The 71,315-nt window shown below is 44.2% G+C and overlaps 2 protein-coding genes across 4 annotated transcripts; both read left to right on the plus strand.

Annotated features, from left to right (window-relative positions):
- The first annotated feature begins 5,748 nt into the window (after nucleotides 1-5,748).
- ENTPD3 (ectonucleoside triphosphate diphosphohydrolase 3) lies at nucleotides 5,749-36,175 on the plus strand. Of its 3 annotated transcripts, XM_074945594.1 has the most exons (13): nucleotides 5,749-5,838; nucleotides 6,780-6,830; nucleotides 10,945-11,072; nucleotides 13,478-13,595; nucleotides 19,065-19,215; nucleotides 20,801-20,960; nucleotides 23,823-24,053; nucleotides 25,062-25,337; nucleotides 25,442-25,552; nucleotides 29,162-29,299; nucleotides 32,242-32,484; nucleotides 33,146-33,393; nucleotides 35,679-35,729. In XM_074945594.1, the coding sequence occupies exons 2-12, from the start codon at nucleotides 6,791-6,793 to the stop codon at nucleotides 33,155-33,157; spliced, it is 1,608 nt and encodes a 535-aa protein (XP_074801695.1). In that variant the 5' UTR covers nucleotides 5,749-5,838; nucleotides 6,780-6,790; the 3' UTR covers nucleotides 33,158-33,393; nucleotides 35,679-35,729. The 3 variants fall into 3 exon arrangements, with proteins under 3 accessions (XP_074801695.1, XP_074801697.1, XP_074801698.1); XM_074945596.1 differs by lacking the exons at nucleotides 32,242-32,484; nucleotides 33,146-33,393 and having other exon boundaries at nucleotides 35,679-36,175; XM_074945597.1 differs by lacking the exons at nucleotides 32,242-32,484; nucleotides 33,146-33,393; nucleotides 35,679-35,729 and adding an exon at nucleotides 31,051-31,127.
- Nucleotides 36,176-44,855: 8,680 nt separating this feature from the next.
- RPL14 (ribosomal protein L14) lies at nucleotides 44,856-50,229 on the plus strand. Its single transcript, XM_074943287.1, has 6 exons — nucleotides 44,856-44,988; nucleotides 45,981-46,082; nucleotides 47,838-47,932; nucleotides 48,818-48,917; nucleotides 49,374-49,427; nucleotides 50,131-50,229. The coding sequence occupies exons 1-6, from the start codon at nucleotides 44,986-44,988 to the stop codon at nucleotides 50,191-50,193; spliced, it is 417 nt and encodes a 138-aa protein (XP_074799388.1). The 5' UTR covers nucleotides 44,856-44,985; the 3' UTR covers nucleotides 50,194-50,229.
- Nucleotides 50,230-71,315: the final 21,086 nt, after the last annotated feature.

The following is a 71,315-nucleotide window of genomic DNA, read 5'->3' on the forward strand; positions in this document are numbered from 1 at the left end:
ATTGTCTTAGTGGTGGTGGTTGTTTTTGTAGCCTCTCTAATCTCCGTGAGCATTTCACAGTCACTGTCACCATCCTGGTCAGGTGGTCGGTAACATATTCCTACTGCTGTACTCTTATTATTCAAGTATGGAATTTCTATCCTTAGAAGTTCTATGGTACAGTTTGATTCATTTCAGATTTGTACTGTACTGGACTCTGGTTTCTTCAATATATAGTGCCACCCCCCCTCCCACCCCAGCATGACCTACTCTGTCATTCCTCTATATCTTGTACCCTGGAATTATCATGTCACATTGATTATCGTCGTTCCACCAAGTTTCTGTGATTCATATTATATTAATAACCTCATTTATTACCAGGCTCTCAATTTCACCCATCTTAGTATTTAGACTAGTGGCATTTGCATACAAACATTTTAAAAAAATTGTCAATATTTAGTTGATTGCCTTCATGTGATGCAGTTTCTCTTCAGTTCCTACCTGCACTCTATGAACTTCTATCCTCTCTTCTTTACTAGGATATAGAGTATCTGCTTTAATAAATCCTCCCTTAAGGCATTTGTCTGTCTGAACCATGTGCTCCTCTGCACCTGTCTGCTTTCCTGCAGCCCTTCGTTTTAAAAACTTCTCTGTGACCTTTTCAATTGGACATGCCTGGTTCTATTTTGATTTAGGTGGAGCCCATCCTTCCTGTATAGGCTCCTCCTTTCCCAAAAGGTTCCCCAGTTCCTAGTAAACCTAAACCCTGCTCCCAATACAATCATCTCATCCATGCATTGAGACCCTGTCTAACTGACCCTGTGTGTGGAACTGGAAGCATTTCAGAGAATACTACCATGGACTTTAATCTCTTACCCAGCAGCCTAAATTTGGCCTCCAGGATCTCTCTCCTACCTTTCTCTATGCCTTCGTTACCTACATGGGCTCCTTCCCAGCAAAGCACATAAGCCTCTCTAGATGTCTTGAGAGGTCCACAACCTTCGCACCCAGCAGGCAATTCACCATGTGATTCGCCCAGTCAACTCAACTATCTATATTTCTCATAATCAAATCCCCCATTACTATTATCGTTACTATTATTATTCCTAATAACTGCGGTCCCCTCCCCCAGAGGGGTATCCTCAGTCTGAGACATCATCTGCAAGGAGTGCCCCAACTGTGGGATCATTTACCTCTGCTCTGGCTTGATGTTCTCCTTCCCCAAGACTTTCATCCTCAATAGTATGGAAGCTGTCAGACTGTGGGTAGGACTGCTCTGCTGTGTCCCTGAAAATCTCTTTGATGTACTTCTCTGCCTCCCTTAGCTCCTCTAGATTAGCTACTCTGGTCTCAAGAGCTAGTACTTGGTCTTGAGGGCCATGAGTTGTTCACACCAAATGCACATATATGCCATCTCCCCACAAGGCAAGTAATCATGCATGCCGCATTCAGTGCAATAAACTGGATAGCCCCCACTCTGCTGCTGGACTTCTGCCTGCATTATCTTTTTACTCCTGTGGGGTCTTTTTGTTTGTTTGGTCTTCGTTTTTGTTTTTGTTTTTTTGGGGGGGGGGACGGGGGGGACAAAGGGTATTGGCCTTTGTTTAGAGAGTATGTTTGTTAGGTGTATCTGCCTCTCACATTCCCTGTTTAAACATCCTCACAAAACTCCGCGGTTCACTAGTTCCTCTGGTCATTTAGATGCTGGCTTTTTAAACCCCTATTTTCCCTGCGTTTGCCCCACCCCCTTGTCAAGGGATCATAGGATAGTAGGCTAGAGCCTGGTTAGTAAACTCTAAGCTTAACCTAGCAGGCCGCTTGGCTCAGTGCACAGCCCCCAGAACAGACCACACTATCAACTTCAAACATACAAGCACACAACAAACTCATCCCAAGGGTCACATAGTCACTCCTCCTTCACCTGGAGAACTCCTTCACAAAACTCCTGTTTGCTAGTGCCTTGCTGCTGTAACACCAGTCCTCAGATTGGTAGAGGGAAGGGAAGTTAATGTGAACATGTGTAATTTTTGGAATAGGGTAAATCAAGGGCATTTTTAAAATGTTGCTAAAGTCTTGGGAAAAGAATCTTCAGGAAAAATGGTGCAAGCACCAAATTTGAACCAAAGAGCACCACGCTCTTAGTGACGAGTCTCAATGAAATCAGCACAAATAGCTGGGAAGGCAGCAAAAAAATAGCAGGAATTGAATGGCCACCTGCTTACACAACTTAAGAAAGAATCTTAACCAATGCCTAAACCATTTCACAAGTTCTTCCTGAGCTACTGACTATCATGCAAGGTAGAGGTGCCCCTTATTATTATTAATCTTGTTTATTACAGTCATGCCTAAGGACCCACCAAGAGTGGAGCCCCATTGTGCTAGGCACTGTACAAACACAGTAGTAGAGGGTCCCTGCCCCAAAGAGGTTACAGTCTAAATGGACAAGACAGGTACAGGGTAGAAGGGATAGAACACACCAGCAGAGGGAACAATGTGATGGCAGCATATGGCATGTCAGTCCTATGATTTTATTGATGGGGTGTGTGCCATTAGGAGGGGATAACCTAAGGGGAAAGAAAAGAGAAGGGAGAGGGGACACTGAAGGAAAGGGAGGTGAGGGGACAGGGTAGGGGGAGAAGAGGGTAAGAGATGAAGAGACTGTAAGAGAAATGGCGGGAGAGGGCTGGAGCAGACAGCCAAACCGCACAGGGCAGAGAAAGTCCAGTCAAGACTGTACAGCTCTATGAATGTCTGAGGGTCCATGCTCTAGCTGATCCTGTAGCTGCTCTTACTCAGTGTAGTCTCTGGCTGGTTCCTCTCTGCAGTTTCCCCCCAAGGACACGTGGTTGGGGGGCACTAGTTTCCCTTGAGTGTGTGTGTGTGTGGGGGGGCATGTTTCCCCTTCAAAGTTCTGGGTCAGGGAGGGTTCTGGGGGACAGGCGGCTCTGGGTGGACACATTGTATTCCCTCCTCCCTGTGCAGCAGTCTCTGCTTTGGCTACTTCTGCAGCTGCTCCTACAGGCTGGAGTCTGGATGAATCTTGGTTGACCACCTCCCCATCGCCATTCCTCCACCAGCATTTTGAATACACTATGGCTCTCCTTTGGATAATGTTTTTGAGGCACCTAACGTTTCAACACCAGCAGTCTGGGGCTTATACTTGCAGTAGACCTAGTGGTTCTGTGATCAGTTTGGTCAGGATGGTATTCTTCAGGCTGCTTTCCTGTTATTGTCGATGATGATGATGATAAGGCTCAGATTTTGTCACAGATATTTTTAGTAAAAATCACAGACAGACAGGTCACGGGCAATAAACAAAAATACACGGAAGCCCGTGACCTGTCTGTCTGTGATTTTTACTAAAAATATCCCTGACAAAATGGGGAGGGAAGAGGGTCCAGCACCCACAGCAGCTGGGGACTCTGGGGTCCCCTCGCTCCCACCCCAGCGACTAGCAGCTACGGGGTCCCCTTGCCACCAGCCCCCACCTCCCCCTGCCATGCGCTGCTGCTGGGCAGAAGTGAGGGGCCCTGCTGCCTGCGGGGAGTGGGAGATCCGGGGTCCCCTTGCCGCCTGTGATGGCTGGAGCTGTGTGTGTGTGGGTCCCCTGCCACTCTCAGCAGCTGGGAGCTGTGGGATGCCCCTGCTGCCCTCAGCGGCTGGGCACTGCATTGTCCCCCTGCTGCCCATGGGCCAGCAATGGCTGGGAGCTGTGGGGCTGCCTGCTGACAGCTCCAGCCCCAGGGCAGGAAATGTCACAGAGATCTCTGGAAGTCATGGATTCCATGACTTCTGTGACAGTCCATGACATAATCGTAGCCTTAATGATGATCCTGTACTGTGGAGGGGTGTGTAATGCAATTACCTGGTGTACCTGTGAAGCAATAATCACATTGTAATTTGCACACAGTAATTGCCTTGTTTCTGTAGTTTTCATAACCATAGTTCAGCAATTGATCACAGCACTTTGTCTGTGGCACGTGCCTGTGAAACTGCAAAGGCGGTGCATTGGTTTTTACTGAAAATGTTTACGAGGTAACAACTACAACCCAGGCATATACACTTTTCCTTAGGTTGTCAGCAAACCAGTAAATTTGTAGCTTTTAAATAAGTGTATAGGTAAGATTCCACCTCACAAGAGCAAACCAATGAAGCCAATGGGTTACATGCATTAAACAGAGGACAATTGGAATAGGAGGAGAAAGGGGTGCCAACTAGAAAGAGGGATATAGGTGAGTGGATAGGAGTAAGGGGAGTGGAGTAGCAGCCAGGAAATGGGGAGAGGGCTGTTTATAGTGGGAAGAGTAGTCAGGTGGCAAGGGGAAGGTTGGGTGAAGGACAGAATGGATGGAAGACGTCAGCTGAAGCTACACACCGTAGGTGGAGCCAAGCGAGAGCTAGGGTGGTCAGGTGGAGGGAAAATCTATCAGGAATAGGACAGCTGAGGAAGGAACTGAAGAGGAGCCAAAGGGCATAGGTGCTAGAACTAGGGGTGCTGCAACACCCTCTGACTTGAAGTGGTTTCCTTTATATACAGTTTGGTACAATGGCTTTCAGCACCCCCACTATAAAAATTACACCTGCACCCCTGCCACAGGGGTAGGTTGCTGAGAGGTGGGAAACAGAAGGATCTGTGAGAAAGCTGGGCATGATGCCGGAGGGGTCTGAGCAGGCCTGGGAAGGAGCAAAGAATTTTGCGGCTTGACTTAGAACCTACTTTCTGTAAATGGATTGTAAAAGTGGCTGGATGATTTTATGATCAGTACCAGTTATGCTGCCAGCATAATGTTAGCATAATAATACATGTGACCATAAATCATATGCTTCTGGACATCAGCTGATCTCTGGAGCCCTCCGAAAGGAGTAATACCCTCTCCTCCCTGCCATTGCACAAGTGGCTAGGTGCAGTAGGGATTGTTTTCTTCTCTTGCCTTCCTCACATCCTGTTTTGGCCTGGGCTGCAGGCTGGATACAGGACTTGTCGAGCATGGATGGGCATGGAGTGCTTTGCGCTTGGTGTTGTCGAACTGGCACAACAGGACCAGCATCAAACCAGTTTTAGTAACTAGTAATAACATCCAGGGGTGTGGGAGGCACCCTCTCATTCACCCTGTGGTTGGGCTTTAGAGGAGGGCGGGCCAAGGGAGGAGGTCTGGGGATGACAGCTGGCTGCCAATGAGGCTGAGGCGGGTTCCTTGTTCCCAGGGAATTGGGAACCGGCGGAATTCGGAGCCTCCTCTTGGCTCAGCCCGCGTGTGCACAGCCCCACCGCGGTCACAGTCCCGAAATTACAGGGGGGCGGCGTGGGTGGGAGCCCAGAGGGCGGGAAAGGGTCCCCCTGCCGGGAGGGTGACACCTCTCTCCACGGAGCCTCAATTAACCTCGCTGACGTGTGTGAGCAAAACAAAAGGGCGAGGGCGCGGCGGGAGAGCTGTGCCGCTCGGCGGCCAGCAACCAGCCCCCGGGGGCCACCCGCCAGGCCCGGGGCCAGCGATCAGCGGCAGGTCACGGGGCGTGAGGCCGGCTGCGCCGCCCAGCGCTGTGCAGCTTCCCGCCTGCAAGGGGCAGGGCTCAGGTGAGCCGATCCCCGGCTGAGCGGTGGGGGTAGGACGAGGGTCCCCCTCCCGGCTCTGTCTTGCGCCAGGGAGGGCAACGTGCGAGCCGCCCCGAGGCTCCCGGCTGCGGCAGCTCCTCAGGGGAGGGGCCAGCCGGCACCCCGGGCTTTATAGCGCCGGCGGCTGCCTCTCAGCTGAGCAGCTTTGCGACGCGCGCCGGCGGTGCCCTCGCCTTGCCCCCGGTCCCAGCCGCTGTGCAGCCTGCCCGCCTCTCCACGCTGTCACCCCGCAGCTGCGGGGACCGGTAAGGGGAGGTGGGGTGTTCGTGTTCTCAGGGGACAGGTGTGTGTGTGAGTGTGTGAGCGAGAGCGAGCACGCGCTCCAGGGGACGGGTGTGTGTGTGAGTGTGTGAGAGAGAGCGCGCGCGCGCTCCAGGGGACGGGGGAGTGTGTGTGAGTGTTCAGCGTATACTGGCCTCAACACTGGAGTTGGGGGGCGGAGGGAAGAGACTTGTGGGAACATTAGCTGGTGTGTGTTTAAACGGTGCAGAGTGCGTAGGCCTGGGAGAACAGAGCAGGTTATGGCAGAGCAAGAGGCGATCCAAGGAGAGGGGAACTACCTCAGAAAGGTTCTGGTAGGGAGGTTATTAAAGAAGAGCTCCATTTATGATCTTGGATAGTGATGCTATGGGTATCATTGCAAACAGAGGTGCATAGTTATGAGAGCTGCTTATTGCAGCTGGTGATAAGCTGGCAGAATCAGAAGCGTGTGTGTGTGTGGGGGGGAGAGAGATGCTCATATGCTTGGATTTTTTTTTTTTTTTTTTTTTTGCAGCTTCCTCTTTTTTTTTTTTTTGGTAGGATGACACTTGCATACTTTAACTGTTTGTTTTACATGGCTTATACAGGTGAATCTTTCCTAATAAGGTTCTAGCCAGTAATGCTGTATTTTAGGGATGGGTGAACCTGGAGAAGGTCTAGAGATTCAGCCACAAACTTTAGTATATCGCCTGTGGATTTTTTTTTCCCCCTGGGAAACTATTTTCTTTCAACCTGCAGTCCTCCCCCTAAATGGAATACAGGCCTGTAAAAGGCTCTGCAAATAAAAGCTAAGGCATTCTAAAATTCTGTATCCTAATGTTATTGGTAGTCCCATCCCTGCATCTTGTGACTAAACTTTCATCTTAAGACCACATGTTCTTATTTTTTAAATGATAAAAATATGTATATTTCTCCCATTATGCAGTTTGGAAAAAGATGTTTACAGTACTTTCCTGCCAGCCCTGTCAGAAAACAGGTCAGTACCTAAAATAGGTTGGCATAGCTGTTTCAAGTCAATTATAGAAATGAATCTCAACCTATAATATACGTTTGCATTTATATAGATGTATATTTAACCTTCAGCGTTCAGTACTATGAAGAGGTTTAGTCACTGAGCCAACTTTCCTTTACGGAACTGATTCTTTTTATCTGCAGTAAACTATAGGAAATGAGAAAATGTTCTTTCTTTCAAATGTATTCGTGTGTGGTCCATTATATTTAATTTAATAGGGACTGAAAGTTGCCTGTATTTACTTTATTACTTGTGCCAGAATGTTATTGTTTTTAGTAATAAAGAGCAACGGCACTTTAATATTTCATCAACATCGATTTAAATTATGTTGTTGGCTCTTTGCCTAAAATCCACCAATTTAGCGAGAGTGAGCCAAATTCTGCTCTCACTTACATTCATGCAGTCCTGTGAAGTCAACAGGTCAAGTGAATCCCTCCTGCAACTTCCGTGATTGGCATGAATTTTGTTCTCTTGCTGTGTGTGTGTGTGTGTGTGTAATCAAGGAGGTTGCCTGGGTGTAACAGTGAGCAGAATATGGTCTTGTGCATTTGTTCCACTGACATGAGTCTTCTAGACTCTTGCACAGTCCAGCTACCATGTAATTAAAATGTTTAGCTAACTGCACCGGGGCATGAAATGTAAGGTGTACCTCTAACAAATGGGCCCAGATTTATAAATTATGCTCTAATGAAATTGTCTTATCTGGGAGAGACACTAGATTAAAAGAGGAATGTCACACATGATGATAATTTGCATAATACTCTTCCAATTGAAGAGATTTCTGAAAAGTGAAGTCCTTTTAGATAGGGTCAAATCCTGGTACCAGTAAAGTCAATGAAATTTTTACTATTGACTTCAATAGGGCCAGGATATGGCTCATAGAAATTTGTGTATAACCCATTAAATATATAGGCATTAGAGTGCATTGTGTATAACCCATGAAATATATAAGCATTAGAGAGCATTGCTCCCTGCTGAAAAGGCTATAGCAGAACAACAATATTTCAACAGTCATAGTAGGTGCTCTGAAGTAATAAGAATAATTATTTATTTATTTTCACTTTTTAATGGGGTTTGACACCTTCAAAGTTCTGTACAAATATTCACTAATTTGTCTTGAGCATTTACCCTTTGATAATGACTTAGTCTCTTCCATTTCTACAAGTCAATCCTTTGATCCATGAAGAAAAGATATTTATTGAGGAGTAAATAGAAATCTAGCTCTCACCCAACTTTCAATTGTATGCTATTTTGTGATCATGGAAATCTTACAAATCTGCAAAATACACAAGGAGAAGGATTTGTTACAAAGGCAGATGGTCTTATCCCAGCAGCTCTCATTCCCAGATGGATTGTTAGAACTGGTTTTTTAATCTAATGAGAGGTCTGCTTTCAAACCAATGTATATGAATAATTTCCATTAACATTAATGGCTCTTAAGCATAGGTTCTAAAGGAACTGACCTCTAGGTAATAACAAATATTTTAGATATAAAAATAGGGTTTTGTCCTGTCACTCTCATGTTTCCTATACAGTACTCTTCCTTGAATTTCAGAATCCCTCAGGACAATAAACCAATAAACAATTTACTGTCCGGAAATCCACTATTATTGTAATTGGTGGTAGCTTAATGATTTTCATGCAGAAATTTCATTATGATTAGTACTAGTGAAAATTAATTGGGGTGTTGAAGTGAGAGGCTAACCCTTAAAATATAGAGGTCATAAGTGTGTCATTATAAAGAAACTTCAGAACTTAGATGAGTGCATAAGATATTGAGCATGTTAGTCTCAATTAACTGACATGCCTCTGAGTGAGTGCTTGGTGTGGGGGATAGAGTCTAAAGAGACTTCTCTATCATTTGCATGTACCTTGCGGGGCTTGTAAGCATGCTGTCCCTGCAATCAGGGGGCTTACAGGGACTGCTCCCTGTATGCACCCCCAGTGCGCAGATTGTCCCAAAGGGGGCATGAGAAGACAGTGCTGTGGTCCTGACCATGGTCCACACTGTGTAGGTGCAGTGGACCCTGCGTAATAGCAGGAGTTTAGACTGTATTTCCTGAAGGCCTCAAGTGGCAGGTGTGCTCTCCTTGGGATGCCTGCTGCTCCCAGCGCCTGGCTGTGCTTATGTGGCGTGACAGAGTCCGAAAGAAGTTTCTCTTGATAAGTCACTGGCAGACAGAACACGGGCACTGGAAAACATACAAATATTGGAAATTCAGAAGCAGAATCTGCCCTTCTCACATTATATTTCAATTTGCCATAGCTGCAATATTCCCCTAACTTCTTGTCTTCCTTGGACCCTTTGACCTCTAAGTATCCTTCAACCCTCTTCCCTTTCCCCCCTGTTTACCATGTTGCCCCAGAAGATTTTAGAGCTCCTGCACATCCAGAATTGCCAGTCTGGCCCTGCTAACAACACTGTTGTAGCCAAGCCTGTTTCCCTATGCAGCCCTTGCAGCCAAAATCCTGTTTGTTTTACTTGGGTGAGCAGTCCCACTTAAGTCCACGAGCAGGACCTGGCTGTACAAAACTTCTGACATTTGCAATATAATAGTACATAATTGCTAAGATCTTTCCTTTGAGCAGAGCCCCTTCATACTTGCATGATCTAACATGCACGATGGGCTGCACCTCCTGCTTATGTAAAGGTGTTTTCAAGAAAAAAAAATCAAGGGGAAAAACTAGCACACAAGTTTCCCAGAGTTTTAATTCTCAGTCTTTGATGTTGAGACAAGTGTTTGTTTGTTTTGTAATGAGCACAACAGGAGTATATGCTCTCAGGAAGGAGGGATATTGGTTGGGGTCAGTGTGAGAAGCTTGGGCAGCATGGGAAACTTGCACCATTGCTGTGTCTGAGTTGTATCTGTTCTGTGGTTAGAGAACTTTAGTGTCCAGGGCCTTTCACAGGGTCAAATTGTACCGCTACATAGTGATACTCTCTTTTTCCACCTCACCCCGGGGAGTTTCCTTTGCTTTCTTCCATTAGTAGCTGGGGGTGGGAATTCTTTCCCCCCCACCCTGCGGAAGAAAGTGAGGATCTGGCCATCAAGCTCCATGGAATGTCCTGGGATCAATTGGGCACATGGACCTCCACGCAAAGGCCTTCTACCTCTACACCAGCTCTGGGTCTCCGGTGGCTGCCTGCCTCTAGGAGCCACCTCTTTAAGGGAGTTCCCCACCACAGAGTGGGCTCCTAGGAGAAGTTAACCTCCCAGCTTTCCTCCCTGATCTCTTTTGTGCAGGGAGAATGATTGATGCAGCTCCCTTACTACCCCCAGCCCTGTTTGCAGCCTGCCCACTCCCTTCCAGCCTGCCCTCTCCACTCCCCTTCATCCCATATGCCTCCTTGGTTCTGCTAGAGCCTTCCACAGGGGAAGGATGAGGTTGCTGCCTCATGGCACTGAAATGGGTGAGGGCAGTGAGGTGAGGTCTGCCCAGTGAGGGCCACCTCTGCACGCAGCTCTAAAGGGTTAGTAGAAATTAAAATGAAAACCAGAACAAATTCTCCTCCTTGAACTCCTTAGTGAACATTTCCAGTGGAGCATGGAAAGAGCATTGTCTTTAATGCACAAAACAGCTACGCTTAACTTTAGGGTTAGTTTGCACAAATACGCTTAGGTTTGGTTCATAAGCTCTTCAGGGCAGAGACCTTATCTTTCTACTAGCGTGTAAAGCATCTAGCATAACTTTGGGCACCACACAATGATAATGCTTTCTGTATTTATTTACATGCACATACCCTGTGTTTCACTGACACATCAGCTCCTAGTTAGAAAATGTCTGTTATACAATGCCTAACTCATCTCTAGATTGTTTTAGACAGTGCGACATGTGATACTCACCTACTGCAGTGAGACTTTTTGTTACAGGGATGGATTAATGGTGGCAATATACATCTTCCAGCCAGGTCCTGAGCAGAGTAGAGACTCTCCTACTGTCAAATCCTGCAGCTCGTACTTAGGCAAAATTCCCATTGTGATTTTACTGGGAGTTTTGCCTGAGTATGGGCTGCAGGGTGTGGCCCTTAGTGATGATCCCTGCACTCCTTTACATGGATTTTCCCTTTTCACTTTAGGTGTCAAGGTGCTCTCCAAAACTTCAACCATTATCACTTTGGTATTTCTGCTTCTAAGCATAGTTGTTGTTGTTGCTGTTACACTTGTTCAGATCAACCACAAGGAGGTCCTTTCTCCTGGACTGAAGGTAAGTTTTAAAGGGTATAAGGAAACAGAACAATAGACTAAAATGTTCTATCAAATAATAATACTGTGCATTTCTACGGTGCATTTCACCTGACAATCTCAAAGTGTTTTATAGGCAAGTGTTAGTTAATTAAAGTCTCACAATGCCCCTGTGAGCTAAGCATTATGGTGTCTATTTTATAGATAGGGGAACTAAAGCTGAGAGAATAAGTGAATTGCTCAAGGTCACACACACAAGCCAGAGGAAGTTTGGGCAATCTCTCACTGGAAGTTTTTAAGAAAAGGTTAAACAAATACCTGTCAGGAATGGTTTAGTTATTACATAGTCCAGCCTTGAGAGCAAGGGACTGGATTAGGTGACTTCTCGAGGTCCCTTCCAGTTCTACACTTCTGTGATTCTATGATTTTTTCCTTCAAGCCATCTCTCTCTTCCTCTTTCTCATTTCCACTAGACAGCAGCAGAGTTCCAGCTCACTTTCATTTGATTTTTGCTTGTCCACCCTCTCTTACTAATCCTACAATATAGTCTACTGAATAGATCATTGCTGAATATTAAAGAGGTGTCATGATTAGAGTTGATGGGAAATGGTGGGTGAAAATCCCAATAAAAAAGAGAGAGGGAGAAAAACTGTTTTTTTTTTTTTTTTTTTTTGGCTGCTCTGTTCTTTTTTGACCTTTGACTCAAATTATGTTGTTCTAGCGATAGGTGATTTTTCTGTAAGAACATAAGAACGGCCATACTAGGTGAGACCAAAGGTCCATCTAGCCCAGAATCCTGTCTTCCAACAGTGGACAGTGCCAGGTGCTTCAGAGGGAATGAACAGAACAGGTAATCATCAAGTGATCCACCCCTGTCGCCCATTCCGAGCTTCTGGCAAACAGAGGCTAGGGACACAATCACTGCTCATCCTGGCTAATAGCCATTGATGGACCTATGGGGACAAAAAATGATCTGGTGGTTAAGGCAACAGACTAGGACAGGGGAAAGCTGGGTTCAGTGCCCAGCTCTGCCATAGATTTCATGTGTGACCTTGGGCAAGTCACTTAATTTTTCTGTGGCTCAGTGATGTCCTCTGTGAATGGAGATAATGATACTTCCTCTCTCCCATCTGTTTTATATAGTTAGACTCTATAAGCTCTTTTAGGCAGGGACTGTCTCTTACTATGTGTGTGTACATTGTCTGGCACAGTGGGGCCCTAATCTCAGAGGGGGCCTCTAGATAGGACTGTAGTATAAGTAAAATAATAATACCTGGCAAAGAGTAAGCCCAAGGGAAGGGAAATCCTATTTGCTTAGATATCACTATGATAAGAGAGATATTAAAATGTACATGTTGTGTAACCATTTAAATATGCAATGACACATTCATCCTTAGTGTGATGCTATTGATGTTAGTGGCTTTGCAGCAGGTATGAGTCTGCATCCAGAAGAAGGAAGGAATTGGTGTCCTGTATATATTTGGATTGTATTCTGAAAGAAACAATAATTGTGTTATGTTCATGATACTGTCAGGCAGGACTTCTCCAGGCTTCTAGTTGCATTGCACAATTATACATTAGCACTTAAAGTCAGACAATGTCAATGCTGATTGCTAAGGCAGTAACATACATTTGACAAGATACATGAAGCATCTGAGTCTCCTTAAAGAAATCCACACACCAAAGTACGGTATTACATTACCTCCCGTAACAGCTGCATTTTTAGAGCAATTTAGATTGAGCACAAATAGATGTATTTCCCCAATTCTGTGACCTGCTTGTGTGAGCACAGAGGAAGCACATTCTTCATACAGCCTTCTGTTAAACTGGAGCAGTCAGCCAATGCTCTCCATTAAAATAATGGGATTGTGCTAAACAATGGATCTAAAGAAATGCCAGGGCACCATGCTACATTAAAGTTAAATACTCCGTTTGCTGTAAATGCTTCCAATCTGAAAATCAAGCAAGGATGACTTTGTCTGCTAGTTAATTTCCTGGAAGTTGACAATGTTTGGTCAATCGAAAGAGGTGATTTGTGGCTATGATGGCTGAAGGGGAAAGCAGAATTCTGCCTGATATGGCACTTCACTTGTCAGCGTCTGTAACATGCTGCTGCTCCTCCTGTAAATTGTAGTTGCAACCAAAATAGACAAGTTGTGGCATGTTTGTTTGCTATACTATGCACCAGTTTTTCATTAGGAATCACTCACAGACTCTGCGGCCTGACTCATGCAGATTGTCCAAGTACCTGATGTTTTTAGTTAATATGACTCTAGTACATGTCAAAGCATTCCTCTGGTGTTTAAGTAAATGTGTGGCACAATGACAGGTGCTGAAAACCTTGCGGTAGTTTTTTTTTTTTTTTTTTTTTTTTAAACAAAATGCTGACAAATTTTGGATTTTAAACTGTAACCCCTTTTTTTTCAGTATGGAATAGTGCTTGACGCCGGATCATCTCGGACTACGGTCTACCTGTATGAATGGCCAGCGGAAAAAGAAAATGATACAGGAATAGTAAGCCAAACCTTCAAGTGCAGTGTGAAAGGTGAGGATCAAATGGAGATTTTAAAATATCAGTGTGACGCCAAAAAAGTTACTGATCCCTCATTCAGAGCCTGACGGGTCCTGGCAGTAGTTAGTGTAGCCTGTGGGCTGCTTTTACTTGTGACAGAGGAGGATCTGTGTAGTAGAGCAATGCTCCTTCAGGTAGTTTCCCCTCACATGCTTCCTCCTTCCCCAGCATGACCCTTTCACCATAGTGGGGTGGGACAGCTGGAGCAGGAACTGCTTCCACTGGGCTTACATCAGCAGAGTTCTTGTGAGAGAAATGTTCTGGAGACCATTTAGGGCTAGAATCTAGCCTCTTTGTACTGCCTGAATGGCACAGAGGGACCAGATCGTACCGGTCAATCTGACCCTTTAGTGTCTAGTGCTTCTAGTGTCTTGAGCTGTTCTTTGAAAAAGCTGTTTCATGTAAAAATAATTAAAGTAAAACTCCTCTGAAAGGATTAGGGGCTCAACTTCTACTGGAGTTTTGCTGTTGATTTCAGTGGGAGCAACATAGGGCCCCAGCTGTACTAGCAGTTTGGCGCATTATTTGCTTTTCTTTTCTGGAAATCTGGGTTACTTTTTTTTTTAATGTTATTTTCTTTACAAGTTTGTTATAAGTGACTTCAGTGCTTGTGAATGAGACTAGACTCAGAATCCTGGAAACTGAAGTCTTCTGTCTAAAGAACAGATACAAGAGCATGGGAAGCATAGGTGCAAACTTTCTCCCCCTTCCACCCTCCCAACTTCCCGGCTCCATCAATCTCTTGATTGAAGAGAGAGCCTCTAGTGATGAGAGGAGAGTTTAGTTTCTATGCTCATGGATTCCTGGACCTCACTGCTGAAACTGCCAGAGTTGTGATTATGGTTTTGTGACGTGGATATTAATCCACTAGGAACCGGACTGGAATCATTTCACATAGGGCACTGAACAGCCAGCAGACGATAACTTTCGAACACTGCTAATCTGGGTCAGTTTAACGTGGTCTTGAAGTGAAAAGCTCTATTCTTCACCAGTCACACAAGTCACACATTCCCTTTATTTATTTTCTAGGTTCAGATTTGGCTAGGTGTCTCACCTAGTGGACATTTCTATGTATCACAGAGCCATCAAGTTAAGCATAAAACTAGCATGATGTGTTCAGGAGAGGCCCAGGAATGGAATAGCAGGGCTGTTGCAGGTTAGCACTTTGGTGTGTTTGCAGAGCTGCGTGGGGAAGATTCCTAGATTCCAAGCCCAGAAGACAGGTTTCAGTGGTAGCCATGTTAGTCTGTATCAGCAAAAGAACCGAGGAGTCCTTGTGGCACCTTGGAGACTAACAAATTTATTTGGGCATAAGCTTTTGTGGGCTAGAACCCACTTCATCAGATGTAGGAAGTAAAAGATACAGGAGCAGGTATAAATACATGAAAGGTTGTGGGTTGCTTTACCAAGTGTTAGGTCAGTCTAACAAGATAAATCAATTAACAGCAGGATACCAACGGAGGAAAAATCTCTTTTGAAGTGGTAAGAGGGTGGCCCAGAAGAGACCCTGATGATGATCTAGTCTGACACCCTGTATAACACACTCCCCCAAAATAATTGCTGAGCATATCTCTTAAATCCAATTTTAATTTAAAAATTGTCAGTAATGGAGAATCCATCATGGCCCTTGGTAAATTGTTCAATGATTAATTACCCTCACTGTTAGAAATGTATGGCTTGTATGCAGTCAGAAAATGTACACCTTATTTCATCTAGCCAATGCTGTCAGCCACTCAGTAGTGGGCCTGGAAATTCATTCAATCATCTGAGAGAAGAAAAGCTCTCCACACGTTCCAAGGCTCTTTAAAGGCCTGATTTTGCCAGGTGCTGGGCACCCTCAGCTCCCACTGAGGATACTCTGTACCTCTCAAGAGCAGACCCCAGAGAAGAAGCACTTTTATGCCCACTTAAGATAGTTTTTAATCTGCTTCAAACTGTGTTTTTTATGTTCTCTGTGCATGTGGAAGAGGGTGGATCTGATTTTTTTTTTTTAATTGTTTTGTCAGGCTTTAATCCAAGCACATGTTCTAAGGCCCACGTGCACGCCTGGGCTATGGCTTGTGTAATGTGAAATTTCAGCTGTTGGGTATAAACCCATAAAAAAATTTCTTTACATGCACAAACTCTTCTAGTGCTCTTGCTGTGGTACAGGGCAGTATTCTCTCCAGTCGTATTGTGCAACAGGATAATACAGAAACAGGAGTAGGAGCCCGTGCAGGTGACACGAAGAAAGGAAAATGAGAGAGCTGAAGGAAAATTAGAAAGAAAAGTGACCAGCATCATTCTTTTATTTAATCTGGGCTAGATTGCAGTCCCTCGGCTTCTGTTCCTCACATGGGTGAGCAGTTACTCACACAGATAGTCCCACTGAAGGCCTATTAGTATTAATTCATTAAGGGCCTAAGCTAAAGATCACTGAAGTCAATGGACGTCTTTCCATTGACTTCTATGAGCTGGGGATCAGACTCTAATACGCTGACTTGTGTGAGTAACTGCTCATTTACGTGAGCAAGGGGACTGTCACAATCTAGCCCAAGGTTAAGGAATAATCAAATGCAGTGTTTCTCTGCCAAACCATTTCTGAGCTATAGTATTCCCACAAATGCTAGGAAACATCCATAAAAGTATAAACCTTTGAATTTTTTTCATTCAGTCTTATCTGAAAAATGCTTTGCCTGATGACCCCAACAACGTTTCAAGGAAATTATCCCCTGGCTCAGGGCAACACTTGGCATTTTGGGGGAGTATTGGTTTAATTCTGGCAAAGTTAGGTGTACTGGGGAGAGAGGAGATTCAAAATCAGTTTTATAACAATGGAGAGAGACTAATCATCTCTCCCTCAGACATTTGCCGATCCATGATATCAGCACTAACCTCCACAGGTGACTTTTCCTTTCCTTCTCTCTCCAGAACATGCATCAGTGAGGATTATGCAAAAGCCTATATCCTGGCTTTTGTCTGGAAATAAAAAAAAAGTAGAGAAATCTAAGCTTACACAAGGAACAAAACATGGAAGAACTGTACCAGGACCTGCCATGTGCTATGTCCTTACAGGTGCAGGAGTGGCATGCTGCCTGCACTGCACAGCATATCTGTGGCTGCACATTGACATCTCATGTCTTGGCTAATTAAGAATGTTGCCCTTAGGGTTTTTGGTGTGAGAAAGCTGCATCGTGAAGCTGAGCCACTCTGCTGCCCTAAAAACACAAGAGGGAGCACTTTTAAAGTTGGTTTTATTGTTTGTTTGTTTTCCCCAAGAGAGACAAGAGAATTATAGAACATAAGGGGCCAGGTGACTCTGTACAGGGGTATTGCGTGAATCCATACAAAGGTGCCTCAAACTACAATAGCCAAATATGTGCTAGTCCCTGTGATACTATGTTTGAAAGGGAGTCAAACACAGCCTGTCTGTAGGGTGACAGTGTGGAAAGGGAGAGCGGTAACCAGCAGCATGCTTCTCCCTTCTTCCCAATCCTCCACCAGCTGCGCTACATACACACTCCAGGCCTCCTCCGGAGGTGGGGAGGTGGTGGAATAGGAGGAGATCTACTCTCCACTGCATTCTTCTCCCATCAGCCCTGTGGCGATTGGGCAGCCCAGCCTAGTGCTGACCCAGTCCATATTCCTTTATACAGTGGCTCTACTCTGGCTGTGATCACTGTGTTGTATGAGCACCTTCCAGATATTGATGTGCTGCCCACCCATGTGCATTCATGTAAATAATAAGTACAGTATACTCCTGAATAGCATGGGGGGCAAAGATTTCATTTGGATAATGGGGAGGGCAGGAGCGGCAGTGCAGTGAGCCCTCTGCAGCTTCACTCTCATGGCCCCATTCATTTGCTCCCAGCACAGCAGGGCTGCAGAGGGCTCCCTGCATTGACACGCCTGCCCTTCCAAATGTTGCAGGTGCAAAGTTGTTGGGAGAGGCTGCCTTCTAAGCAGGGCAGAGCGGAGACCCCTGGCCAGGACTCTGCTCTGCCCCACCAGAACTGCAGCCTCCCCTGCATCTCGCGCCTGCAGGAATCAATTGTCACCGGCCCTCTGGAGTTCCACAGTCACACCCTACTCATTCACAACAGTGGGGTGGCAGAGGTCTCTGCGCTGCCACAGAAGCTATTCAGCAGCTAGGTGGCCTGCCCCACAGCTGGGGGTCTCTTCTCTCTTGTCCCCCAGCAATGACAAGGAAGGGATTCGGATAATGCAGAGGTTCAGATAACAAGGTTTTGGAGAATCGGGTGTATACTGTAATAATAATAATTAATAGCTCTCTCTTCTCATTCCCCTGTCCACCTCCCCCGCCCCCAAACATGTTGTCGAGGTTTGTTATTTTCTTTGCTTTATGGGCATTTTTGTTTTACTTTTTATTATTCTGATTGATTATTGCTGCTATTGGAAAGCTATGGTGAAGAGGCTTGCATTTCATCCTAGAAGCAGTCTGGTCTGTGGTCTTTCTTTACTCTGGTGAGATGAAGTCGCATGGCTGGGAGCCAGCCACTTAGAAGGCTAAGTCACTTGCTTTCACTAATCTCATATTTGTAACTGATAGTTCCATTGCCCCTAAGGACCAGAGCTGTAGGGTTACATCCTTATTCCAGATGGTTCCTGAGCTAGCATGTCTACCTTGGAGTCTGGATTTGATCAGGAGCCTCTTAGGTAACTGAGTGCCAAAATCTATATGTTGCCCTCTTGCAAGTTTTCTTGGGGGAATCAGTTCTCCTGATGAAAATAATAATCATTCCCCAAGTGCACTTCAGTTGTGATGTTCAAAGCACTGAATAAAGTAGAATTATTCTCCATTTTACAGATAGGTAGACTGAGGCAAAGAAAGGGAAATGACTTGTCTAAAGTAATTTAGCAGGTCATTGGTAGACATAGGAATAGACCCCTGGTTGCTTGATTCCCAGACCAGGTCCCTCTCCACTGGACCATGCTGCCACTAAGTCCAGTCAAAGGTCAAATTGCAGCTCACAATTCATTATTTTGCTTCCAGTAGGATGCTACTTCCAGATCTGGTCTGACATATGCCAGTTTGTTACGTGTAGTCCACGTGATTTAGGACACATGGGGATGGAGTTTTCTATAATTTTGGAGATCCAGGAGGTATTTTCCACCCAGTAGGTGGATTTTTCTGCTGTGCCTGCCACATGTAATATATTTTTCCCATTAATGTGGCACTGTTGTCAATTTGCGCTTATGTACAGTTGAAAGGATGACAGTGTTGGGGGATGAGTCATATGTCAAGAGTGCTGCCCTGTATAAAAGACTTGAAGGCATGTTCATTAATATTTTTTTAGTCATTAAGATTTTTAAATTAAGTCCTTGTTTAAAGATAAAACATCTTTTCAAAATGGAATATTAAAAGGGGAAAAAAAGCTGTTTCTTCTGATTTCTGTTGCTAGGCCCCAAGACAAATGAAATCAGCCACTTGCTCTTTTTTAGGCCCAGGCATATCCAGCTATGGGAATAACCCTCAAGAAATTGTCAAACCCATTGACGACTGCATGAATAAAGTAAAGGAGAAAATTCCATCTCGCTTGCATAAAAATATCCCAACGTATCTGGGAGCTACTGCTGGAATGCGACTACTGAGGTATGGTCAAAAAACCCCAGTACATTTAATATATGTAAATAGAACAGCAGCATGTGAAATTGATATGGAAAAACGTTAGACAACTCTCTGTTTGCCAGGAATTCTGATCTGTCTCAAAAGGAAATCCAACCCAGCCAGTAAAATTAAAGGTTTGGAACTTTTGGTCTAATTTTTAAACCGATCTGCTTTTCTTTTATCATATTGTTTTACTGTATTGAAAGGAAGTATTTGCTTGCTTTGCACTACAGCAGTGTAAGGTCCAAATTTCTGTCCTCAGCACATGGGGTCAAATCCCACTGTGTAAATGAGAACTGTGTGGACATATTTGAGGGTAGCAAGCCCAAATTCACAGTTGGGGTAACTCAGCTGGAGACAAGGAGTTACACTTAGGCCACATCTATACTACCCGCCAGATCGGCGGGTAGTGATTGATCTATTGGGGATCGATTTATCGTGTCTAGTGTAGATGCGATAAATCAATCCCCGATCGCTCTGCCGTCGACTCTGGAACTCCACCAGGGCAAGAGGCGGAAGCGGAGTCGACGGGAGAGGTGGTCATCGATCCCACACTGCAAGGATGCGAAGTAAGTGATTCTAAGTCAATTTAAGATACGTTGACTTCAGCTACGCTATTTTCGTAGCTGAAGTTGCGTATCTTAGATCGATTTCCCCCCCCCCCCCCCCCCCCCCCCCAGTGTAGACCAGACCTAAGTGTGAGTGTGATGCTAAGTGGTTGCACCATATCTATGCATGGGGCTTTTGAGACAGGCACTAGCTGGCCTTTTTTGTTCTCAGTTTCAGTTATAGCTTGAATGGGCCTGGAGACTCGACCCTGTCACCGCTGGAGATGATCCCTCCAGAACAGGGTTGAGGCACATTAGCAATGCAAATTTCCCCACGAGATTTGCTGTGCTGCACCTGGCTCTGTGGCTAAAGAGAGAGATAAAGACTCCGTAATGGTTAAGCCAGCACCTTTCACATAAGCACTCAGTTCACTAAATACAATCTTACATGAGGAACAAAATACCCAGGTGCTTGCAGTGTAAACATGGCAACTGTTGGACACAGGATATGTCTACACTGGAACTGGAAAATCTAATTTCCAGCTAAAGTAGACATACCTGCACCATCTCTGATTTGAGCTAGTGTGCTAAAAATAGAAGTGTAGCTGCAGTGGTGGGAAAAGTTAGCCATCCCAGTAGGTACCTTGGATCTCAGATGGGATTGTATTTGGAGCAGCTAGCCCGCTACAGCTACACTTCTATTTTTAGCATGCTAGCTTGATCAGAGTTACTGCAGGTATGTCTGCTTAAGATGGCAATTAGACCTTCCAGCTCCAGTGTAGACATGCCCACAGCTAATGTTCTACCCCCTTCAGAGTTGTTTTAGGCCAGCTGTGCTTGCTAAAGCTGGCTGTACATCTAACTTAGATGTTCCTTATTAAAGGCTGTCCCTCCAGACCAAAATAGACTCAGATTATCAGTAGGAAATCATGGGCATTCCTTTAGTCACTAGGTTGATAAAAGAATAAAGGTAAGCTTGTCTTTCCAGATGCTCAGCATTTTGTGTTTTGTGAATTGCTTAGGTTGCAAAACGAAACGGCAGCCAACGAAGTCCTTGGGACCATTCAAAACTACTTCAGATCCCAGCCCTTTGAATTTAGGGGTGCTCAAATCATAACTGGGCCAGAGGAAGGGGTGTATGGATGGATTACAGCCAACTATTTAATGGGCAAGTTCTTGGAGGTGTGTGGAAAAAAATGCATGTTTTATTTTATACTGTTGCTTATGAATCACAAGTTTTGGAGGGGATGCATGTTAAAACAGAGTAGCCATTGGCTCCACATTTCCACCAAAAGTAGATCACAGACAAGCTTTTGCTATAGAGAGAGAATAAAATGAATAGAGTTTTTATCCTAACTAGGAACAATGGAAATATTTAAAAGGCATGTTGATGGCCAAGGTAGAACTCTTAACAAGATACAGAAATAAGATTCCTGTCTAAATGGAAAATCTAATGCTTAGTCTAAACACAAAAATTGTACTTCTTCCCCATATCCCATCATCTGGGTCTGGATCATTGTGCAAGCATTCTCCAGCTTTGTCTGTCCCAGGCTGCCCTCAAGTCCACCTGCTTATCATCTTCTTTAATCCAATCCATCTATCACTTCTTCAGCTTTCCCCAGGGTCTCTTTCCTGCCACCCTCTCATTCATCCTCTGTGTATGTCCAAACTAGCAAAGTCATGGTTCCTGGATTTTGTCAACCACATCTTGGACTTTATCTTCCATCCTAATGCTTTTATTTGTACCATTCTATCTATATCAGCACAGCTAAAGTAGTACAACCCCCTTAGTGGGGATGCAGTTATACCACTGTATAGATGATTATAGCGATATAGCTATTTCTGTGTGGGAAAGGGGATAATCTAGACTGATATGTGGCAACTTTATACTAGTATAGCTGCATTCATACTAGGGGTTGTACCAGTTAAGTATCTTGGTAAAAAATCCCACCCTTAACTGACATAGTTATACTGGTACAAAATTATGTATAAACAAGACCTACCTCTAGCTCAATAGTGTGTGTGGAATTAAACGTACAGCAGTGATCTTCAGTGCTCAGTTGTGTTAATTACAGGTGTTTACTCCCCAAAATATTTGAGAGAATTATCCTAGTTAATCTTGCTAGAATAAAAAATTCAATCAATTTCCTGCATGGTATTAACTTTCCCTATTGAACAGTTACTATTGGATCATGACAATTTGCAAAGTGGATTTTGATTAACTTAATCCAAAATAATATTTTGCTCCAAACACATTTGCAGAAATCAGTCACATAATTGATAGTATATGAACACGGTGAAAACACAAATATCCTGATATCAAAATTGCACACCCTGGGACAAATTTTTCCCTCACTTACATCCATGCAACATTGACTTCACTGAAGGCAGTTTCTTACTATGTAGGCCTTTAATGATCAAAATTGTGAATTCTGCTTGGCAAATTCTTAGGTTTTTTTTTTTTTAAGGCCACAAGGGACCACAGATGCTGGGAAGCCAGTTTAGTACATGGAGTTCAGACGAGTTGAGCTTCGTGAAGATTTTGGCACACAGTATGAAACTGAAAAAAATTAAACTTTTCACCAATCTTGTGACACTGGAAAAAGTCTAGGCGTGAAATCCTAGCCCATTGAAGTCAATGGGAATCTTGCCATTGACTTCAATGGAGCCAGGATTTTACTCTAGGAGTTTGCCTGTAGATGTTTGCTGGAGTGTGCAGTCTGTTCTCACTTCTCCCTTCCCATCACAACACATACTCACGCAATATGAAAACTCCTTCAATAAATAATGGCAATATTAAAAGAAATTGTGGAGGGTGCATACTTTTCCTTTTGATGACCTGCAGATCCAACAGCCGTTTTGCTGTTTTCACACACACACAGGCAAATAGGTGGCTAGAAAAATCCAAATAACTTCTCAAAAACTGAAAACCACCAGATAATTGGGTCTTGCTTACAGGCCTACAGTGATGGAATTATTTTTAAAATATAAAAACCTTCATAGAAGCTCTCAGGCAGATCCTTAGCTGGTGTAAATTGCCATAGCTCCATTGACTTCAACAGACCATTCAGCTGAGGAGCTGGCTCTCTAGCTACTGGACAGAAACCCAATTTTCTGTTTCACAGGGAATTCCACTGTTTCAAAAAAAATTTCCATTCAGAAATTGAACAAACAAAATTCAAATTAAAAAAATTGCAATGAACTTAAAAAAAATGTTTGGGTTGGTCAAAAACCTTTGATAAAATGTAAACATTTAGTCCCAATTTCTACCGTTTTAAACTTTTTACATGTTTTTCATGTAAAAAACAATGAATTTCATTTTGAAAAGTTGTTTCAAAATAAAAAAGCAAAACTGTCCATTCTGAAAAGTAGAAACGGGACATATTTTGATACTATTGAAACACTTGTTTTTTTTCTAAACTAAATTTTGTGAAAATGTGTTTTTTTTTTTCCAAAATGTTTCAATTTTGATTAAAATGGCATTTTTCATTAAAAGTGTTTTCATTAAAAATTTCATGCTGCCAGCTCTACCAACTCTGTTCTTCATTCACTTCTGGCCTGTCTCTTTATTCTTTTGCACTGTAGCCATCTCAGACCTTTTAATATTTCATTTCTCCTTTATTAATTCTTTACTTACTGTTTGTAAAGTGTTACCTTCAGACTACCTCTGTCAGGAAAATAAGTGAATATTATCTCCATTTTACAGATACAGAAAGATTAAGTGATTTGTCCAAGTTCACATACAGAGGCAGTTTCAGAACCAGTATTAGAGGCTGCCTGACCTGTGCTCTGAACACTAAGCAATACCTCTCTCTGAGTTTTAGTTATGCTCAACCTTCCCTTCATTCTTCAGCTTCATTTCCCTTTGTGAAAAAATATCACCCTAAACTAAAAAACTTGATGAGACAATGCTTTACACACAAGTGATGTTTTACACTATTACAGCTATATTGTAGATTTAAAAGTAATTTAATGAGTGAAAGAGCTTGAAGAAAGAACATAGAGAAGCAGATGACATTTCAAACTTACCTGTTTAATTTTTAGAAAACCCTTTGGAGGAGATGGGTCCATCCTCATGGAGCAGAGACTACAGGTGCGCTTGATCTAGGAGGAGCCTCCACTCAACTATCATTTGTCCCAGAAGAGTGTATGCAGAACTCCAATAGCACATTACAGGTGCAGCTGTATGGCTATGAGTACAGTGTGTATACTCACAGCTTCCAGTGTTATGGAAGAGATGAAGCAGAGAAAAGGCTCTTAGCCTTACTAGTGCAGGTACATTCAGGAACTGTGTTGTTTGGTTTATATTCAGTAACTCTGAACATGTTCTCTCCTGCTATAAGTTCTTATTGCAGTATGGCTTAGAGGCCTCAGTTAGGGCCCCATTATGTTAATTGCTGTGCAGAACATATTGGGTTCATTTTATACATTTAGCCAAACTGAGTATCGCTTATTTTTCTTTTCTTTTAATGTCTCTTTTTGAGGATAGTTTTGTAATTGTGTTTACTTATTTTTCAGTTAATGCCTTGACCCCCTAGGACAGTGGCTCTCAACCTTTCCAGATTCCTGTACCCCTTTCAGGAGTCTGATTTGTCATGTGTACCCCCAAGTTTCACCTCACTTAAGAACTACTTGCTTACAAAATCAGAAATAAAAATACAAAAGTGTCACAGCACACTATTACTGAAAAATTGCTTACTTTTTCATTTTTACCATATAATTATGAAATAAATCCATTGGAATATCCATATTGTACTTACATTTCAGTGTATAGTATTAGAGCAGTATAAATAAGTCATTGTCTCTGTGAAATTTCAATTTGTACTGACTTCGCTAGTGCATTTTATGTAGCCTATTGTAAAACTAGGCAAATATCTAGATGAGTTGATGTACCTCCTGGGAGACCTCTGCGTACCCTCAGGGGTATGTGTACCCCTGGTTGAGAACCACTGCCCTAGGAGTCAGGCTGTTCAGCTGTTTTGTATAACAAGAATGAATCCATTGTTAAAACTTAACCTGTAAGCCTACTTTCTTCCCTCTGCCAAGAAATATTCTGCTAAGCAATTAAACTAGAAATGTGAATCTTTGCTTTATTTCACAAGTGCATTCTGTGAGATAGGATTTGCTTTGTATGATAACGATCATTAGACCATGCTTTATTCAATACTCTTGTTATAGCGGAGAGGAGAATGGGGAGAATACAAACACACATGGTTAAAATACTATTCACGTGAAATTAAAAGCTTTCCTGTTAAGACAAAAAAAATTTACTGTTTCCCTCAGAATTCAAGAGACAAGGCCAAGGTTGATAATCCATGCTATCCTCAGAATTATGAAACGGTTTTAACGATGAAACATTTGTATGGAAGCCTTTGCACGGAATCTCTAAGGCCAACAAATTACAACCCAGGCCAACTCATAAATTTCAGGGGAACCGGAGACCCAGCTCTGTGCCAGGAGAAGGTGTCCTTATTGTTTAACTTCAGTGCTTGCAATGACAAGGGGAAAGACTGTTCATTCAATGGAGTCCATCAGCCAAAGCTTAAAGGGAAGTTTGTGGTAAGTCTGCAAGCACAGTGTTCCTTTTTGCAGCATTTCTTCCCTACCTCTGATTTATATAGGATCTTGAGAGTAAAGTGCCTTTCATCTGGTTTTATTTATAGGCCTTTTCAGGATTCTACTATACAGCCAATGCTTTGAATTTAACTGGACACTTTCCCCTAGCGGACTTTAATTCAAGTATGTGGTTTTTCTGCTCACAGAACTGGAATCAGGTCAGTATGAATTTTCTGCATTTGGAAAGGGGAAAGATCAAGGAGCACATCACATAAAACTATAGGAAACTGGACCACCTCTGTTCACAGGGATTCATGTGAATAATTTTTTAAAAAGTTCATAGGAATTCTTGCCTTCCTTTCCCATGAGTTTCAAGTTCCTTCCAAACTATAACATAATCCTAGGGTACTTAAACCATGGCCCAGGTTCATGGAACTTTTCCATGATCCTGGGTTGAGTTTCCTACTTGTAGTGAAACAAGGAACTAGGCAAAATGCATACGTTTTCTATTTCATTCTGTGAGTCTTGTGCACCTGTCATGTCACATCACAGCAAATGGAGCATATTTTTGCCAGAAAGAAACAAAGGGCTTGACTCTCATCTATACTCAGGATCCTTTATACTGTTCTGGCACCATAGAGGGGCCTTAAAGTGGGTAAGTGGTATAAAAGAGCCTTACTGGAAATAAGAATCAGGCCCAGTTCTCCAGGGAAAACTCTTGTACTGAATAATCTAGATCTTTACAGTTATCAGTCTACAAATAAAGACATTTTCAGGAAGACGCTCTTTTGCTGAACTTCTATATTGAATGTCAGCTCAATGGTTACAGAATGAGTGATTACACATGACCAATTTACAACTTCAAGGTGAAAGTTTTTAATGCTACGTCTACACGTGCAGCTGGTTATGTGATTCCCAGCTTGAGTAGACATACTCACACTAGCTCTCATCGAGCAAGCAGGCTAAAAGTTGTAGTGTGGGCAGTGGTGAGCAGCAGCACGGGCTAGCTGCCCTGTGTACAAACCCAGTTGGATCCCATGGATATGTGCTTGGGGCAGCCAGTCCACATACTCTGGGTGGCTAGTCCATGCTGCCACTTGCCACTGCCCATGCTACCAGTGCCGCAGCTACACTGTTGTTAGTGAATCACACCCCCAGCTCTAAGTGTAAATGTAGCCTAATTGAAGCCTCTCTGGCACAAAACTACAGTATTAGTTATATACTACATGGAATGTGTTTCAGTATTTGCTTTTTAATTTGGCTGTGACAGTTATGGTCCAGACACCCCAGGGGACAACAGAAGATTTAAACCACAAAAAATAAGCAGTTAAATCAACTGATTGTTGCCAGTGTTGCTGTACTACACAAATATATTGAGTGAGGTCTTTTATGAAAGCTTGTAGTGTTCTGAACTCGATGGTCATTCTGAGAAGGTGTGTGTGTGTGTGTGTGTGTGTGTGTGTGTGTGTGTGTACAATTGTAACTGTCATAACTGTGGTGCAACTCCAGCCTCCCCTCAGAACAGGGCAGGAAAGCAATCAGGCGGGAAGGGGCTATCTCCCTAACCAGAGGAAACCAGTTTTAAGAACCCATCCATTGGTCCAGCTCAGGAAAAAACTATGGTGGACCATTAGAGTAATGAAAAGATATAGATATAGATATTCAAAAAGTAGGGGAAATATAGACAATTTATAGACAATTGGGGATTTCCCCCACTTTTTGAATATCTATAGTGACTGAAGGAAAAAACCTGAAAGTCTTCTAAAATGGAAGGGAGTTGAAATGAAAGGTGTCTAGAAACTGAGGAACAGTCACTTGGTGTGGGTGCTGTCCGTGAAATGCTGGATCTTCTTTATGGCTAGGGGACATGCTGGGAAACTGTTCACAGGCAAAATAACTTTTATTAGAAAAGTGATTTTTATCTAATATGAAAGTAGGAAGACCTGAGGTTCTGTCTTTCTTCTTTTACTGTGTAACTTATATATGATTGCTCTCCCTTGCTATTTAATCTTTGAATCTGTGGCTTTTCTGTTAAATAAATCTTTCATTTATTTTTACCACAAGCAAGTCTCTGGTATGCAAACTGTGTATGTGGGAGGTGGGGGGAAGAGAGAAAGAGGTCATGGTAAGCTGGTGTCTGGGGGAAGGGGGGGTTTCACACTTTTGGGATGATGAACCAAAGGGGAAACATCTGAGTGCCTGGTAGTTAAAAACTTGGGGAGGATGAATTTGGGGAAACTTGGGACTGGAAGGGCTGCTAGTGTCATCCTGCAAAGAGTAACCAGCTGGTGAAAGCCAGGGTGAGACCTTGTGCGTGTGGGCAGGCTACTGGTGTCAGGGGTCTGAACCAAAGCTGCATGAGGGCACCAAAAGTTACAAGGAAGGCAGTGACAGACCCGCTTACTGGTCTAGGTCAGTCCCCAAATGTCACATAGGGGTCTGCTCTTTGTTGCTGGTACTTGTAGGGAAGGAAAAATTATGCTTATGAGTGTACCTACCTATTGCAATGGAATCATTAGACATTACTTATGTCCTTTTTGGTTTGTAATATCTAAGAAGAGCCCTTGAGACAGGAAGAGGCTCATTATTCCAAGGTTTTTTGCTTGTTTGTTTTGAGGAGAGGAGAGAGCTTGCTTAATAAGAGCCATTATCTTGATGTAAGGATTCAATGCAATAAATCCAGAAACAACTACACTTCTCTTTGTACTAAGTGTACTTTGTACACTTTGTACTTCATCCTACTCGAGATTAAGTCAATGGCAACATTTCCATTAACTTAGATGGGAGCAAGATTGGGCCTGGAGGCAGATTTATTCTTCGTCGAGGTCACCAGGAGAATGAGCATAATTTAGAGTGGTCCTTAAATTTGAAACCTGCAGTGAAGTTATGCTGGGCCCCAAAGTGGCACTCTGCCACTTGTCATATTGCTCATTCAGACTGCCGTGCTTTGTGCTCTGTGCTGCTTGGTATTTCTTCTCTGATTTTAAGATTGTTTATCAATTGCTGTGCTTGTACTCTTCAGGTCACCTCACTGTTCTCATAGCCCCTCTGGCCCCCACCAGCACCCTTGTCAGTGTTAAATGAAGTGGGGGATCTTAGGTCTTCATGCATAACTTTGTACTCAAGCTGTTACCACGCTGGCTATCTTCAGAGAGCATCCCACTCCAAAATGATCACCAAAAACCACCCCACTAATATGCACAGTATTTGACCTACAGGACTTTTTGTGTCAAGCAGCCATACTTTCTCAGATCCTCTTGTCAAATCTGTGCTTCTGTACTGCATCAGCATATACTGCAGATGATATTCTGATCTTAGCTAACTCAGTGTAAATTCACAGTAACTTGAGTGACCTCAATGGCATTATTTCAGATTTACATTGAGGTAGCTGAGTCACAAACTGGCCCTGTGTTCTCTGCCAGCACTCCAAACTATAATTGTACGTCCTTATGATCTGATCACTTGTTGTCACACTTAGGATGACTGTGCAATCTTCTTGAAGAGCTTTGCCCCTGAAATTTATTACCACAATTTTAGATATGCTACAAGGATCAGATAGAAAATATAGTGACTAACAATTTCAATCTTTCATGCAAGTTTTATTTTTAATTATTGTTTACAGTACAAATACATCAACAGCATAGTCACTTCCCATTAAATTGCCATGTCTATTTGCCTACAATAATATTTTTCTTAGGATGTGTCTGAAAACAGCTGGTAAGTGCTAATTAGATTGGGAAGTGTACTGCATGCAAGTCCTTCTTAGTTAAAAGAACAGTGTTGGTATTTTAATGTACATGTTGATCATATTTATTTTTATTTGTCAGCTTCCATTTATGCTGCCTAAGTTTGAAGAAGCATATGCTAGATCCTACTGCTTTTCAGCAAACTACCTCTATTACTTGCTTGTACATGGATATAAATTTAACAAAGAGACTTGGCCCCAGATACATTTCCAAAAAGAAGTGAGTATTAATTATTTATTTGTATTAATTATTATTATAACATGAAGAATTTGGAAAATGGTGATAGAAGGACATTTTACCTTGCAAATACATACTGATTGTGGGCAGCTTCTGCAGAAGATTTTTAGATATTTAGAGCTAAGTAAGGGCTGTGTCTTTAGCTCCAATGCCAACTCCTAATGATACCAGTGGTGACAAAATGATTCAGTGATCCTAGATTCTTTAGAGTTTTAAAGAGCGAGATAAAAAATTCTGCTCTCCATTACACCTGTGCAAATCCACGGAAGTCACTTGGGCTGCACAGCGGTGTGTAACAGGATGGCAATATTTGCCTGAAACACCTTGCCACGACTAAGTGAGTTCTGTTGACTCACTGAGTGGGCGATAACTTGTTACCACCTGGATATAAGGGAGGGAGAGAAGATGAAAGGCATGATCTGAGCAGTCCTGAAGGAGGGATCATATGAGTAGCTAAGCCTAGTGGGGAGACAGATTCAGCTAATTTTAATGAAGAAGAGTAATAAGATAACTAACAGCCAAACTCCAGGGTGGTGGGTGCGAGTTTGGACTTTACGTACTGTGTCTATAGAGCAGTTTGAGAAAGAGATGTCTGCTCATAGGATGTAACAGAAAGCAGAGTTTGGCCCAGTGTGTAATGATCTACCCAGATGGGATCCCACTGAAATCAACAGGACTCTCTACAGGTACCAGGGTCTGCCCATAAAAATCAAATGGCAGGACTGGGGCCCAAATGAGGGCACTGAAAAGCAGGCCTCTGCGTTGCCTTTTTCTTAGGGTTGATGGGGTGATAGACTCCTAGGTTTTATTACTTTTACAGAAGTGTAGAGGACAGGACTGTAAACAAACTTTCTGCACCCACGCCATTTAGATTCTGTGACAGTTACAGCAGTGTTTCCTCTGAGTAATCAGATTCGTCTATACTGTGATCCCTTCCTTCCCACTACAAGTCTTATTTCTGCAACTTGTTTCAATCAGATTTGTAAACTCTTCATGGAGCTTTCAAACAGGTTAGCACTGGCCCATTACAACATGAGGTAACACAAAATGAAGAGGGTGCAGACACTGTACAATAAAAGTAATCCTCACTGCTCTTGAGAACAAGGCATCAAGAATTCTGAGCAAGATTTTTCTAAATAGCAGAGCTCCATCATTTGGGAAAATCGACCAGTATAGAGAAGGAAATAATTACTCTGCCTTCTTTGCTTTACCATGTGGGGGCCAGCTACTAGAAGATCTCCAAGTGTTTGCAGTTGGTAAATTAACTCCTATGCAAAAGGCCAGCACAAAGGTTATTTTGAGGTCTTTAACCAGAATATCTCTGTTGCATAAGCCTTGTATTGGTCCTCAGCACAAGGGTGAATTTCACTTATGATTGTTCCCTCACGGCCAGCAGCACAGAAAGTACTGATCCAGGTGAAACACAAAGTACTTATTTAAAAGGACATGTTTCTGAATGACAGAGAACAGTTATTTCTAGGAGTGCCACTAGGGCCCAAACCTGCCAGGCAAAGGGATGACAGACAGCCCACTCCTACAGTCTCCAACCAATCTGCCTAATCTCACCAGTTGCCTGCAAACAATCCCCCTTTCTCCTGTGTTGGGCAAAAAGAAGGGGGTCAATGACTTAGGAGCTACAGCAATCAACAATATTGCACTAGAACAAGAGTTAATATTAATAATAATAAGAGTGACTGACTGATTTGGGGCTTTCTCCTGGCCTTTTTTTGTAGGTGCAATTTTGTAAGAGGCTGTCTTTTGAAAATTCAGAGTGAGAGAGAGAGAGAGAGAGAGAGAGAGAGAGAGTGTGTGTGTGTGTGTGTGTGTGTGTTGTTTTTTAATTCAAGTGTAAGTAGACAAATACCAGGATGGTGAAAGCAGAGTCCAGTTCTATAATTGTTATGCTTGCTGATATCTTAAATTGTACTTCAAACTAAGATACTTATAGTGATTGACACACACACACACACACACACACACACACACACACACACACACACACACACACACACACACACACACACACACACACTCTAAATAGGATAGATTAAGATAAAATAGATGAGATAGAGCCATACCCTACTCATTCTCAGTGTGGGATCCAATCGGATGTCTTTATCTCAATTGTTTAAGCCAGGTGATATAGAAACTGAGATAGCAAAAAATCACTGTAACTTTACAGGATTCCACTTTCGTCCCTCTATGTAATATTGAAAGATTTAGGGACGTACCTGTTCTCCAAAAATCCTTGCATGCCTTTGGGCTTGGCTACAGTTGCAAGTTAGAACACTTTTAGTCAGCCCCGGGTGCCCTAAGTCCTGAGGTGTCCACACTGGCAAGGTACGTAGAGCTCTCAGACTCTGGGGGCTGGAGCGCTCCTGGTAATCCATCTCCACGAGAAACATAACGCTTGCTGCGCCCTGGCTGGAGTGCCACGGCGCCAGTGTGGACGCCCTGGTCTGTTAGTGCGCTCTGATCGGCCTCCAGAAGTGTCCTACAATGCCTGTTCTAGCCACTCTGGTCATCACTTTGAACTCTACTGCCCTGCCCTCAGGTGACCAACCATCAGACCCGCCCCTTAAATTCTCTGGGAATTTTGAAATTCCCCTTCCCGTTTACTCAGCCAGGCGTGGAGTGCTCTCAGCGCATCTTTCCAGGTGACCATGCCGCCACACGATCCCCAGTATGGAGCAATGGTGAGGTGCTGGACCTCATCAGTGTTTGGGGGGAGGAAGCTGTCCAATCCCATCTGCACTCCAGCTGTAGGAATTATGATACCTTCAGGCAGATATCAAGGGACATGATGGAAAGGGGCACACTGCAGTGCAGGGTTAAAGTGAAGGAGCTGCGGAATGCCAACCACAAAGTGCGGGAGGCAAACAGCTGCTCTGGTGCTGCCCCCGTGACCTGCCGTTTCTACAAAGAGCTGGACGCGATACTTGGGGGCGAGCCCACCTCCACTCCGAAGAGCACCATGGACGCTTGAGGCCATAGCAGCACAGAATTCAACAAGGCAGGAGGAGGAAAGCGTGAGCGAGGCTGCTGAGGAGGAGGGGGACAGCCCAGCATCCCTAGATGCATGCAGCCAGGAGCTGTTTTCAAGCCAGGAGGAAGGCAGCCATTCGCAGTGGACGGTGCTTGTGGAAGAACAGCAGAGGAGGTGCTCGGTAAGTGGCTTTTATTTTGAGAAGGTAGTTGTTCAGTGCAGGCTCTTGGAGTGAGGGGGATTAGGGTTGCATCCATGCCTAGATGCAGAATAGGGAGTCTATGTGCTCTCTCACATCGTGGTAATCAGCCTCAGTGATCTCTTCAAAGGTCTCATGCAGAAGCTGGGCAATCTGCTTGCGCAGGTTCCTTGGCAGAGCTACTGTGCTCCTTGTCCCAGTAAGGCTAACATGTCTGCGCCACTGTGCCGTGAGAGGCGGGGGGACCATTGCTGCACACAGGCAAGCTGCATATGGGCCAGGACGGAAGCCACATTGTAGTAGCAGACCCTCCCAGGTCACCCTCAGCAGCGAGATATCTTCCAGGACGAACTCATCCTGTGGAAAATGTGGGGACAGTGTTCAGTATAGGGGCCCACTGCAGCTGTTGGCTCTCCCGAAGGCACAGAACCCCAGAGGACAGTACAGCCGTGAAACAACCAGTCCCCCTTGCCCCTGTGCTTACTCACCATTTTGGGGCTCCTGTGGGTTACGTGCACTTGCTTTGGGACGGGCAATTTCTGCTATTGTGTACACTGTACTTGTCTTCAAGTTCGGTCGAATCATTGCTCTGTCTAGTGTGAACAATGCTGCCTCTGTTAAGTGTTGCATTTTGGCTTTACAGATGCAACCTTGAGATCCCAGCCTTCCTTGTTATCAACGGCCGAAAGACTCCAAAGAATCAGGAAGCGTCCATGAAGAAGCAAAGAGGACCTGCTGCATAAAGTCATGCAGCAGTCCCTTAATGAAAATCAAAAAGTGCAGGAGTGGCGGGAGAGTGAAAGGAGGGTCCGCCAGCAGAATGCAGATCGCTGGCACCAAAGCACAGAGCGGCTGTTAAGCATTATGGAGCGCCAAGCAGACTCGATACAGGTGCTCGTAGCAATGCAGACAAAGCTCATCCACGCCCGCCCCCCCAGCCCTTGTCCCAAAACTTTCCCTTGTGCCCCCATGTCACTGCCAAGCCACTTTCCCCAACATCCGGGTTCTTATCGCCACCAGCTGCCTCCAACACCCATAGCTTCACCACCCAGCCCTGCAAACTACGACCCTTACACACTGCACTCAACCCCCATCACCATGCATTTTAGCCAGCCTGAAGTGCAGCACTCATTGCACAGCACTCTAGACAGGAAGGCTGAGTATGATAACAGGACATACGCAAATCTGTGATTGTCCCATTCCCCACCCCGCCCCCTTCTATCCTCCCACAGAGATCAGATGTGTCATGCCCTTTTTGTTTCCCAAGCAGTTGTGTTTCTTTTCAATAAATGCATTTTTTGGCTTTGAAAACATTCTTTATTGCATTAAGTAAAAGATACTGTAATCCAGGAAAGCAACAGGCACTGCAAGTCAGTGGCATCGTATGTAGCAAACACAGATGCCTACTAGCATTGGAACCACTGCACTTCACTCCTGTGGTGGGCACCAAACATTACTGGTGGCTTCAGCATCGAATTGCTCTCTCAAGTGATCCCTAATCCTTACAGCCCTGCGCTGGGCCCCTCTAATAGCCCTGGTCTCTGGCTGTTCAAATTCAGCCTCCAGGTGTTGAACCTCCGAGGTCCATGCCTGAGCGAAGCTTTCACCCTTCCCCTCACAAATGTTATGGAGGGTACAGCACATGGCTATAACTGTGGGGATGTTGTCATTGGCCAGGTCCAGCTTCCCATACAGACAGCGTCAGCAGCCCTTTAAACGGCCCAAAGCACACTCAACAGTCATTCTGCACCGACTAAGCCTGTTGTTGAACCGCTCTTTGCTGCTGCCAAGGCTCCCTGTGTAGGGTTTCATGATCCACGGCATTAAAGGGTAAGCGGGGTCTCCAAGGATCACTATGGGCATTTCGACTTCCCCTTACAATGATCTTCTGGTCTGGGAAGAAAGTCCCAGCTTGCAGCTTCCTGAACAGGCCAGTGTTCCGGAAAGGTGCATGACACACGCATCTTTCGGACCAGCCTGTGTTAATATCTGTGAAACGCCCAAGGTGATCCACAAACACCTGGAGAACCATACAGAAATACCCCTTCCGCTTTATGTACTTGGAGGCTAGGTGGTCTGGTGCCAGAATTGGATATGTGTCCCATCTATTGCCCCTCTGCAGTTAGGGAAACCCATTTGTGCAAAGCCAACCACAATGTCACGCACATTGCCCAGAGTCAGGGTTTTTCTGCGCAGGATGCAATTAATGGCCCTTCAAACTTGCATCAACATGATTCCAATAGTTGACCTTCCCCTTCCAAACTGGTTAGCGAGCGATCGGCAGCTGTCTGGAGTTGCCAGCTTCCAGACTGCAATAGCCACCCGCTTCTCCACCGGCAGGGCAGCTCTCAATCTCGTGTCCTTGCACCGCAGGGTGGGGGCAAGCTCAGCACACAGTCCCATGAAAGTGGTTTTTCTCATCCGAAAGTTCTGCAGCCACTGCTCGTCATCCCAGACTTACATGACAATGTGATCCCACCACTCAATGCTTGTCTCCTGAGCCCAAAAGCGGCGTTCCATTGTGGTGAGCATGTCCGTAAATGCCACAAGCAATCTTGTGTTGTATGCGTTACGCGAGTCGACATCATCGTCTAACTCCTCACTGTCACTTTGTAGCTTAAGGAGTAACTTGACTGCAATTCATGACGTGCTGGGGAGACTCATCAGCATATTCCTCACAAGTTCAGGATCCATTCCCGTGGACTGAAAGGGAAGACAGAGCGCCCACTACAAAAAACTTTGAAAGACGGCGCCAAATGTAGACTGAAGCACAGGGATTGCTGGGATGCAAAGTGATGCATCACAGGGCATTCGGACGGGACCCAGAATGCCCCACCCCCTTCCCACAAGCCACAGTGCCAGAATGGGAAGAGGTGCTCTGTGGGATAGCTGCCCATAATGCACCGCTCCCAATGCTGCTGCAAGTGCCGCAAATGTGGCCACGCCACTGCGCTTGCAGCTGACCATGTAAACATACGGCAGCGCTTTCCCTGCTGCGGTCTCCGAGGGCTGGTTTAACTCGCAGCGCTCTACATCTGCAAGTGTAGCCATGCCCTTTGCTAAGGCCTTGCCTCCAGTATTTTTAGAATAGTTGCCAGTGTCAGCTGTGCTGCAGCTTTTGGATTCTCTGGCCTTTAGCGCAAAAGTTGATATGAATTTTCTTTTTCACATTTCAGGTTGGTAACAGCAGTATAGCGTGGTCTCTTGGTTACATGCTGAACCTCACCAACATGATCCCAGCAGAAAGCCAGCTGATTCAGTTACCTATGAGCCCTTCTTTGTTTGCTGGTCTCCTCTTTTTCTTCACAGCCGTGGCATTGCTGTGTCTCATCTTTGTTGTTTACTTGTGCGTTGTTTCACGCATGCGAAAGAATATCCGTCATATGGACCATGTACTTGCTACAGAATGAACACTCAGTGACAACAAAAGACAAAAACTTGAAATGTTCTTTGAAGAACTGCATTTTAGAAAACCAAGGGAGAAATAAATAAATATATTTATAAAAAAAGGAAAAGGGCCAGAAACATAAGTAGAGTGGAGAACAGAAATCAAGGAAATGGTATTTATAATGCATTGGATCTCTCGAGAGGTCTCAGCACTCATTGCTATAGACTTATGGTGTTATAGTGCAACAGGCAACTCGTTAGTAAACTGTTTTGTTTGTTAAACATTTGGGGGTGGGAGGGTAGGGGAATAACCACCATTCACTATAAGTTATTTTGGCATAAAAGTCTCTAGTAGACTTAACTGGTCAGTAGCTCCAAGATACACACAAGAGGACAAAACCATAGGCCAAAGGAAGAGTGGCAATACTCCTCTGTCGAACTGAAGCTAAAAGAAAAACTCATTTCTGAAACTGGTAAGGACATTGGGCACTATCTATGGATTGTAACTGTGAGGTGCACTCAGGAAAAAATACTATTTTCATTACCATGTAGAACATGATAGAAGATTTAGGCTATCATGTAAACTTGATCACTAAATTATTGAACAACTCCCTTCTCATTTATTTATTTTAAAAAACCCAAGCCCATGATTGCATATCACTATACATTTTGACATTCAGTATATTGGAGGCATCAGCAGCAACTCTGCAGTAAAGGTTGCATCAACATTTGTCCTGAAAGCAAGCCTGAAATCCCTCTGTTTTGTACTTTAATAATTAAACGGAGTCTCCAAGTGTGCCATACCAATTCTCCAGAGAGCAATTGAATTTTGTCATTTTTTACTAACTTTTACAAAAGAAATATTTAAAAGGGCTCGCTTACCAAAATGTTGACCTGTTGTCCACATGCTTGTTTGGGTCCTAAACAATCACAGACTGTCCAGACTTCATATTCAGATAATATCTAAGCCATAGGCCCCTTCTGAAACATTAACACACCAAGAGTTTTTCCTCTCATTCAGGGTCAATAGGATAGGGGGCTAGACTCTGTGGCAATGGGGCACAGGCAGGGATGTGGGGTGTCTGGCAGGGTAACTGAGTCTTTGGGGAAATGGGGTGGGGAATTTTCAGGGATGCATAGGCCTGGAAGAGAAGAGGCTTGTGTACAGAAGAACCAGGAATGTATGGATGAGCGCCGAAGTGTATCCCCCTGTCCGAGGCAGCAGTGCCATGGGCAGTCCTTCAAGTGCCAGTGCCTCAACACAGACACGCTGTTCCTTCAGCACTGCTGTTCAGCTCTCTGGGGTACCAAGCAGCAACCAGATGCCTGCACTGATGTGACAGATTTCTGTTACCAATCTGCCTGAGGTGTCAGATGATCAGGTTGAGGCCACAGGATCGTTAACGGAGGAGATGATGGAGCACACCAAATGTCTAAGTTTTAAAGCTTTATTGATAGAATAATAACAGTGGAGAGTGATGGGTGCTCCCCACATCACTCAGAGGAAGGAAGAAAGCGTTAGTGCCCCAAGCCCTAATCCACTTTCATACTCATACCTGCACTACCTGAGGCTGGCCAGGCCTGGGTGTAACATAAGAGGAGGGGGAGGGATGGACGGGAGTTCTGTCCTGTGCGCACAGGTCATCCAGGGTTCGCTGCCAATCTCCAAATTGCTCCAGCTCTCACGAGGGTTTTAAGTCCTGGGCTCCTTTGGGGGTGTTCTATTCCGTGACCTCTGTTCCTGGTGCTCTTTGTGCCAGTCCAAACCAGCTTTCTGTGGTCTTCTCCGCTTTCCCAAAACACAACGGCTCCAGGGACACGAAGCTCTGCTCCCCCTTGTCGTCTCGCCAGTGTTTTCCACCTCGGCAGCCGTGGTTCAGTGTACTTTTTCTTTTCTCATGGCTGGCTGTGGCTGGGTGAGATAATTTTTCATCTAGTGCCGTGACCTTGGACTGGGGCCAGCTCTTATCATCAGACTGAGCTTGCTAGCTGTAGTGTTGAGTTAACCCATTCTCTGCTCTCTTTCTCCTTCCCCCTTTGGCCTTTCGCAGCCTGCAAAAGAATCTTCCACTCACCACTCACACCTTTGACCCTCCCCAAATTGCCCTGTGATGCTTGCAACAGCGTTAGCAATATATAGTGCTGATCTGCCTCCCCCAGGGGATCCCGGGGGGTGGGGGGGCTGGGGTGTGACACTGAGACATCTCATCAAGAGTGTCCCAATGTGCGGTTGCTTTGGTGCTCCAGGGAGCTGACCTCATAAAACCCAGCACTGGTTCCCTCTGACCCAGGCCTCCAACCAAAACACTTTCTGCACACCCCCAAATGATCCACCTGACCTCTCCCCATCCCTGCTCTTTCTACACCCCCCCCCCACTCCTTTACCTTCCCATCCCCTCAGTGCTGCCCACCACCCTAGACACAGTGAGGGAAGACGGGAGTGAGGATGTCAGAAAGGGCAGGGGGGCTATAGGACAGGTGAGCAGGGCATGGGTGGCAAGTCTGTGCACTGGTATTGAGGCAACAGTGTATTAACTGCTGTCCTAGTGCTGCAGCTATGCACTGGAGAGCTGAGGCAGCTGTGCTGTAGCACCCTGCAAGCCCAATGCCTCAACACCAAGCCACTTGGCTCCTCTATCCCAGGCTTCATATACAACTCCACCCCTCCAAGCCAGACCTCCCACCTAAAAACTGGCAAAACCTCCCCATGCATCCTCAGTTGCCCTCGGCTCACCCACATTCCCATTAACTCCCCTTCTGGTTCCGTGTGCTCACCATACAACAGCACGCTGTGGAGCCATGGAGGGAGGGTGAGTGAGAAAGGCAGGAGTGGTGAGCAGCAGAGCATGAAAGAGAAATCATGTTTGCACTGCATGAGGCCTGGAGTGGGAGCTGTAGAAGAGAAAGGTGCAGCTCCTCCCACACATCTATGAGTCACCGTAGTCCCATGCCCTCGCTGGATCCTGCTCCCCTAAGGACAGCAGCTGGAACACATCCTCACTGCGGTGTATTGCCTCCATATTCCCAGCAGTGATGAGTTCTTCAGCAAGCTCTACGCGAGGGGGTCGGCTGGTAACTTTCTCACCCCTTGCTCATATTTTCAATTTTTTCCTTTATTTCTAAGGTTTTATTTACACACTTCAAATTAAATCCTGTTAAAACCTGCCTGATGAGTTTAAAAAGGATTTTAACATCTTTTTATTGAAATAAAAGGGTCCGAATATTTTCTCGATTAAAAAGAGACAAACTAAGACCACATTTTCTCTGGTTCCTTGACCAATGCCTATTTCTTGGTCATGGCAGATAACATTAGCGGGACAGAAACATCACGATGTTTCAAATTATCTTCCAAAGAGATGGAAAATTGGCAGGCTGAAGAACTGATCTTGTGAAGTATTGGGAATTGTGGGGGTTCAATACCCCAAAAGTTTGGTTCCTCAGTGCCAGGTCTTCAGGATATATCCCTCAAGTGGTTAAAAACTGACTAGCAGAAATAAGCCCAGTGATTTTCAAAGGCACAAACGGTTGTTAAGCCTCTAACTCGTATTGACTTTTTGTGCAAGTTAGGTGCCTGCCATTTGTATCTTTGAAAATCATCCCCCATATCACAAAATTCAGCATTAGAGACCCACTTTGAATTCACATATTCTGAGAGGGGTCAGAGTTGTGGTTTTGATACAACTTTCATTTTTTAAGAATGGTAGAGTGGTTATATTTTGAATCAGATTCCAAGCCCCCTTAAAGTTCAGGCACATTTACACCTAGGGCTTTGTTTCAGGTTCACCTCTTGACTCAAAATGTACGTGCCAAAGACAAAAAAATGAAACATACAGATTTCCAACCTACATGGATACTGACCAGAGAAAGGGAGAGTAGAAGATGAGCCGCCTGAGACAAAAAGACTGTTTCACAGAAAGCAACACCTTGGTCAGGGAGAAGTATTTAAAAACTAGCTGCATAGGAGAAACCCATGAGAAATGAAATGGAGATGTCAATGCAAATGATTTCAATGCATTGCAAATTCATTCTTGAAGTTGAAAAGGTGCCTAGACCTAGACAGGACAAAGCTCTCACATGCAATACAGAGAATAACCCTACACTGATAGGTGTGACAGGGTATATATACCCTGCACTAGCATGGAAGGGACTAAGGAGCTGCTGTGGGCTGGAATGGCCCCACACCTCTGTGCCTGCAACTCGTGCTAGGACTGGAGGAGGAGTTAAAAGGAAGGGAACCCAGACTTGAGAACCCTGGGAAGGGAGCAGACTGTTGATCTCTTCCAGCCCTGAAGAGAGGGCTGACAGCCTGCAGAGGAGGGTGCAGGACCCCTGAGCAGAAGGGGAAAGAGGCCTGATACTTACACTGGAACCCCAGTAGACAGTGATACTAGCCCCAGGGCCCCTCTGAAACAGAAGAGATCCATACCCTGGAGGGAGCTACAGACAGCTTTTTCTTTTCTTTGACCCCATTCACTGACTGCAGGCTGTCCTGTTGTTTTGCCTGGGACCCCAAAAGGTGCTGAGACTTCAGAGGCCTTGGCTGGAGGGTTGAGCACTGGCCCACAAGAAAGATGCCCTGCAACACCTGCTAAGATGAGGGATAATTGAATTTGTGTGTGTTCCCCATGTAGCGTCTAGGAGGGGTGCCTTATCACAGACAGTAGGGGAATGAACCATGATTCTTCTATTTCTAATTTTTAAAGAATTAGGGGAAGAGGGTAAAATCAGCAACAAAACTGAACCTGAAAGTCATGCTGAAAATTCCCCAGGTGGGAAATGGCCTATGATGACATCTAGTAAGATGGTCCATCATCGTCTGTAATACTAATGGGTGGCACCCATGCTTACTTCCTCAGTACTTTTGAATATTTTTTTCTTTTGGGAAGTAACAGGAGGGAAAGTTAATACACAGCCACCTTTCCAGCTAAGTTTACACAGGACTGAGGTAAGGCTAATTTTTAAAAAATATTAATAATGGGGAATAATTAACCCTTTCTGTGCTTTACATCCACACATCCAAGGCCTTCTTCAATTTATAATGGCACAATAATAGCATGTGTAGTATAGTCAAAAGCCCCTGCTGATACTGCTTTAATGGCTATAAACTGCACCCCTATAATATGGGTCACCTAAGTGGCACCTTGGCTATTCATATCTCGCATCTTTGATACAGTTAAATCCCATTTCAAATACTGAATTTTAACAGGCCATAACCCAAGTTTGGTATTCGTCTGAGTGTTAGCAATTCATGAACTCAACAGTAAGCACTATAGTCCTCTGTCAAGGAAGATGTAAATACAGATGTGTGGAACTTACATTTATGCAAATTAGGTACAGCCCTCAAGTTCCTACCAAGTTGTGAAGACACCCACTTGCGCTGTCAAGTTTGAGCAACTCTGATATAAAGGTGAAAGTGTGATTAAAAGACCAAGGAAAGACCTTTCTCAGGAAACTCGTATATTTTCCTTATCTTCTGATTTGTCAAGTACGTAATGAGCCACAGATGAAAAAAGCTAATCATTATTATCAGTCCATTACAGAATGGAAGAAATCCAGAATTGCTGATGTGACCTTACACCTGTTTAAAAAAACAATACTATGAACTTTGGGTAGGGTTTTCAAAATAACCTGAGGGAGTTAAATGCTCATCGACCCTTTGTGAACTGTTCCTTGGGTGGTAGCCTACAACACTCACACTGAATAATAAAGCAATCATTTCCTTTTTAAAACATCTTCTTATAAATCAAAACAATATAATACACTAATCACCACAAAAACTAAATTTCAGATACATTTGAACTATTTCATTACACCACTTACAGGGACAGAAAATCAAGGGTACAGCTGTTTCACAACAAGGCCCTTGTTCTCTGTGCCACACTCAGAATCCTTCTCTCATTAGCAAAACCATTTTGCTAATGTTTAGAGGAGTAAAAATCTTCCAAAATCTGAACCACATTACTATCAGTATCTTGATGTATTAAAGGCAGCTCTGTGAGTTGACTTTCACATAAAGAGCTTTTTAGCCATGTCTTGACTGTCTGCAATACCCTTATATGTTTTCCAAAGCAACACTGATTGGCATGCTGGCCCAACAGAGAGGGCAATGTTGAGATCAGGATAGGATGCTGGCATCAGCTCTTGAAGAGTACTGAGAATGCTGTTTGGCTGTTCATCCCTTGGAACGTCTATCCATTTTTCATGCCATCTTTGAGTTCTGCTTTAAAATTATCAAGGTTAGAAAGGTCCACTTTGTATGTATCATTCAGAGCCATCACCGTATTTTCATTCTCTAATACATGAAGTTTATGTGGCACAAGGATCTGAGCAAGAAAACGTGAAGAGCAGTCTATCACTTGCTTCTGAAGCTCTGAAATTACATGGTCCAGGAATGGAATGAATACATTCCTCCTGTCATATTCTCTAAGATCTGTGGCACCAATGTTATCATAATGCATTTTTCCGCCACGTGTGGGTGGAAGTGACTCTTCAACAGAAACAGCATCAGCCGAACATTTCACTTCAGCATACAGGGAAGCAAAATGTGGATTGTCATCTGCTCTCAATCTCCTGAGTCTACGAAGAAGAATATTTGCTTCATCCAATACATAAATTAGATCTTCAGTACAATGCTGCATATATACGTGCAGAGATTTTGTACATGAAAGTACGTTTTCAACGCACACCATATTAACCAGAAAGTCAGATTTCGTGATGAAATACAACAATCTCTCAGCATCACCATCATTATCAACTATTTTCTCTAAGTAATCAACAACCACAACAGACTGTTTTGAAGCTACTCATTGTATCCATCTGACTCATCCATTGTGTGCTGCAATCCAAAGGCACGCCCTCCATAATTTGATCCTCTTCTTTCTCACAGAGTTTATTCAACAAGCCTATGAGCTCCTGCAGCTCTGTAGGCTGAATGCTAGGATACTTTACAACAGCTTTCAGCGTGGTTATGATTTTGGAGAAAGCATCAAAAAAGTTAGCCACTTGTTGCACTGCACAAGAGTGAACAATTGCTGTGTTCAGCTTGTGCATCCTGCAGGCTGAGTGCATGGCTGCTGGAAGGATTTCACAAATTCTTGCCTTCTGACCACTTATATTGCTCACCATGTTACAGCCATAGTCCCTCAGCAGTTCCTTCTGTAACCCCCAAGTGGCTATTCTAGACATGAAAAGCTCTGTAAGGCTTTGTGTTGTATCAAAGGCTTCTATAAAATCAATGAAGTCTTCATGGAGTTCTACTTGCCCATCTTCATTTCAGTGGATGTAACGTATAGCCAGTGAAATGTTTTCTTTTGCTAGACAAGCACTAGCTGCATCAGCAATTAAACTGAAAAATAATGCTGCTTTTACTCTCTATAATCTTTCTCCGTATATGGACTCCTACCAACTTTGTGAGCTCATTTTGCGTTTGTTCTGATATGTCCACTGTACTATAGGGTCTATAACTAAGCTGCTCTTTCAAATTAGGGTCCAGTCCTGTGATATAACATGAAAGCGCATGTATAATCTTAGTGTTTATGACCTCTCCCCTCACTAAAATGTTCTGCCTTCCACAAAGGATGGTAATTTTAACTATTTGTTTCAGAGCATGCTGATTGCAGTCTGTCAACTTTTTCTTGTGCTCAAATGCAATGAATTCATCTGACTTTGCTATAGCGAGAACATGTTCTTTGGATTTGCTATGTCTCTTAAGTATTTTCTTCCCATTGGACCAGTCTTTCAAGGGAATGGAAATCAAGACTGCTTCCTTGCTGTTGTTAAACACAAAGAACACTCACAGAACACAGCATCCAGATGTTTGGAGTAATGTGCAAATTTATACCCTTGTAAGAGCTGCACTCTGCAACAACGATATTTCTGATTAGCTCCTGAGCCCATTAGTGTTTTACGAAACTGAAATTTGAAGGAGGCAACTTCCGAGTTGCTAAGATGTCCTTCTTCTGATTCTCAGTCAAGTTTACACAATTTAGATGGCCAATGTCATTATCCCTCTGGAAGCCCTGCAGAATGTCCTCACCTTCTCAGTTTATTTTACAACAGAAAGATTCAGTACTTCTCCATTGTGGCTTTCCTCAGCCTTCCTTCCAGATGTAACTTCACAAATAGCATGACCTGGTGCACTGAGACCTTCCTGGAATTACAGCAAGGAAGGCAAACATCACTACTGATGCATGGTGAGCTACAGTGCTGGGAGTACCTTCATCATCGTTATTCTTACCATTTACAGAGCTGACCAAGTGTACAAACTTACTGCACTAGAAAGGAGGTTGTGATTTTGGGTCACTTCTGTTTCTGTTCTGAATCTGGCTTGGGATTTTTTCTCATTTAAGCAGCAGACAGTTTCTCGGCAAGGCTGAAAGCAAAGACACTTGTTTAACGGAGGACTAATAAGATCAACTATCCTCTCGCACTGCAAAGGGAAACCCCCCCCCCAAACCAACGGCCCATGGGCAGCAAACGCACGGGCTGGCACAGCATCAGTACAGGACATGCACCCTGTGTCCGTGTCCGCGCCCCCGCCCCGGCCCGCTGCACGCTGCCCTGCACCAGCTCCGGGCGCACCCCGCTCTGCGAACTCCAGCCCAGGCCCGGCCGGCTTCAGGCAGGACCCGCGCGCCCGCTGTTCCGCTCCGTGACAGGGCGCGCGCACGGAGCCGCCAGCCTCTCACGCATGCGCATTACAGTAGGGGCGCGAGCGAGACACTCCCAAAACAAGACAGCTTACTACGCATGCGCATTGGTGAGGCCGCATTCTCGCCCCTTCCGTGCCCGGCATGCTTGCCACGCATGCGTAAAAAGGATGAGGTTAAAAAAACTCGACTCGCCCACCGCGATCGTGTGGCACACATGCCTATTGGAGGAGGGGCGGAAACGATTCCCTTCGACACCCACTGGGAGCGCCTGGCGTGCATGCGCACTTAGTGAGGCGACTCCCGCAGGACCGTAAGGAGCATGCGCATCTGGAGCGCGAGCTTGCGCCCTCCTTCTCCAGCGCGGGTGCATGCGCAGTAGAGGATCGGAAGCGGCGTCCGGGCGCAGCGGAAGCTGCTCGCTCCTTTCTGCTCGCGGGCGGCCATCATGGTGAGTGCGTGCGGCCGCGGCCTCCGCCACCAGCCCGGGATTCCGCCCCTGCCCCCCTCCGCCCGGCGCGGTGGGAGCCGGGCCCCGCAGGGCGCTGAGCCGCCCCCTCCCAGTGACCGGAGCGGGGCCGGGGCTGGGGCCTGGGGACCCCGGGCGGGACCACACTCAGGGAACGTGTTCTGCGGAGCGGGGCTCGGCCACGTCTCCATTGGCGCCTGCTGCCCCCCACCCCCGAGGGGGGCCTAAACCTCCGGTCCATTGGCGGCCTCACGGGCCGGGCCCCCAGTCGCTTGGCTGGCGGGGCCGGTGGCCGGGTGAAGGCGCTGGGCCGGGCTGCCGTTGCCAGATTTTGCACAACCTGCCGCCCCTGGCCTGTCACGCTGGAAGCGAGCGTGCGTCTCCCGCGCCACCTTGGACCGGCACCGTCAGCACTGAGCTTATAGCCAGATTAACGCACTCCCCCGACACACACACCCCCACGCGCGCACATCCAGCCGTAAACTCTGAGGGGGCATATTCCACCCCCGACCCTTCGTGTGGTGCCTGCCACCGAGCTGGTCCCACCCCCCGCAGCCCAGTCCTTGCCTCCCGTTTCTAGGGATAAGATATATTACCCCTCTAGCAGGGGAGGGAAATGCGGGGTGCAGTTTGCTTGGAGTATGATTGAGTCCTGACTGAAATGCAAGTGAAATTGTGGGCCACGTCTGTCTGTCTGTTCCCTGGTTTCCCTTCTCCTGGAGGGGCCTCCTCTGTCTTACCTGAGCTTACCTCTAACGAGGGATTTTCAAATTACATGTACAATAGAAACACAAGACAAGAAGGAATCGCTGCATCTTCTGAATTCTAAACTGAAACTGATCTGAATGTGCTAGATCTTCTGTCCCATGGGGCAAAACAGCCCCTGCAATTGAAGGTTTTGTAGATAGCAATTCCTGGTTTTGGTCATATTACTTGTGTGCACACTCTTAATTTTAGTAAATCATTTTTTCCAGGTGTTCAAACGTTACGTTGAGATTGGCCGAGTTGCCTACATCTCCTTTGGGCCACATGCTGGCAAGCTGGTGGCAATTGTGGATGTTATTGACCAGAACAGGGTAAGCTTAGAGACCTTTAGTCTTTCCTCTCCCCAATTCTTTCATCCTCTATTTTAAAGGTATTTTTTTGTACAATATTGATTAAAATACTTCAGTTTTCTATATATCAGTTTTTCCAAGGGGTTTACAATGTTAAGGAAAATGGATTACAAATACTCATGTGCACTTCAGGCTTTAAAAATTAATCTTTGTATGGAAACTCTTGTAAGGCTCCAAAAAGTTAATTTTTCAAACAGTTATGTTTCCCCTCTCAGGATCAATAATAAAGATTAGAAGGAAGGTCCGCTGGTGGATCAGTAACTGGTTAAAAAACAGAAAACAAAGGATAGGAATAAATGGATAGTTTTCAGAATGGAGAGAGGTAAGTAGTGGTGTCTCCTAGGGATCTGTAGTGGGATAGTTAAGCGCAAAGCAGACTGCGAGGAGTTACAAAGGAGTCTCAGAACTAGGCAACAACATGGTAGATGAAATTGAATGTTGATAATTACAACGTAATGCATATTGGAAAACATAATCCCAACTATACATACGAAATGATGGGGTCTAAATTAGCTGTTACCACTCAGGAAAGAGCTTGGAGTCATTGTGGATAATTCTCTGAAAACATCCACTCACTGTGCAGCGGCAGTCAAAAAAAGCTAACAATGTTAGGAACCATAAGGAAAGGGATAGATAATAAGACAGTAAATACCATGTCATTATATAAATCCATGATACACCCACACCTTGAATACAGTGCAGTTCTGGTTGCCCCATCTCAAAAAGATATTAGAATTGGAAAACGTAATCGAAGGGCAACAAAAATGATGAGGAGTATGGCTCATAAGAACATACTACTTCACACAGTGTACAGTCAACCTGTGGAACTCGTTGCCCAGAGATGTTGTGAAGGTCAAAAGTATAACTTGGTTAAAAAAAGAACTCTAGATACGTTCCATGGAGAATATCAATGGCTATTAGCCAAGACAGTCAGGGATGCAACCCTATGCTTTGGGTGTCCCTAGCTTCTGACTTGCAGCTTCTGACAGATGGGATGGATCGCTCAATAAATTGCCTTGTTCTGTTCATTCCCTCTGAAGTACCTGGCATTGGTCACTGTCAGAAGACAGGATACTGGGCTAGATGGATCATTGGTCTGGGCCTGTATGGCCATTCTTGCATTCATATCTTTCTAACAGGAGCTGAATACCTGTATTGGATTCTTGTGATTGGCAGAGGGACACTACCTCCAAACAAACCTCATCACAGTTTCTGCTTTTTTTTAAATTTTTCCTGTCTTTTATTTGTACTCGTTTTCTTTAACTTTTTGCTTCCTGAGTCTCCCTGCTCATCGACTGAACCTGTAGTCATATATAAAATGAACTGTTCCTTCTTGCATTAGGGAGGGGGAAGTTGCACAGAAGTTTTCTGAACCTTTAGTTGCACCTGTGGGAGAACATGCATGGATGAGGGAAAGGGGATGCATCTGAGATTATGAAAGTTTCCCAGTCCAAACTCTTTCCTTTGTCTCCCTTGGCCTTCTGTGTTGCGGAAACAATGCTTTAAATAAATGCCAGTTGATCTTGCCATAGAGTTTGGATAGTGTACTCCACTCTTGTTATGTTCTCTAGTGTTCCAAATGCATAGTGCTCTCTTCCAGTTTGTAACACTTTCTTCATGTTGATGGGTCACAGTTTATTTGGAAGTAACTTTCTGTAGTCTGTCATGGTATATTGGAAAAATGTTAGTGAACCCATTCAATCACTCTTGTTCTAGGCGCTAGTTGATGGCCCCTGCAGTGGTGTAAGAAGGCAGGCTATGCCCTTCAAGTGCATGCAGCTAACCGATTTTGTACTCAAATTCCCGCACAGGTGAGTTGTCCTTCGTTTTGGGCTGTGCAAAAGGTACTGACTGTTTAAATCTGACTTAATGTGAAACTAATTTACATTTTTTGATTTGGTGTAATTTTGTTTCTACATTTTAGAAAAGATATGGATATATAGGGGTTTTCTTAAGTTATCCCTAGGGTCTAAATTTCAGAACTAATCATCTTTCATAATGTACTAAGTGATTTAATGTGTGTGCTGTTAAGACCTGGCAGACCATATGATCGTGGTTAAATGTATTGGATTCATTGCTATGAGTAGCAGATTTGACTGAGGCAGATACTGGGCTGTATTACGTACAAGGAAAAATTATAAATTAATCACAGTAATGCATAACTTCATGCGTTGTCTCCTAAACAATAGACTATGGCTACATATTCAAAGTGAAGTATTCAAGATGTTCTTTATTTGGAGAACTATGTACCCTATATGTAGGTGGATTGAATTCCAAGTCTTTTCTCTCCAGCTTTTGTGATACATAAAATCACTAAGCCACAATCACTATTGGGTACAACTATGAGACCTACTATGCTGATAAAGCTTCCATAACTTTGAACTCATAACTTCTGTTTTTTACTAACCATTTTAGATGAATGCCAGGAGAATAGTATCCCAGTGCATTTTTCTAGATTGCCCCTCCCTTCAGTCCTAACTGCCAACACCAGAAAGAAGTTTAGTATACTTTTACAGGACTTCAATTACATTTGCTGTGTGTTTAGTACATGTCAAAGGTGCTAAAGATGTAACCTGTCTACTTGGTGTTTGACTTCACTTATTTAAAATTGAAAGCTGGAGCAGCACCAAAGGAATTGATTTGTGTATGATGAAGATGCAAATAATATTTATATGAGATTGTTTGTTTAAATGCAGTGCTCGTCAGAAGCATGTGCGAGTTGCCTGGGAGAAAGAAAATATTAATGAAAAATGGATAGGTACAAGGTGGGCAAAGAAGATTGAAGCCAGAGAAAAGGTATGTTTGATCTGCAGTGTGATATAAAATACTCAACACTGCACTTAGCATGTTACTAAAGTTGTCAAATATAATCTAGTAGAAAAGTTGAGATTAAGTTTGCAGAGTAAGACTAAAGGCAGAGAAAACATGGGTTGTCAAGTTGTAAAGTCAGTTGTGTTATTGAAAACCAAATGGTTTTACCACTAAATTTAATCATCTATTTTTCTGCTTTGCCATCTCTACAAAATGTGTTTTGCCTGTTGTCTGCATCATCAGATACTTCCCAGCTATGGAGATAAATGGCATGTACACTGATTTGTAAAACCACCACTAAAATGAATTTACAAAGTTCTTTTGAGTTGTCTGGTTGAAAAGCACAAAATATTTATTTTTTGCAAAGTTACATTTAACTAAGAAATTAAACACTGAAGATTTCAGTTACCTTTTAACTGAAGTGCAAATTTTCTTCAACAGAAAGCCAAGATGACAGACTTTGATCGCTACAAGGTCATGAAGGCAAAGAAAATGGTAAGTGGTTAAATGTATAGCTGTCTTTGGATAGTTGATTTGTGGTGTGTTACAAGCAAATCTAGCTCTTTATTCTGAATCAGATTCAAATACATAATTCCTTATACTAATTTTTCTGTTCTTTTTGGAATCAGACTTGCAGAAAACTTGAGAAGCAATATAAATTTGACCTTTGAGTTCACTGATGCTTGTTCATCACTGTTTTTCTTTTGAAACACTTAATTCAAGTTCAGTCTATATTTCTCTCCTTTAAGTCCGTGCTAGCCTTCAAGGCTATGTACCAGACATCTCTGCAGTTGAGAACTGAAGTTGTCTCCAAAATTCATTGATCCTTTGTGAGGGATTGCTCTTGACAATATGAAACACTACTTTTCCTCTTTTTCTCAGAGCTACGTATTGCTGTAATAGCAGTGCTGCCAACCTGTGAAAAAATAAACTGACTAGGAGTCTCACCCAGACTTGTAGCAGTCCTTTGCCACTTGGGCCATCGAAGTTTCTGAAATATGTCACGCCACTATATATAGTGCATGTGATATCTTTCTGCGATTTCAGTAAAACCTACATCTGCTGAACAAACAGTGATTATGCTAAAAGGAGAGAATTTGAAAACCCAGAAAGTCATGAGTAGCACAGATGTCTATAGATTGTTCATTTGCTGCTCTTATTAGACTTAATGTTACAAAATTATTCCTTTAATTTACAGAGGAACAGGATCATCAAGCATGAAGTAAAGAAGCTCCAGAAGCAATCTTCCAAAAAAGCATAAACTGTCAGTAGTCAAATAAAGTTCCAGTTTACTATACATTTAGTGTCTGTCTTTGTGTTGTAATATTTACAAATATTAAGGTAATGTGTATAGATCACTTAGGGTCTTACCCAACAATAAGTAGCTGCCTGAGCAATTTACATTGCTATGAGTTGGCGGTGCTCAACACATCACGAGAGCAGGCCCTAAACCAGCAATGAGAAATGAGTGAGTTACTGCTCGCTTTTCATGTGCTTCTGGACTACAGTACCTATAATGTTGCATACCCAAGTTAATAGTAAATAGCCATTAAAATCCTCAAATATATTTTATAGCAATTTGCTATGGAAAAAATGTAGCATTGATGAAGCTACTTTACAAAAAATCATACTTGAAACACAGGATTATTGAAGTAGAGTACGATCTTTCTGTACAAATCCAGGGTGTAGGTTAAAGTGCGACGTTGCCTCGGTGTGAAGCAAGAAACAATCCCTGCCCTGCAGAATTTAAAACCTGTGTAAGTGCTAATGTTTTGCATTCTTTTTAAAGGCTCAGACAAATAAGAACTATTCATGGTTAAATTCTATTCTAAAATACGTCCTGCTTCAAAATTTACTTCCACTACTCTTCTAAATGGTGTAGCTCTGTCCTCAAATACTTCAGAATTCTAGGCATGTCTAGTGACAAGATAAACCCTTGTCCTGTGTGGCAGAATTTTATACTGAATAAAATCATGTTATAAGGTAAACACTTCTGGAAACTATTTAAAGAGACACTAACTTAAAATCTAGTTGCTTAAAGTTAAATGTGTTTTCTGTTACTACAATTGTCCATTAGGCTATTTGTCTTACAGGACCATTTTCTTAATCTTAATTTTTTCTCTCCTATTGATGTAGAAAAGCATGTACAAACAAGAGAAACTAAGGACTGCGGGGCGGGGGGGAATGAAATTGCCTATATATTGAAGAATTGACTTTTCCCTGTAATGTAGTTTTAATTAAAAAAAAAACAAAAAAAACCAGGTAAATGATTTTTGTGTTTTGTCCATTTTAATGGTAATTGAAATGCGTATTGAAGGCATCTGTTTGGTCTACTATAACAGTTGCAGTTTATCGGTGTTTACTAGGTCATCAATGGGAAAGATTAACAGCTGCAGAGGAACAATTGAAAGTACTGTCTCCCAGGTTATTAGCTATTCTGTAACCATCCAGGACGTGTAACAATTAGCATATACCCAAATCACAACCCTTAGAATTTGTTCAGTGCTTATACTGGAACATAGGGCTGCATTTTGCATAAGTCTTCAATTCACAACATTGGTTTAATTTTTTCCCCTTTATTAAAATACCAGTGAAGAGCTAAACAGCCATTAATGTTTTCTAAAGACTGATTCTAATGTCGAAATACCTGCTGTTAACTCTACTGTGGCAAAGCTGCTGTGACAGTGGGAGGAAGGCTGGTCCAGTGGGTAGGGTGCTAGCCTGGAAATTGAGACCCAGATTCAATTTCTTGTTCCATCAGACTATGTGACTTTCACTAAGGCCCATGATGGCAGCACAGCTATGGTACTGTAGTGGCATAGTGTAGATGCTTCCTACGTCCATGGAAGAGTTTTTCTTTCTACATAGTTTAATCCACCTCTCGAAGAGGCGGTAGCTAGGTGGACAGAACAATTCTTTTGTCAACTAGCCGCTTATAGATTCATAGATATTAAGTCAGAAGGGACCATTATGATCTAGTGTGACCTCCTGCACAACGCAGGCCACAGAATCTCACCCACTCCTGTGAAAAACCTCTCACCTATGTCTGAGCTATTGAAGTCCTCAAATCATGGTTTAAAGATTTCAAGAAGCAGAGAATCCTCCAGCAAGTGACCTGTGCCCCATGCTACAGAGGAAGGTGAAAAACCTCCAGGGCCTCTTCCAATCTGCCCTGGAGGAAAATTCCTTCCTGACCCAAATATGGCGATCAGCTAAACCCTGAGCATATGGGCAAGATTCACCAGCCAGATACCCAGGAAAGAATTCTCTGTAGTAACTCAGATCCCACCCCATCTAACATCCCATCACAGGCCATTGGGCCTATTTACCATGAATATTTAAAGATCAATTAATTGCCAAAATCATGTTATCCCATCATACCATCTCCTCCATAAACTTATTGAGTCTTGTACATTAGGGATTAGTTAAGTTGACCTACGTTGCACAGGATGTGAAATTTTTCACAGCCCTGAATGACTTAGCTAGGGTGAACTAATTTTTAAGTGTAGACCAGCCTTGAGTCTCCGAGCCTCAGTTCCGCAGTGGTAAAGTGGTGATACAGCATTTTCTTCCAGGAATGTTGAGGATCAATACATTAAAGATTGTGAGGCACTATGGTAATGGGGGCCATAAAGTACCTTAGATAAGGTACTTAGCGTACACCTAAACTGGCAAAAAACACCCCCAAACTGCAGCAGCGAGTCTGAGCCCCAGTGAACTGACTTGGGATTGTGCTATGGGGTTATAAATAGTAAATGTTTGGGCTCATGTGGGATCCCAGGCTCTGAGACCCTCCATGCTGGCCGGGTTTCAGAGCCCGGGCTCCAGCCTGAGCCTGAACGACAACACTGCTATTTTTAGCCCTATGCTGCAATTCCCATGAGCCTGAGTTACCTGGGCTCTGAGGCTCTCTGCCATGGGTCTCTTTTGGCCATGTGAACATACCCTTAGACTCGTAATACCTTTGCTGTGGACAGCGTCTTCGCTGAGTTGGCAGCAGGGGAATGAAGAATCCAGCCTTCGTTTTCATTCATAGCTAATAGAAAATAAGCTGAAGCCCAGACACTTGGCTCATACCATATACATTTTTGTACAGTAGTTGTACCTGCCTTTGTGCAGTGCTAAGTACAACTAGCATTTGCACTTCAAGCAGTGTTTGTCATAGAAAAATTAATGTTTCGCCCCTTTTGACGCTTTCAGTAGCTACTGCTGTTTTTGTAGCAATACTCTGCCTTTCTGTAAAACGCAGATTCTGTCATGCTGGTGTGTTGGCTGCACTATTGCAAATCTGGAGGGAATGGAAATAACGTTTTGTAGCTTGTTAAATTTCTACTCTGCTCTTTAAAGCTAAATGACAGGATATAAACTCTTAACTATGTATACATGCTAAAATGCTTTCAATTTCAAAGCACTGCTCATGCACGAATATGACAGCTGAAGCTGTTTGGAATGTTTCTTTTAATCTGCCTATTCCTACAGTGTGATAGAAGCCGTTACAAAAATTCAACATGTATTCAGTAATCTGAAAATACAAACAGGATTTAGAGGTTTCAGAGTAGCAGCCGTGTTAGTCTGTATCCGCAAAAAGAACAGGAGTACTTGTGGCACCTTAGAGACTAACAAATTTATTTGAGCATAACCTTTCGTGAGCTACAGCTCATTTCATCAGATGCATGTAGTGGACAATACAGTGGGGAGATTTTATATACACAGAGAACATGAAACTGTGTGTTACCATACACACTGTAACGAGAGTGATCAGGTAAGGTGAGCTATTACCAGCAAGGAGGGGTGATGGGACCTTTTATAGTGATAATCAAGGTGGGCCATTTCCAGCAGTTGACAAGAATGTGTGAGGAACGGGGGGTGGAAATAAACATGGGGAAATAGTTTTACTTTGTGTAATGACACATCCACTCGCAGTCTTTGTTCAAGCCTAAATTAATGGTGTCCAGTTTGCAAATTAATTCCAATTCAGCAGTCTCTCGCTGGAGTCTGTATTTGAAGTTCTTTTTGTTGAAGAATTGCCACTTTTAGGTCTGTAATCGAGTGACCAGAGAGATTGAACTATAAAAGGTTTTGTTTTGTTCTTCCCCCCCCCCCCCCCCCCGCTGGTAATAGCTCACCTTACCTGATCACTCTCGTTACAGTGTGTATGGTAACACCCATTGTTTCATGTTCTCTGTGTATATAAAATCTCCCCACTGTATTTTCCACTGCATGCATCTGATGAAGTGAGCTGTAGCTCACGAAATCTTATGCTCAAATAAATTTGTTAAGCAGAATTTAGTTTCTAGAGCCTGCCACAAGATGGTGCTGTTTAACTCCAATTAAAAGGTTTTGCAGTCTGACAACATCTAGTCTTTTTCATCCACATCTGATGTAGGCAAATATGCTGGATTCAATTTGCAAAACATTCAGTGAAAAACAATCCTTTGTTTCCATGAAATAAACTAATTTGCAAGCATATTCTCAAGTGATGCATATTTAACTTTTGTTGCAAAATAGAAGGTAGTTTGCCAAGGCAAATGGGGAAGCAGTTCCTTGTTTAGTAGAGAGAGTTGGGTTGAAAGAAACTGAGAAACAGGTGGACTTGAAATTATACTGTAAGGCTGTCAGACTACTGTCATATATCTTCACAAAACAAGTAAACATGGCCTCTGAAAGAGAAACAACTGTCAGAGGACGCACCAGTGTCTGCAGGTACTTCGGGCTACTTCTATAACTGCTGCTAACAGCAAAGTCCTAAAATAAAAAATCTGCAGGAATGAATACTGCCGGGGGTGAAAATGGGACCCTCAAGTCTTTTGTCTCTAGATTACACTAAAATCTAGCCTGAGTTCATTCTTAACATCTGCCAGTTGCACTTGTCTAAATCCAGTTTGAAGTGGACTAAATGAATTACTACTGCTGTAGACTCCTACATCAGACATAATTTAAATGAAACTTCAACAAAAATCCATTTTTCCCTGTGTTTGGGTAGTACATGTACTTTTCTTATCTTTTCAATTAAATAAACCTGCAGGAAGTCTCTGCACAGAGGAACAGTGTGGTTTTGATAACATTCCACTTGTTAAAATCTTGTTTCTAAAATACATAAAATACAATGTATGCACACGATAAAGCATACAGATATTTCTCAGGGTCCAATGACATCACAACTGTCTCCAGCTTCACTCTTATGGTTCCCAGAATGTTGTGAAAAGAATCCTTTAGTTTCATGATTACCTGTGTATTAACAACCCTTTTCTCTATCTGGAAAGACTGGTAGTTTGTTCAGGCCTTGAAAAATCCAGTCACTCAGGGTGACCTGAAAACTTGCTCTGGTGAGTATGGGGCCCTGCTTCTGCAGAATATAAGCAGACTTGGGAGGGGAACCCCCCCCCCAAAAGTGGCCCCTCAAACCGTGGGGCATGCCCCTCTAGGGGCATGTAGAGGAATGTTTGGGTGTGTGTGGTGGGGCCTGGGCCAGGTCCCACGGGGGGTGGGGAGGAAGCACCACCTACCCTTGCTCCATCCTCAGCTCTGCACCAGCCCCACCACCAGCCTTGGTCCCTGGACTGGGCTAGTTGTTGGAGAGGGTTTGAGGCATTGGCCTTATGAAGTGCTTTCTTCCCCTGCAGAGACCTCACTTGCCACTTCGCAAAAGGGGAGACAGTCTCAAGGCACAGACCACTCCATCTGGGTCTATCTAGTGCAACAAGTTCCCAGGTTTTAATGTCTATCTTGCATGCTTTGAGGTTGGTCTTCAAGGTGTCTGTATTTGTGGCTGGGTTGACTCTTAGAGCGTGTTCCTGTGCTCAGTTGGCTGTAGAGCACCACTTTCAGGGTACAGGAAACCTCCGTGCAGACCACGTGTCTGACCTAGCAAAGCTGACCTCTGATGAGCATATTCTCGATGCCAGGGATTTGGCATCTCTCAGTGTTGGCGATCCTGTCCTGCCACTTGATGTTGATGACATGAAGGTGGAAGCTATCCAGCTGTTTGATGTGGCATCAGTAGAGCATCCCGGTCTCACATGTGCAGAGGAGTGAGGTGAATACCACAGCGCGGTCAATTTTTATCTTAGTTCGGAGGCAGACTCCACACTCTCTCCAGAGCCTGTGGGTGAGCCTGCCAAATGCCAAGCTGACCATTGCCATGCGCTGAATGACCTCATCATTCAACATGGCATTGCTGGAAAGTATGCTACCCAGGTAGCAAAATTTCCTGACCAAGTTGAGAGGTGTATTGTCAATTGTGAGGATGGGCTTGTGGTGCTCATGATACTGATGGGCTGGGGCTGGGGCTGGCTGGTACATGAGCTGACTGGAAAGATGAAGCATTTTGAGGCACAGGCAAAATGGTTCACAATAAGCCAAATGTCCTCGAGCACACATGCAATGAGGGCAGAGTGGTCACCAAACAGGAGCTCACTTAATACCTGTTCAATGACCTTGATGCGTGCCCTGAGTCGCAGTAGCTTGAATAGACCCCCATCTGATCTAAACTGGATGTGTACACCTCTCTCAAAGTCCTGGAATGCAAACAAGAGCCTGGCTGAAAGACAATGGCAAAGAGCACTGGAGCCATCTTGCATCCTTTTTTGGTGCCATTGGTGACAGGGAAGGCTTCTGTTGAGTCACCGCACTCCATCACCCTGGCCATCATGACATTGTGAAACAAGCAGATGATAGCAATCATCTTCGCTAAGCAACCAAATTTATGAAGCAGTTTCCATAGGCCCTCACGATTCACTGTGTCAAAGACCTGGGTCGGGTCAACAAACGCCATGTGCAGGTCCTTGTTCTGTTCACAAGCCTTCTTTTGTATTTGTTGGGCTGCAAAAATCATGTCCATGGTGCCACGGCAAGCATGAAAGCCTCGCTGGGACCTGGATACCCTGAGTCTACCAGATGGGAGACAAGCCTGATGAGGAGAGCCTGTGCAAGGATCTTCCCTGCTAAACACAGCAGTGAGATTCCACAATGGTTGTCACAGGTAGATACGCTTTGCCTTTGGACAGATGGACTATGAAAGCGTCCTTATACCCCTGGGGCATGGTACCCTGTTCCCATGTAAACTTGAAAAGGCTGGTGAGTTTCCTGACTAGATGGGCATCTCCACATTTGTACACTTCAGGTGGAATGCTGCCAGGTTCTGGAGACTTGCCTGCAGACATCTGCTTAATGGCCTTAGTAACCTCATCTAAAGAAGGCTACCCGGACAGCTCCTCCAGGACAGGATGCGGCGGGAAGTTGCTATGAAATATAGTGCTCCCAAAAAGGATCCAGGTACCTGTTAGAAATCTTATCACCTTCCCTCTTTCTGTAAATAGAACAGGCTTCTCACAAGGACATTGGCCCTGTACTTTGCTTATGGAGCTCCTTGCCCCACCTTTGTTTTTCTTGTCTACCTCTAGCAGTCGGTACTGGTCAATATTTTAAGACCTGTATGTTTCTATCATTTTTTCTTATAGTATGGGTGTCCCTGAGATTTCCTCTGTTCTCCTTTAGCAGATGAAAAGGCCTAACTGCTGTTCCCAGCTCAATTAGCATGTGAGCTGAGTAGAACTTGCAAGCAAGAATATTTCCTGGAAACAGCTATTAAGGAAGCAGAGTAAGGTAATGGGTGGGCGGTGGTCTTGGCTCTGATTATGGGACCTTGGGTTACAGTTCCTGTTCCTTTGTCCTTTTGGTTTCTGTGAATAATATCTTCAAAATAGGAGGAGGGTTCTTGGCTACAGCTGGAAGGGAAATGGTTTTTTTGTCCTTTGAAAATTTTTGAGACTATATTACATTTTTCTGATCTCATTGGAGCGAAATCAAGACCTTTTGTTACTTTTTGCAAAAAGAACATATCTTTTATATGGGAGAGAGAGACTAGACTGGTGGTTAGGGGATTCACCTGAGTTGTGGGAGATTTGGAGTAAGGACTTGAACTTGGGTTTCCACATCCTACCTGGGTGCTATGACCACCAGCCTATAGAGCAGGGGTGGCCAACCTGGGGCTCCGGAGCCACATGCGGCTCTTCAAAAGTTAATATGTGGCTCCTTGCATAGGCACCAACTCCGGGGCTGGAGCTACAGGCACCAACTTTTCAATGTGCCCAGGGGGAGGGGTGCTCACTGCTCAACCCCTGGCTCTGCCACAGGCCCTGTCCCTACTTCCCCCTTCCCCCCAAGGCCCCCACTCCTTCCTGCCCCCTTCCCTGAGCCTGCCATACCCTTGCTCCTCCCTGTCCTGCCAGAGCCTCCTGCATGCTGCAGGAGGCATGGGGAGGGAGCTGATGGGGGGCTGCTAACGTATTACTGTGGCTCTTTGGCAATGTACATGGGTATATTCTGGCTCCTTCTCAGGTGCCAGTTGGCCACTCCTGCTATAGAGTCAGTCTCACTCAAGCTATCCTGTAGGCGGGACTGGAACCTGGATCTCCCAGCTGAGTGCCCTAGGCACTGGGATATTGGATATTCTGTGGTGAATCAGGCTGCCTTTCTCTGATCAAAAACTCTGGTCTGGACACGAGAAAGCTTCCTGATGAAGGTTTCATTGAAACCAGTCCTTTCCTGCAAAAAGTTTCAGTTTTGATGAAAAGCCATTTTGCTGAAAATTTCCCAATCAGCTCCTCTACTGACAGCATTGGGCTGGACTTGAGTCTGAATATTGGCACTACATCATCTCTTGCTCAGACATTTGGGGCTTGCATTGGGATCTTCATACCTCCGAACTAAACTACTGATTTTACTTGATTCTATATTGGATTCCTGGCTACCCGAGAATATTTGCATTTACTGTAGTATTTTATCACAGCACAAATATATGGGTATATAGGTTCTAAATGCATTGATTATTTGGCAATCCTTCTGTAATACCTCTTATCTTCCTTACACACACACACGAAAAAGGTTTAATCGTTGGAGGCTGAAGCAGCCTTGACAACTGTAACTTCATACTGATATCAGTGGGAGCTTTGCCAAACTTGCCCCATACACGGCTGAGCCCTAAAATTCAGCTATTGATAGAGAGAGACACTTGTAAATACATGGAAAACTCTATCTTTTATTGAATCACTCGCTTAGTGTCAGTTTCCGGATTCAGGTGCCAGCCTGGCAATGCAAATAAAAGCCACAATCCCCCTGGCCAAGTCTTTGTAACTGGTTTTTTAACAAAGCTTTCAAAACATTGCTTGCAGGCGGAAGTGGCTCTGTAATGCTCTTATCTGAAATTAGCCCTTTGTGCTAATTACCAACGTCAGAGTTATGCTTTTATACCCAGCATGGAGTAAATTCCTTCTTCATAGGAAAGTGACCTAGTTTTCATATAGAAGATTCTATTAGTTCCCCAATGGCCCTATGGTATGAAAGTATTTTTTGTGGTTTTATCTAGTTACTATTTTTGTGCTTTAATTGCTTACCATTGCTGTGGAGAGGAGCTGAGCTATTATTGTTGCCATCACAGCTCGTAGAGGTAAGCGATTGTCTAGACATGTGCTTCAGGCGTCTCTTTGAGAGCAGGATAGGGCCAGAAGCAGTTCTGCGGCTCCCTGGTATTGATAAAGGCATGGGTGATGGGGATCTCAATGGGAAATTCAGCTTTGATGAAAATGTTAGATGCTTTGAAGAAGCAATATTGTTTATATTTAAATAATATAAAAGGATATGATCTCTGAGATTACAGTAGGAGGCCTACCTTAAGGCATCCAGTGGGATATGCAACATCTGAATACAAACTACTTCTCATAGCACACTGTCAGCCAAGACATTTAAAAAAATGTTTGATAAGTCACATGCTTATAAAAATCAGTGAATAATAGAACAGGTTAGAATCAGTCATTTTGCAGTGAGGTGCTGTTCAAATGTTATCTTGGAAGGAAGGGAAAACTAGATTCTTGGGTGTTTTTTCTAGGGGAAGAGGGAGACAAAGGAGCCCTCAATTTTTTTTTTTTAGGTTTTTGTTTATTTTTCCTGCTTGTCTTTTACATTATAAATTCAGGTAATAGCTTATGCTGGAAAAGTCTTTGGATGGCTGGAGAATTGGTGGGTTTATGACATCAGCAAAATGAAATAAGTGACATCAGCTTGGTAGAACAGGGAAATCATTTTTAGAAGAATGTTAAAAATGTTTTAAAAATGTAATTAAAATGCCTGAGAAGCAGTTGGGAGTCGATATGCTTTTGTTAAACAGTTGAATTAAGGGCTGAAAAAGCTCACAGTTCTTATCTGAGACCTCTAAGGAGTTCTCCAGAAAAATAAGGGAAGACCAGATTTGACATTTCTTATATTTCTAAGGTTAAAACAACAACTACAACAACTCAGGAAAAACAACTTCAGACTAAAATCCCTTTCAGGCCTCCTTTATTCATGATAAGAAGCAGACAACGAGCACAAACCTTTCATTAAACTCTGCAGTTCACCTTTAAGGGTATGTGTACACTACCCGCCGGATCGGCGAGCAGCGATCGATCCAGCGGGGATCGATTTATCGCGTCTAGTCTAGATGGGATAAATCGACCCCCGAGCGCTCTCCCGTCGACTCCTGTACTCCACCACCGCAAGAAGTGCAGGCAGAGTCGACGGGGGAGCAGCAGCAGTCGACTCACTGTAGTGAAGACACCGCGGTGAGTAGGTCTAAGTACCTAAGTACCTAAGTTATTCACGTAGCTGACGTTGCGTAACTTAGATCGATCCCCCCACCTAGTGTAGACCAGGGCTAAGTTTCATTAGCTCAGCTCCCTCAAAGCATCTCCACCCCATATTGCAGCAAATCTGCCACTTCAGCCGGGGCTTTTCCTGAGCTGGGAGGGATAACTGCATCAGATTGTACTGTGAGGGCTTGATCATGCAAGCAGCTGAGGACTTTGCAAGACTGGGCCCCGCTATAGCTTTATGCCAGAGGATCCCAAAGTGTTCTGCCGGAATCACTCATCAGGGAACTACAGAGCCGCAGTAGCCATTCTGCATCAGCAGTGCATGCCATGTTTAGTTAAATAGCATCTAGGGAATTAGGTGCCTAAATATCTTTGAGGATCTGGGCCTAGGGCCTTCTCTGGACTGAGCTTTTTTCTGGAAATCTCCCACCATTACTTTAGCATTGGGACTCTCCCCAGGTGCTAGAAATGGTGGGCATGCTCATGTACCAGCTAGGACACTTTTACCCCTGTGCCCCCTAGCCTTGCTCAGATTTAGGCAACGTGGTGGTAACAATGCCAGTGAGTGGACTATGATAGACCTCCCACCATTGCTAGCACCAGGGCAGCTTCTCAGAGCTCCGGCAACGGTGGGAGATTTTTGGAAAAAGCTCAGGGAAGGGACAGTCTTGGAGGAGGCAGCCACCAAACTGAAATCATTTGGGCCACACATCAGATTGGGGGTCAGCTGTGAAAAGTTAGTGAAAGAACCTGCTAAACTCCTGACAGTCCGGAGCCGGCGAGACCGCTAACAAAGCATCAGTTAGCTTTCTCAGTCAGCCCATCTTCCTTTGTTGATAACACTCCTGCTATCTTCTAATCGTGCAGTTTAAAGTTTCTTGTCAGAGGACTAATAGTTTGTAGCTCACTTGCTTGGGAACCCAGATCCAAATATGGGAATGACCAAGTGATCACAAGAGTTCTCGGCCCCGGATTTTGCTAGGTTTTGCCATCCCCGCAACAGCAGCATTTTAGGGCTGCTGGCAACTACAGAACTAATAATAACACTGCACTTGCGTAGCGCCTTGCAGCAAGGCTCTGACCGTGTTTTACCGACATTGCACCTGTGAGGTGGTGATGAGAAATCTTTATTTTACAGAGGAGGCCAGGGAGGCACAGATAGCTTAAATGGCCTGGAAGCAAGTTATTGGGAAAACCAGGATTGGCACTCAGGAGTAGACCTGGACAAAATTTTTCAGCTGAAACTATTTCACAGAAAGAAAGAAAGAAAAAATGCAGATTTGGGTCAATTGCAACATTTTGTGACTTGTGTTGACTTCTAATTGTTTGGGTCAAAATGAAAAAAAAGAAGAAAAAATTGGAAATATCAAAATGAAACAATTTGATTTCTTGGGCTATATTCACAATGGAATTCCAAAAATGGTGCTGGTGGTTCCCCCTTCCCCCCAAATCCAATAGTCCAGCTGCTAGCAGACTCCCCTGGGCTGTGGGAGACCCAGGTTTGACTCTCCATTCTGGAGCAGGGGCTTGACTGCAGGTCTCTGCATTGTAGTGGAGTGTCCTGACCACCAAGCTACAGGATATTCTGGGGTGGGGCACTCTCAGTCTCGCCTCCTCAAGCCATTCCACCTTGTAATAGATACTTGAATAGTCACTAGGCCAGAGAGAGAGCATGAGATTGTGCTATTGCTTGGTTGTTAGGGCTCTCCTGTAAGAGGCGGACACCTGAGTTCCAGTCCCTACTCCAGTGATCATATAATTATTTATCCCACATCCCAGGTGTGTGCCCTCTGACCACCACGGCCTCCTCCACTTTTGTGACTCTAGCCCTTTATTTCATTTGCTTTTATTAAACATCAGCCCAAAGGACATATTTTGTTTGCGCTGAAATGAATTTTTTTTTTTCAATTTTTTTGTGAAGCTGAAAATTCCAAAAAGGTTTGGTTTTGGTTTGACGCGAACTGACATTTTTCCCCCTGATATTCTTGGAACGGCCAGTGAACTGAAAAATCAGTTAGTCACACAGCTCTCTTCTGCGTCACAATTCACCCCTCTAACCTCTATATACCACTCCTCACACCTATAACAGCCGGCTGTCAGGAGGCATTCATGAGCCTGTATGTTTGTAAGATTTTTTCCTAGACCTGATCAGATCTTTGGGGTTAAGTACCACTGTACAGTTGGGTCAGTGCCTATATTTTTTTCTGTCCTGCCATAGTGCTGACAAGGAGGTTTTTTGCCCTCATTTTCCTAGTGGTATCATGTAAAATATAGCAGCTCTGAGGTCAAAACCCTAGCTTATGCTAATGGCCGCCTTCCAGACCAGGATTTCAAAAAGAAACAGGCCACTTAGTTTTTTCTCTCCCTTTTGTAGTTAAAATGTTATTAAAAGGTGTTTATTTTTCCTCTGTTATGTACAATCCCACTGATTGGAGCTGGAGACTTGCTGAGATGCATGGGAAGTGTGTTCTTGCCTGGTGCTTACCTGGCAGCGGGGCTATTGCATTCGAAGTGAACTTTCCACCACTCACACCTTCTAGTCTGTTCTTTTGCACACACAAGCATTTAGCGGCAGCACGGTGTCTCTGAAATTTAAAAGGCCTTTGAGACCAGCAGGTCACTCTCACCTTCTAGAGAGGCAGAGCATGAAGCCAGTGAAAACCACTGTGCCATCTGTGATGCTGTATGAAATCTGGGAGACACTTTAGGATATTATGAAGACCAATATTGTAAAATTGCAATGAGTTGCGCCAGATATGCCATGTAAGGTATCTGCAAAAAATGTTATAATTTGCCAGGCATGATAATCTTGTCTCTATGTGTTGTGACAAGATGGCTGATGTTAGTCTGGTGGGTCCTGTGCTTTTCTTGGCGGGGAGCTAAGATGCTACCCCTTGCCCCTGTTCTTGGGGCATCAATGGCCCCGCTAGTGGCCCAGGAAGGTGGTAAAGGAGGGAAGCCAGGGAAGGGTCTGTGGGTTCTTACCCTCTTCCCCCTTGGGTGGGGTAGCTGCAGTCCTTAGATGCTGGGGAAGGGAGTCTTACTTTGGTTTTCTGATTTTCCAAGTCTCACAGCACACATCCAAGCTCCAGTCCGTCCGTCCGTCCGTCCGTCCGTCCTCTCTCTCTCTCTCTCTCTCTCTCTCTCTCTCTCTCTCTCTCTCTCTCTCTCTCTCTCTCTCTCTCTTCTTCTTCTCCTTCTTCTTCTTCTTCTCCTCTCCTGTCTGCCTGAAGCAGGGTGGTTTTATTAGGTTCCTAACAGGGCCTTAATTGACTGCAGGTGCTCCAATTAACTTGCAGCCACCTTCCCTAGTCTACAGGGAACCATGCCTTAATTAGCCTTGATCTTATATATTTCCCCTCTAGCACTCTCCCACTGCCCTGTATCACAGTGTGTATCACTTTTTTATGATAAGTTATAGATACGTATGTATATGTATTTCCAAACTTGTGCTATGTCTCTGGGTGACACCCCCAGAATGGCATCAGCACTAGGCCTGCTTGATGGCCCATCAAGGGACATCAACTGTACAACGAACCCATTGAAAGGGCCGGGGACTACATTTTATGACTCAGCCAGACATGTAGGGACAGAACGCTAAGGTTTTTCCATGCCACGTGCTGGACAGCTTGTGTTTGGAACAAAGGATGCACAGGCTGCATGGCAAAATACTATAAAAAGCAGCTGCATCTTCTCCATTTGGTCTTCATTCCTGCTTCCTTTCTTCAAGCTTGCTTCTTGTCTTCATTCTTGCTTCTTACCTCTGGAGTAACTTTTCTACAAATGAAGCTCTGAACAAAGGACTGAATGACCCATCATCCAAGCTGTAGATGTGTTCTGGAAGGACTTTCAAGCCAGCAAATTCACCAATACGGCTAAGAACCTAGTATATGGACTTTGAAGTCTTTGTATGTATGTTACTGCTTTACCATTTAACATCTCTCTGCTTGTTCTGTCTTTTTTCTTTATAATAAACCTTTAGTTTGACACACTAAAGGATTGGCTGGTCGTGTGGTATTTTGGGTAAGATGCAAACCTCTACTGACCTGGTAATGTGGCTGGCCCTTTGGGGAGGAAGGGGAGGTTCCAGCACTCCTGCTGGAGTGTCTGGTTTTTAAATATTACAAAGGTAGCAACCCCTAGCTCAACTGGGCTATGATGAAACCCTTTGGCTGGTTGCTGTGGACGTGGCCAAGTGGAAGGGTGTGACGGGGCATTGTTTAAAACGTATTCCAGCCTAGACCGCTGCTTGAACTACAGGCTGGTTTTTAACCCTGTGTGGGACCATCCAAACCCAATTTAGTGTACTAGCTGGCCAAATGATGTTATAAACTAGTCTGGCTGCAGCTGTGCATGAGCCATGCTTTACCCTGGTTCTACATACAGTAGTACCTGAGGGAGCCAGTAGTTATAGCTGTTTCCTGTGGAGCCCGGCCTCATTCCAGGGCATCGTCTAAGGTGTGCATCGAATCAGAGAAAGCATGTTGCCTCACGCCGGGCCATATCCTCAGCTGGTGCAAACTGGCACAGCTCCAGTGACTTCAGTGAAACTACTCTGATTGACGCCAGCTGAGGAGATGGCTGTCAGAGTCCATTGGCTTCCGCAGCTGAAAACGTGTATGTGCCCTGCTCCGGAGGACGTGGGGAGCCAGAGATTGTATTACATTTCCACTCTCCTGTCATGAGGAACCCCTTGCTTTTTAAAGGGAGCGCCTGGCATGTGACTCTGATGGAGCCAGGCTTTCAGGGAGCAGGGCCAGTGCTGCTGTGGAGGCAGGGGCGCTGGAACAATTGGTATAGTGAGGGTGCTGACAGCCATTGAACCCTGTACATGATGGAAACTGCTTCAAGCCAGGGGGTGCAGCAGCAGACCCAGCACCCCTAGTTCCATCACCTATGTGTGAAGGGAGCAGGCCTAGCATGGATGCCTCTGTGCAGGGTTTGTGGGACAGACCTTGCTTTCTTCTGCAAAGGGCGGGGAGGGCAGAGGGAGAATGGAACCTTTCCTCCCTTTTCCCAAAGAAGCATGAAAAGAAAATTTACGGAGGGTATTCCCGCATGGGGGTATGAACTGGCTCACAATTACTACACAAATGGATCAGGCAGCTGTGAACAAAAGAGAGGGTGAAAGATTTAGGACTCCCACTTGGGCAAGTTAATATTCTCAGTCAGTGCCTTGGGGAGGTGAGAGCTCATGCTGTCAAAATCTTTCTCTCATAGCAGCTGCCTTATCTGGGTTAAGTGCTGTGGCCCTCAGGCCCTAAAAGCCTTTGACAAGTACTCTCTAGCAACAAGACCATCAATGTCAAGCTGAAGTATAGCCTGGAATGCCAACATGCAGTAATGTTTGCAATGAGTTCGAATGTAGTTGAACTTGACCTGTGCAATGCACACTGGAAATAGGGCTAAACTGGGACTTGAATTGTGTAGAGGCCCTCTGCATGGGGTGATTTTCACCCCTTATGATGCATCTGCATAAGAAATACATACAAAATATTTAAGTGCTGTACTTAGTGTTCCGCTTCTGCTCCAGAGAAAGCACAATCAATGACAGAAGTGGTGAAGGCAGGACACCCTAAGAAACCTAGAGGAATAACAGCTCATATTCTGTTCACTTTTTGTGGGCATTGTGAAATAAGTGATGAATAAGGGGCTGGGGACTTAGAAAAGTAGCTTGATACACTGGTGTGGAGATGCCCGGCACAGAGGGGTAGCATGGAGAAGGGCACAGAGGGTTATATATCTTGATTGTGCTGCCTACAAAATCTTACAAGAGGCAACCATTTCAAAACTGGTTTCCCAATATGGCAGAAAACATCACACACATGCGATGGGCGAGAATCACTTCTGGATGAACTTTCAGGTGATTTCTAAAGTAGCCCACTCACAGGAGGAAAATTTTGCAATGTGATTGAGACAGATATAAAAAATCATACTCATTGACATTGCCACAGCTTGCGCCCTGCAAAGACTATTTTGTGGTCAGAAAAGCAGTACAGTGCTTTTAGTATATACTCTAGGTTTGAGCTATAGGAATGAGTAGGTACCCCTGAAAGGCTTAATAACTCTGTTTTGTCCCTTTCTCTGTATGTTTGTGTTTGAGTCATAATGATAACCAGGGGACAATAGAAACTTGTGGGACATGCAAAAGCTGCAAATGCTGAGAATTTATGGCCTTCCCACAGATGTTGCCGTATTCTCCAGAATCTTAGGTTTCATTTAAAAAAGTATTCTAGCCTCTCTGGTTTTAAAGATATCCTTGAGGATGTGAATTCCCCCTCCCCTTTCTCCCCCCCCCCCTCCCCGCTGCTTTGTCTAGAGTCCAGATCTGACTGACTGAAACAATATCATCAAGGGAAATGTGAATTTACACCATTCATCTCAAATGGGATAAGTTCTTCAGCATGTTTATGGAAATTTAATAATTGCTAAAAGTGACTCATAAAGGCAAAAATAAAAATACATTTGTTTCTGATGTATAAAGAAAACCCGGAGAAAAATCTGCCACATGCACAGCAAAATCAAGTTTTTTCTCCTCTTTGTTTTTTACATTAGAAATTCAGGTCCTGTCTGCCGTGAAAAACTCCAGAGAACTTGGGTGGTGGTAGGGTTGGTCAGAATCTGAACCCAGCTCCAGAGCTCAATTTTTGTGACAGGCTGATAATATCCTGTAAAATCCTGAACAAACTATGGAATTAAGCTAAACCTTACTGAATTAGGGTTAATAACTTTGGGGCACATTATATTAAAATGCAATTGTGTATGTGTTATTGTGGCATGGTACGTATTCTTCTCTAGTAGGAAAGGGATGCAAACATACTTTCTCTGTTATCTGCCCCTTCAGAGCCACCCCTTGGAGAGATGCGCATACACTAGTTCAAACTAGATTCTCCAGGGAACAGCACAGAAAGGATTTTTGGATAAACAGCCTGGTTTTAAACTGGTTTGGGGCCTTCTTCCTGATCCAGCAAGTGGACAGAATCCCTGGTCCACAGATGGCTCCCATCATTTGGGAAGGGTTGAAAGGACATGGATCAGCTGAAGCCCCATAAAACTGTGTGCTTGTGCTAAGCTAAAACTGTGATGAACTTGTAACCATAAGGAAATCTCTGGAGCTGGAGGTGTGAAGAACTTGTAATCACTACTCCTGGGGAAATTCTATGCCACTGTGCACATGCAGAATTCATGTCCCGCACAGATTTTTTTCTTCCACAGAAAATACATTCTGCTGGAGAATTGCTGCAGTTCTGCCTTTCACACACTAGGGGCCATTGTGGTACCAGAACAGAAGGCAGCCACTCACCAGCCATAATAGCCAATAGTGAGAGAGCAGAATCTGCATTCCTCACAGTGCCCTGCCTGGGGGCCAGGGGAGTAGGCACATATGGAGGGGACAGACAGAGCAAGGCATGCGGGGCTGCTGTGAGGGCTCACGGACTAGAGTTGAAGGGACAGACTGGGGCAGGGGCTGAATGGGAGTGGGGGTGCAAGGCCATATGGGGATGGGGTGCATTGGGACAGGGAGGGGTGGAGGGACACATGGGGATGGGGGGTGGGGTTCAGGGACACATGGGGACAGAGGGGAGAGGGGTGCAGAGACACACTGGGATGGGGGAGGAGGGGTGGCTGAGCTGGGTGCAGGGACACATGGAGATGGGGGAAGGGTGTAGGGACACATGGGGACAGGGGCAGATGTGCCTGACTGACAGGGAGAGGCAAGGGGTCAGTCAGGGTCTGCAGGGCGAGACTCCCTAACAATCCCTTCCCTGCCAAAAAACCCTATTCCATACTTCTCCCACCTACACCCAACAACCCTCCAAGTTCACTCTCAGACTCCTTCCCAGCAAATACTTCCCTCTCCTTCAGCTCCTCTGTTATCCCTGACACCCACAAGCCTTTGCACTGCTTCTAAGTGGTGCGGGAAATGCGGTTCTGTATTATAATTTAAATGTAATTTAAATGTATTAATATGCCTAGTAAGGAAACTATTTGTCAAAAAAAAAAATCCTGAATCTTTTCATTGTCTGTATTGTTACAAACATACTTGTTGACAGATATTTTGAAATAAATTACCAAAATAATTGAAACTGGTGTGATTATATGGTGTTATTTTGACAAATAAAATATGTAGAATTTTGAAGAATTTTAAAATATTGTGTGCAGAATTTTTATTTTTTTGGCACAGAATTCCCCCAGTAGTAAACCACAAGGAAACCCCTCGAGGGGGACCAGAGCCCATATTAGAGTTGGGGTGAACTTTAATAAGCTTCTTAGTATGCATGTAGGTTCTTTTATAGTTTTTAATTTAGTTTTTCTGTAGTGCTTTTTACCTTAAAATAAAGTAATCTTGCACTGAAAGAACTGTGCGGTTCTTATAACTGTTGACAATCACTCTATCAGTCTGAAGAGAAAGCAAACAGTTGTGCTTGGCAACCTGTCTCTGCTGGGAACAACACAGTTAAGGCAGGAAACTGTGCACTCTGGAAGGGGGAGAAAGACACAAGTCTCCACCCAAGAAAGGTTGGAAAACTGGAAGTCTGAGAGGTTGTTGGACCATTGAGGGGGGGTTGCCCTAAACTGTAGTGGTGGTGGAAGGGTGGGGGGGGGGTTGCCACAATCTGAACCAAGATCCAGATCTCAATTTTGCTAATGGAGCACACTCTGAAGCTGAACACCCCAAACCACTGGGGTGTTTGGAATCCAGAACTAAACTTTGCAAAAGAGACCCAGCTCTAACACTATGTTGCTTCTTTCACTCCTTCCATCTTTCTCTCTTTATTTTGCTTTCTTTCATGCTAAGAAAGGCTGCCATAGCAAGGCTGTTCATACAGCACCAAAAGTTATGATTTAATAAGGAGTCTAGGACCATTACTGACAGATGTCATAGATAACTAAAAAAAATGAGACATTCTAAGAATTTCTAAGCAGCTAATTTGTAAGCAGCGGCTGATAGGCAGTGATTTATGTGGGTAGGGTTCAGGCCTCAAAAATCCATTCAAGCTTATAATTACCTTGGTGGATATGGGAAGCTGCATTCGTAGGCCCCCAAACTCATTATAACCTCACATATTTCCAAATGAAAAAGAATAATTCAACTTTTCTTCTCCTAGAAGCAAAAATGGCTCTCTGTTCTCTGTAGGTTTCTTTGAAGTCTATGCCACCCATTAACTGCCTTAGCCACCCAACGCAATTAACTGATTCAACTTCACAGTGAAAGAAACAGACCAACAAAGTGTAGTTTGAAAAAATCAACAATATATTTCTCCCTTTTCTGTCTAGCTTTTCCTTTATGGCAAAGTTGAGTGCCAGAGATGAGGGATGAGCCTGTGGCACGAGACAGACTGGGGTTGGGTCTACACTAGACGTTTTTCCGGTATAGTCACGTGGGATAGGAGTGATTTTTTGGTGATATTGCTATACCAGCAAAAGCTGTAGTACAGAAACACTGGCATAAAAGTCCCTTTGCCAGGTTAGCTTATTTTGTTCGGGGAACTGGTATAAGCTATATTGACAAAAGTGGTTTTTTTCTGGTATAAGCGGTGTCTGTCCTAGCAGGAGTTTGTCAGTATGGCTATGCTGGCTCTCCTGGAAGTGGGCTCTCGCTCTGGGACTCAGGAGGCCTGATTCTCTGTTGCCCTATGTCTTGTTTAGACATTTACATCAGTGCAAAGAGTGTGTAAAACAGCATTGTACACCGGCTTTGCACTGGTTTAAACAACTTAACCAGGGGCAGGGCAATGGGGAGTCAGGCCTGGGATATTTGCAGTCTAATTCCTGGCTCTGCCACAGACTGGCTGTGTGACCTGGGTCTCAGGTTAGCAAAGGCACACAGGAAAGTGAGGTGCTCAACTTTCATGGAAAGTCAATGGGGTTTGGGAGCCTAACTCCACTTTGTGCCTTTGAAAAGTTCCCTCCTCCTAGATATCTTGCTTTCTGATTTTAACATTCAAAGCTGGGTTTGGGTGTGCTCCTGTTAATTTGGTACAGCGCCTTTTGTGAGAGAACAATCTGCCCTAAGCTTTAGAGAGGTTCCTGTCTGCTTGGCTAACCCTTACTTACGATAATCTGCCTTTGGGTTGTCCATTGTGTGCTATCACCAACCACAAGATGGCAAAAGCAGAGCTGCTCCTCACCTCCCACCCATTGGCATCTCATTGCCACTTTGGTGAATGTTTTTGCTCCTCATTTGAACTGGCTGCTCAGGCAGTCAGTACTGAGAAATGTGTGGATGAGCACAGTTCTTCTGCTTAAGTTTGGTGTGCTTTATGGAAAAGTCCTATAGAATTGGCTATGGATGCAACCAACAGAGTTTCATACAGTATTGAATGGGGTCATCCTTCCTGAATAAAATTTAAACCTCCCCGTAGAGTTTGATAGAGAATTCTACCCCTGCTATAGAATTCTGCTGGTTGGTTTAGAACACTATAGGAAGTATATCACGCTCTAGTATATTCTGTCAGACTCAGGAAATAGATCATCTTCCAAATGCTCATAAATTACTTGGGAAAGCTGGGGAGTGGGTGCCCCACCCCCAAACTCAGACCTAAATAAACCTTGAGGCTGGACTGTTGTAGAGCACAGGTCCTGCTCTCCAAGTGATCCCCCTCTTTGAGCATGTGGGCAGAGAGGGGCTGCGAATGGGTGGAGTCTTTGTTCCAGTTCCCCTGCTTGCTGGTTAGATGCAAGGCGGTGATGTAAACTGCTCCCTTTCCAAGGATTGTTATAACTTATTTCGCCTGCCACATCAAAGGAGAGT

This window comes from Natator depressus, chromosome 2 (assembly GCF_965152275.1).
Source record: "Natator depressus isolate rNatDep1 chromosome 2, rNatDep2.hap1, whole genome shotgun sequence".
Taxonomy (NCBI): domain Eukaryota; kingdom Metazoa; phylum Chordata; order Testudines; family Cheloniidae; genus Natator; species Natator depressus.

Excerpts from the sequence above, each read along its gene's own strand:
- RPL14 (XM_074943287.1), top strand. Across the intron at positions 46,083-47,837 it reads ATGTTATTGACCAGAACAGG|GCGCTAGTTGATGGCCCCTG; the intron begins GTAAGCTTAGAG and ends CTCTTGTTCTAG. Across the intron at positions 49,428-50,130 it reads TCATGAAGGCAAAGAAAATG|AGGAACAGGATCATCAAGCA; the intron begins GTAAGTGGTTAA and ends TTTAATTTACAG.
- ENTPD3 (XM_074945594.1), top strand. The coding sequence starts at position 6,791 with ATGTTTACAGTACTTTCCTGCCAGCCCTGTCAGAAAACAG. Across the intron at positions 13,596-19,064 it reads CTTCAAGTGCAGTGTGAAAG|GCCCAGGCATATCCAGCTAT; the intron begins GTGAGGATCAAA and ends GCTCTTTTTTAG. Across the intron at positions 25,553-29,161 it reads GCTCACAGAACTGGAATCAG|CTTCCATTTATGCTGCCTAA; the intron begins GTCAGTATGAAT and ends TTTATTTGTCAG.